This window comes from Cajanus cajan, chromosome 8 (assembly GCF_000230855.2).
Source record: "Cajanus cajan strain Asha chromosome 8, NIPB_CcT2T_4, whole genome shotgun sequence".
NCBI classification, from domain to species: domain Eukaryota; kingdom Viridiplantae; phylum Streptophyta; class Magnoliopsida; order Fabales; family Fabaceae; genus Cajanus; species Cajanus cajan.
This window is the reverse complement of record NC_138524.1, coordinates 52,579,355-52,651,443: the sequence shown is the minus strand read 5'-3', so window position 1 is coordinate 52,651,443 and position 72,089 is coordinate 52,579,355. Positions and strand designations below refer to the sequence as shown.

The window sequence follows — 72,089 nt, the reverse complement described above, 5'->3', positions numbered from 1 at the left end:
TTCTTGTAGTGATCTAGCTTACTATCAGTCTCAAGTGTTAAGGAAGCTAAGATCATGTACACTCATTCCTTTTCTTTTAAACAAGTTTTAATGTCAGCAGCACTAAGAAATTCCGTACTCTTACATTCACCAAAGGAAATAGATTTCTCAAAGCAGTTTAAAAGGACATGATGGGAAGATAACCAATCCATACCAAGAATTACATCTAATTGACTAAGAGGCAAACAAATTAAGTCAACTAGAAACTGCTTATCAGAAACTGTCAAAGGACATTTCAAACACACTAGGGATGTAGTCAGAGGACCATTTGATGGAAAACTTGTTGGAAACCGGATTGATGTTAATTTCCCTTCAATCTCCTCCCTAGATCTTTGGCTCCTTGATTCTTCCTAGGCTTTGTTAAGGTCTCCAATGGAGGAGGAGACCTTAGAACCACCACGGTTTGGTGGAGAAACTCTCCCAAGAGGCGCCACTCCTTGTTGAAGAGATAAGCCCCTTCAATTCTCACCACACTCTTCTATGAAGGGATAAGAGAATTGGATGCTATCAAAGAAGTTTGGGGACTTTTAGAAGAGAGAAATCTGAACTCAATTTCAGAAATGAAATCTCAATACATCCAAAAGTGTTTTACAATGAAGGAAAAACGAAAATATAGGAGTAGGAAGCTTGGAGAGTAAGCTAGTCTTAACCATGGTTCACTAGGAACCATGGTAAGGTCTAGCTAACCACTCATGGTCTAGAGGCTTGGAGTGCAAGCTACTCACTTAGCTTGCTTGGTAAGCAAGCTAAGGAGAAGCTTGTGCTTCAAGCTTCCAAACTTGAGAAGAACTAAGCAATTTGGCCAAGTGTGAACACAAGTGTGAACACAAGTGTGAACACAAGTGTGAACACATCTAGGTGGGCGGCCTTTTGGACTTATTTTACTCCAATCACGTTTGAAAATGGTTAATTTGGTTTAGTTAGGTTCATTCAATGTGAATGGAACCTAGCTAAATCAAATCTATGAAAAATTAGGAGTAAAATAAGCCCAATATGTAAATTTTAGCCTAGGACCACCTTTGGCTAAATTGCTAGGAGCACTCTCTAGCTTACTAAGGACACTCTCTATTTTGCTAATGCCACTCCTACTAGAAAAACTAAGAAAAGAATGTATTTCTAGGTTAGGTTAAATGGAGTCAAAGTGTCCAAGTAACCTACCCTAGAAACAATATACAATAGCTACTAAAAAGGAAATAAAGTGTCTCACAAATACAAAGGTAAAAATACACCTATACAAGTATCTACTATATACAAGGTACAAGAAATCAAACTATACAATGTATTTACAATAGAGACTATGAGACTAACAAGAGGAATCATACTCAATACTCATATTGAGCATAGGTCTAAGAAGCATCTCCTCTCTAGAAGCCTCCTCTAGCCTCCTAACCATGGACCTTGTTAAAGGCCCAATGGTCTTCAAGTGTGAACATCCTTGGATCACCCTTCACCCTTCTTGGTCTTACCTCTTCCAAAGGGATCCTTGGGGATTAGATTTCCATCACCAGTAGTAGGGGTTTCAACAACTAAATCAAAATCTAACAAAGACACAGGCAAATTTAATTTTTGGACACAAGAGACAGAAATAAAGGAATGAGTTGCACCAGAATCAAATAGTACAACAAAAGGAGTCTCAGCTATGAAACAAGTACCTTGTATCAAATTTTCTGACCGAGAAGCTTCAGTACCACTAAGATCAAGTACTCTCTCCACAGTCTTTGGACGCTCAATTTGCAAATCCAATCCAATAACAAGTGTTCTTGGTGGTTCAGGACAGTGAGTGCTGATGTGACCCTTACCCCTACAATTGAAGCAGGTAATCTCCTTGTCAAGACACTCAGACTGATTATGACCAACACGTCCACACTTCCAGCATCTTACTGAAGGAGTGGACACAGACCCTCCAACACTTCAGTAGCACTAACAGTGGATCCTCTTGTAAATGACTTGCTTTTATTAGTAGCAGCTTTATTCCCTTGAAATCTAGTAGGAGCGGAGTAAGGCTTACTCCTACCTGAAGTACTAGAACTTACAGCACGGATAGGACCTCCAACTCCTTTATAGAAAGCAGCACGAGCACGGTTGTCACGATCATAAATGCTGCACTTATTGACCAGAGTGGGAAAGTGATATATCTTCTGAAATTGCAGTTTTCACTTCAAGACGCAGACCATTTACAAATTTTATGCATTTAGCTCTTTTACCACCCTCACCATGGTAGTGTGTACAGTAACGAACCAAAGCATCAAATTTGGCAGCATACTCTGCCACTGTGTCGTTTCCTTGATTCAGTTCAAGGAATTCCATTTCTTTCCGACTCCTCACATCATCCTGAAAATGCTTCTCAAGAAAAGCCTTCTTGAAGTTGTCCCAATTCAAATGCATCCCTCCATCAATCATCCTCCAAAGTGCTCCTTCCCACCAAAAGTGAGCATCAGCAGTCAACATGAAGGTTGCCAACTTCACCTTCTGAGTGAGGGGACAATCCATGACATTGAAGATCTTCTCAATCTCCGTTAACCAATTCATAGCAGCATCTGGGTCATATCCTCCTTTAAAGGTAGGTGGGTGATTTCGTTGAAATTTCTCTAACCAGTTAGGAGCGACCTCAGCCCTATTGTTATTATTTATAGTTTGTGCTAATGCTTGAAGAGCATCAACAATCGCACGATCATTTCTACCAGCCATAGTCTACGAAAATAATACAATTAATAAACATAATCAATCGTCATACTAGCATACCAACAAGTTTTACAATCAGTTCAGTCCATCATTCATGTACCAAATAAGCATAGTAAACTCATAACTCACGGTCGATTAGATCGACCAGCTGTGATACCACTAAATGTGACACCCTCTACCCCAACATTAATACACAATAAATGTAAACAATTTCTTTTTCTTTTTCTTTTTGAGTAAATAAAATCTTTCATAGTTTGATAACATCTTTCATGATAAAATAATTGTCTCAAATATCACAAGGTAGAAGATTCACATTCGTAACTCATAAATCATAGAAGTCATCTTATAAGTATCAAAATTCAAGAAATCATATAAAGGAAAATATAGATTAATTCCAGCAAAGGTGGCAGTGCCTCCTAGTTAGGAATTAATTTATAACTTTCAAATCATGTAATAAAAATAATATTACAAAGATGTACATTTTGGTCTTTTTTCTGAAGAACGTTCAAAATTACAAAAGAAGAGAAAATTAAAGCTTTTTAAAATAATAACATCCAAAATAAGCCTAGTTATGCCCGATATCACATCCTATCAAAGCATGCCCAACTGAAGCCTTAAGCCTCATTACCAACATCCTCATGATGCTGATCACCTGCAACATAATTTAAACATATACAAAAACAACAAGGGAGTGAGAAACATCTCACTCAGTTTTAGGTGAAGAAATAAAGGTTAGATAGCACACGCACAAAACAAATATAAGTCACATGTAAATAATACACATACATAATCAACAACACATATACACTTATTTATCATGCAATGATGTCATGGACTCGACTCATAAATGCATGCATGTGGCGCCATACGGAAGTTTCACATATCATCACTGGTAACCCTAAGGCACACTTGGTTACATCACTGGTGACCCGAAGGTACACCTGGTTAGCTTGTTACATCATCGATGACCCTAAGGTACATCTTGTTAGCATGTTACATCACCGGTGACCCTAAGGTACACCTTGTTAGCTTGTTACATCACTGGTGACCCTAAGGTACACCTTGTTAGCATATGTTACATCACCGGTATGCGGCCTCAGCGACACACCTGGAGTCATCTATGTATATGATGCATGTCACAAATTCATAATTTCATTGACTCAACATTTAACTTATTACATAATTTCATTTAGTACATCAAGTCCTCATTTTTCATATTTTTATAATCACAACTTGTCTCAATAGTCCATTCTTAGGTCTCATGTCATTTGTCCATATTTCACATGGTCATGTCATAAATACTCCTCATAAGGTCCGCACAGGAATTCATAAAGAACATTCTTTTTCATATTAAAACTTATTTATTTTTAGCATTAATTACATATTCATTTATTACTTTCAAGGAATAAAGTAACAAGGAACAAAGTAGACCAAACAGAAAAACAGAACAACAGGCAAGGGATTGGGGGCCAATCCGACAATCAAACTATCCAACAATTATCCACACACCCTCGAGCGAGGTTTCTCACTCCCCCCTTACCTGGATAAGCGGAGTTGAAACTTGGGCAAGGCCTCCTCCTCTAGATTCCCTCTTCCTTTCTCTCTCTCCTTCTTTCTTTCTCTCTCTCTCTCTCTCTCTCTCTCTCTCTCTCTCTCTCTTCCTCTTTCTCTCTCTAAGATTCTACCTTCTCACTCAGTATAATTTTTTCACCCCCCCTGCCTCCTATTTATTGGCATCCTGGTGCACCCGGAACGGCCTGTACTGAATTCGGAACGGCCTATTCCAGAGCCTTCAATCATACACAAAATTTTCAACTGGAATGGCCTGTTCTAAAATCGAAACGACCCGTTTCCAAAAAGTAGAACGGCCCGTTCTAAAATTAGAACGTCATGTTCTTGAGTTCACTTTTACACAGATTGACCATAAGGAGAATGACTCGTTTCCAACTTAACTTTTTAGGCATTTTTCTTACTCTGGAACGGCCCATTTCACTTTGGAAACGGCCCGTTCCGAAAAATCCCAAATAAGCCTTTTTACATATTTGGAACGGCCCGTTCCACTTTTGGAACGGCCCGTTCTGCTGCTTAAAAATTTGTATATTTTCTTCGTTTGGAACGGCCCGTTCCACTTTTTGGAACAGCCCGTTCCGGCGTAAAAAAAAATAGAATTTTACAAATTTTTTCACAAATAATTGAAATTATTAAAAACCCTTACAATATTTTATAAAAACCCCTTTTAATTAACTAAAATAAATATGTGAAAATAAATAATAATCAACATTTTATGAGTAAAAAATTCGGGGTGTTACATTCATGTCTTCCTTTCTTGATTAGCTTGTGTTCTTTGTTATCATCAAAACTCTCAGAACTTCAGAGCTGAGTTTGATTCATCATCCATGAATCTCAACAAAGCATTGTCTATTTAGGATTCCTTATACTTTAGTTGTTCTAATAAAGCATTCAACATTTGGTTTATATTGTTTTTTGGATACATATCATGGTGTCTTATTGTCTATTTTTGATGTTAAGGGAAGTTTAAACTTGTTTAAACTTAACTTGACTACTTTCCTTCAAGACAAAAATAGATTATATGAGTATTCTAAACTCTTCTTTACACCTCTTCTATTTTGAATCTAACAAATAATATGATCAAGGGCTATGTAGGTAGTTTCCTTATTATGTTCACTTTGTTTTCTAGTAGATGCCTAGGTTACTACATAGGGTACCTCAAGCAAGATAGCTTAGTTTGTAGGAGCACTTCCTTAGTTTGCTATAGTTTTAGTACCTTCACATTTTTTGGATTTAGTTTTACACATAGACTACATTATAGTAAGGATCTTATCTTTATTCTTAAAAAGTTTATCCTTCCTAGTTTAGGGAACCTTTTTAGGACTATAGAAGGAAATCCTCATAAGGTGCACTTTCCACACATATTATATGAATATATCATCTCTAATGCTTTGTCTCTTGTTGTTTTCTTGTAGGTGATGTTGTTTATGTGAAAGAATCACTTGATTTAAGGACAAATCCTTTTGAAGAGGGAGGAAATGGTGGAAACCTACTTCCTAAGGATCCCTATGGAAGAGACAAGACCAAGAAGAATGAATGATGATAAAGTTGGTTTGAAGAATTATAGGGCCCTTACCCTTATTTTGTAGGGTACCCTACCTTTGCAAGCCTAGTCTACCTTAAAGGACTCTTATGGCTATTATACATTTTTCTTACTTGTAATTCATTTTAGTAGTGATTGTATTAGAATATTTTTGGCCTTGTATCTTGGGTCAAGTAGTGTAGGTAATGTTTTCCTTGTATTACTTGAAAGTGTAATTAGTAGATTAAGAGAGATATAACTAGCAAAGTATAGTTAAACTTATTTGGGCTTAGGATGGCCCAATTCTTTTTATAGCCCATAGGTTTGGACGTCCAGTTGCTCATGCAAGTGGATTGAACATCCAAACCATGCCTAACTTACCATTCAAACTACAAATTAAGTCACATGGATTTGATAGTGACATCTCAACAATTATTTAAAAAGTAATCAGTAGTCCAATAATTGTAATTATTAGGTTAGGTAGTTGGAGTTAACTTAAGCTAACCTAGGTTATTCTTAAACTAGGATTAGCTTAACTTGCTCCATAAGCTTTTAGACAACTAACTAGACTTGTAGACATTTAATTAGAGTTAGTTAGCTTAAGTAAAAGATAGCTAACCATGGTTACATTTAACCATGGTTAATCTAACTTGCACCGTAAGCCAACTAAACTTTATAAATTGTATCTTTGTACCCATTTTGTGATAGTTTTGAGTATTATACATGATTTGGACGAAATTTCTCTCCAAATTCTCTTTCAAAGCTTGTTTGTCTCTTTGAAATTTTTTTATTTTTTCTTATCCTCTCTTGAGTGATGGAAACCTACTTCCCAAGGATCCTTTTGGAAGAGAAAGAACCAAGAAGGGTGAAGGATGATAAAGATGGTCTAAAGAATTGTAGGGCATTTACCCTTATTTTTTTGGAGGATTATCCTACCTTAAGGGCTTCTATTGTTGTTTTACATTTTTAGTAGTGATTATATAGGATATTTTTGACCATGTATCTTGGATCAAGTAGTATAGGAATTTTTTCCCTTGTATTTTTCTTTAAAGGTGTAATAAGTAATTTAGGAGAGGTGTAACTAGCCTAGGCCATAAACTTATTTGGACTTGGATGGCCCAAACATTTTTCTAGCCCATTAAGGTTGGACGTCCACTTGCCTAAGCAAGTGGTTTGGACGTCCAAGCTTAATGAACAAGCCATCCAAGCTTGTTAAATAAGTCACATGGCCATGATAGTGACATCTCAACAAACTAGTCAAAGTAATCATTAGTCTAGTAGTTGTAATAATTAGGTTAGGTAGTTGGAGTTAATGTAAGTTAACCTAGGTTATTCTTAAACTAGGATTAGCGTAGCTTGCTCCATAAGCTTCTAGAAAACAAACTAGACTTGTAGAAAGCTAACTAGGATTGGTTAGCTTAAATACAAGATAGCTAACGATGGTTACACTTGATCATGGTTAGTCTAACTTGCACCATAAGCCAACCAAACTCATATATATAGGATTTATTTGTATTGGCTGAACTTTAACTTTGAGTATTAATGAATTAGATGCATTTTTCCTAATTCTCTCTCAAAGCTTATTTCTCTCCTTGAAACTTGTTATATTTCTCTTATCCTTTCTTGAGTGTGACAAGATTTGAAGGGACTTATCACTCCATGAGTGTGGCATCTCCAAGAGAGCTCTTTAACATTATATGTGTCTTTGAAGATGGCTTCTAACACCTTTTGAAGCCATTGAAAAATCTAGGAGGAGACCAAGAAGGAAAAGATCCATTTAAGGAGCTCGGAGGAGGAACTACATCAATCTAGTCTCTCCAAAGGGTTTTCCATCATTGAGTGTGGTGAGAATTTGAAGAGACTTATCACTCTTCAAAGTGCAGCATCACCTAAGGCAGATCCTACCTTTCCTTGTGTATTAGAAATGGCTTCTAACATCGTTAGAAGCCATTGAAGGAGCTTGAAGGAGTCTAAGAAGTTAAAGATTTGTCCAAGAAGATTTAAGGATAAACTATTTCAATCAAATCTCTCCTAAGGTTTCCATCACCAGTGGTAGTGGTTGAGGCTAAGGTAGTTGAAGAGGTTGTTGGTGCTAACAAACTTGAAAGTTCGTGATTATTGAGGCACAAGAGCTCAAAAGCTCAAGATCCCATGCAAATTCAAAAATTCATGGTTGTTGAGGTGCAATAGCTTGAAAGCTTAGAATTGCAGATGAACATAGGAATTTTTGATTGTGCTTATGAGTGATGTGGGCGAGTCATATGATGGTTGTTGCAAGTTTGAGGAAAGGAAAAGAAAAACTTCATTTATGATTCATGTGTTTCATGCATGTATGTAGATAATAATGATGTCATATCAATAAAGTGTACATAATGCATGTACATAGCTAGAAGTTATATTTATGTAATATCATGGAGTAATGTAATAATACCTACTATGCAATGAAACATAATAACTCCCTCAATTAGCTTCCCATTGTGAAATTATATATTAAACCTGTTTTGATGTTTACCGATGGCATGTTCATTTCGGCTTGCCTTGTGGTGCATATTTTGTAAGCATTGTATGTTGAACTTGACATGGTGATATCGTCAGTGATGTGATGACCACAAAGTTTGTTGACGAGTTACCCCAAAGGAACTCAAGGAAGGGAGTGACTCTCCTTATTGGGTTGGAAGTTTTACACAACATAAGTGTCTTAGGTCGATTTGGAGGTTATGTACTCCTCCGTTGTTAAGATGTTGGTTCTTGAACGAATGTCATTATTCTCTTAGTGTAGAGCCTAGAGTTTTTATTAGTAATGTTCACAATCAACTTTGTAACGAGCTTGATTGGTCTCACGTTGTCGACAAAGGACTATTAGGGCTTCTTCATTATGTCTCAGCATGGCTTTCATGCATTGTAATAATTTAGCATTGGATGGTGAAATAAGTGAGTTCGTCATGTCAATAGTTGCCGAGGGTTCCACAAACGAAGTTGGGACCAAAAAAAGTAAAGGTTGTTGTTGAGATTCATGGATGGTGAATCAACTTTTGAAGAGTTTTGATGATTACAAAAAAAAAGATTGAAGATCATGAGCTATTTGAATGTTGAAATTATAATATAGTAGTTTATGAGTAGTAGTTGTTTGATCGTTTTGTCTTATGCATGTTTATGTTAGTTTATGCTTTGTACAAGTGTCAAATCTTTATCTTAATTGTCTTAGAATTAGTATAATGATGATAGAGCATAACTTAGAAAGTTTCTAAATGTTTAAAATCGAATTTTGAGAATCAACTCAAAATTATCGATTATTCATTAACAATAATCGATTATTTGCTCTATTTTTCAGTAACTTGGAAAATGTTGTTGTAAATAATTGATTATCTGTTGAAACAATCAATTATCCCAGAGTGTGCTCTCTGGAATAATTGATTATCTTGTGAAATAATTGATTATTTTGTTCTTAAGTGATTTCTAGAATTGTTAAGAACAAAATAATCGATTATCCATTGAAATAATTGATTATCTAGGTCTGAAAACTTTATAAAACTGAATTTCACATACAGAAATGCAAGCAAGTGATTTTGAGAAAAAATTTGTGATTTATTTTGATTTGTGTGATCTTCTTGGAGAGATTTCTTTGTGAATCCAAGAAATAAACATCTTTGTGAAATGTTTTGAAAGATTATCATCATCATCTACATTCTTGATAAAGGATAGAGACTTGACAGAGAATTCATCTATCTAAATTTGGAGTTACAGGTGAATTTGTTCCATAATCTTTTTGTGTTTTGTGGTAAGATACTTGAGTAGGTTTCTCAAGTGTAGGAGTTCTTGTAGTGGGTGACTACAAGGAGTACTTTCTTGGGTGCAAGAAAGGGTCTATCTTGTATGTTGGAGTCTTTTGCATGTGTGATGTGATTGTAAAACTTCTTCATTGGGATAGTGGAACAAATATTGATCAAGTTATGATTGAAGATTGGATGTAGGTTACATGCGGAGTGGCTGAACTAGGATAAATAATCTTGCACTTCTCTCTCATTCTTACTTTTTTACTTTATGCAATCTTTAAATTGAAAAACTAACTTGCTTCACATATGTATGCATGTGATTAATATTCTTGAGTGTTTAAAGGTTTAATTGAAGTATAATCAGTGCATGTTAACAAGGTTGTGAATTGAATCTTTAAAAAAAAGTTATCAAAGCATATAAGAACATATCCCATATACCAAGGTTTCAATAAACTTCTTTGGAAATTGATTTTAGAAAAGATCCATAACTCTGATAATTTTTTTTAAAAGTGTTGATAGATCCAATTCACCCCCCTCTTAGATCAAGCCATTTTTTTTCTAACAGTTGCTACTCTAGGATTGAGCCAATGTTGCCGATTATTGTTCATTGTCTTGTTTTGGGTGGAAACCATGTGTAATCGGAGGATAGTCTCATTTTGGCCCTAGGGTGGGCACCATATGTTCTTACCAAAATCTTGCAAGTGCTCAAACGACGAGGATGACATCCTAGTTGCTCCAATGTCATTGTTGAGGAAGGCGCCTACAAAGACACTCTAACACTCAAGTTATAGAGGAGTTTAGGTGAAGAATTATGTTAGGGTAGAATGATGTTTGGTTCCCCTTATATATACGTTAATCACGTAATTTAAGAAGATGATCTTGCATAGTAATTATGGGGTATCCTTGTGATTATGTATAGGATTTATTACATGAAAATATTATTCTAAATAAATGAAGATATTCTATTAGGTGATCAAAACGTGCTAGAATACGATATTTATGGATGATATTCATGAAGTTAGAATAAAAACACATAGAAGGGGGGGTTGAATATGCGTGTGTGTGAACGAAGGAATTTTAAAAACGTTTTCGCAAAGAAACTCCTTTTCGTCTAGTAAAAACATTATTTTGATTACTTAGAAAAACTGTGCAGAGTTAGTTTAACAAAAGATTTTGCGTCTGAAGGTTTATCGTCTGCATAGGGAAAATGCTTCTTAAATGAAAAATGTTCCTTAAGATAATGAATTAAACGAGTGTGTTTTTCATCTGAAAATCGTTGTAATGAACAATAAGCATTGGACGAAGTTTTCAATATATGATATGTTGACAAAACAAAATTGCATCTAAAACATAGAAAAGTAGTGCAAGAATTTTCATACTGGTTCACTCAAACTGATTTATGTTTAATCTCCTTCAAATGAAGGGTTCCACTAGATATTTAATGAAGTACAAGTATTATCACCACTTCTGGTTTGCTGAGTATTATCGACCACTTCTAGCCCGCCAACTTCACTCATCAACACTAGTATTCTTTGATTAGCCTCTTCAGGCTCGTAGTGAGTATTCTCGACCACTCCTGATCTCGAGTATTCTCAACCAATCCTAGTTGGCTAATAGCACTAGTATTCTTTATTCAGCCTCTTCAGGCTCTCAGTGAGTATTCTCGACCACTCCTGGTCTCAAGTATTCTCAATCACTCCTGGTTGGCAAGCTTCACTCACTAGCTCTAGTATTCTTTGCTGCTTATTCAGGCTCTCAGTGAGTATTCTCGACCATTCCTGGTTGGCTATTAGTACTAGTATTCTTTGTTCAGCCTCTTTAGGCTCTTAGTAAGGATTTTCGACCACTCCTAGCCCGCTAACTTCACTCATTAGCGCTAGTGTTATTTATTCAGTCACTTTTGGCTCGCAGTGAGGATTCTTTGACAAGCCTCTCCAAGCTTTTACAAGTATTATTTTCCTAGCCTCTTCAAGCTTTAAAAATGAATGACAGATTGTGTTTGAGTGTTTGGTTTACTCTCACAAAGAGGATACGAAGGTTTGCTACACTCACTAAGGTACATGTTCCTAAGTTACACTTAGAACTCTTTAGTCTATAGAGATAAATACAAAAATTGTACATTTGACTGTATACGCTCTGTCATTGGTTTCATTTCTTCATGGGCTTGATATCACTTCTTTTTCAATGCCAAAAGCCAACCTTTCCAGGTTTGAAGTTGTGATATATATATAGTCTTGTAAAATTTGCTCGTCGCAAATGTTCGTTGAAGCAGAATGTAGTCGTTCATGACTAGTTAGATCTTTTATTTAGTGCTCAAGATCTTGCATTAAATGTTACTTCCTATTTATAGACATTGAGTGAAGTCTTCTTCATTTTGTTAGCTATTGTGTCTGACTTTAGTTGAGAACTAAGAACTTTTTGTCCTTTTCCAGTCATCGTAGCTGCAGAAGCATTATCCTTATCTGAAAAAGTAATGTACTTTTTATGATACATGCATGCTTTTACTTTTGCGTGCTTTTCTTCTTCTTCTTTTCTTTCTTTAATCATGCGATCATGTTGAGAGCTTTCGTATGATTGTAGACGATGCCTGGGTTGTCCCTTGAGACTTGATTCTTCAAATGCTTTCATGGTAGTCATCGTCTGCGTCTGGTAGTCCATTTGCATCTTAAGTTGCAATCTTCGTCTGAGCATTTATCCTTAATGCTTTGACTTTGTTTGGTCTGGTCAACATTGTGAATGGACAAACTTTGTTTCTGTCTGGAATACTTTACATTTTGTGTTGTCCTTCATCTAATATTTAGTTGACTTTCTTCTGATCTTTGACCAATCTTCGTCTGAGTTCTTATGTTGCGCTCTAGGTTATCCTTGACACACTTTTGTCTGATATTTGATTCATTATCTTCTGGCGCACATTTCATATTCCATCTATCATTTCATTTTGTCTATCATTTGGCTTTGGCTTAACTCATCTTCATCTAATACTTGAAGCTTTCGTCTTTGGTCTGTATTGTCTAAAGCTTTGAAATTTTGCTTTGCCTTAATTGATACTTCAAGACTTCGACTAGTAGTACGCCTCGTCTTGTATTTGCTATCTTTTCGTCTGGCTTGAAGCTTTTCTTCCTTTCTCTTGGCACATGCACATACTTGTTCTTCATTTTGCCTGTACTTATATTTTTTTGAAACACTAACACACGTTAGAAATAACAACATATATTATATTTGTCTCATTCAAAACCTTGTTGAGAATTGTTTCGTCTGACCTAACAATTCATGCTAAGATATCTTACAAATTGTTAAGGATTAACTTCTTAGAGTTGTATTGCATAATAATGGGCAATGGGCCAAATATGAGTGAACTGGAGGAGGTTAACTCGACTTCACCAAGGTAACATGGGTAGGTTGGAGGCAGTCAACCTGGCTTGACCGAGATGGGTAACACATCTATTTTCCAATTTTTGTATGGAAAGGTGTGTTACTTACTTATTGAGTTAAAGTATAAGGCTTACTAGATCTTGAAATTCTTTAATTTTTTATCCTTTAAAGTATACAGAAACTCAGAAAGGAAGAAGTAGTAGCTAATGGAGTTAAAAGAGATGAGGCTCAATGCTAAGTCATCATAGAACTATTAAGAAAAAGCTTAGTGTTTTTATGATATGCATTTAATTAAGAGCAACTTCCAATATAAAGAACAAGTGTTCTTATACAACTCTTGACTGAAAACTCTCTCTAGGAAAGTTGAAGTCCAAATGGAGTGGAACATTTGTGATCACTCAATTATTTTGGATCCATAGAAAAGGAAGATCCTACTAATAAGAGAAACTAAATAGTCAATGGACAAAGGCTTAGACCATATCTTGAGATAAAGTTTACTGAATAAATTTAGTTATCAAATCTTGAAGGGCACTTTGTATGTCAATTAGTGATATTAAAAAAAAACACTTGCTTAGAGATAACCCAATATTTTTACTCTTTTACTTGGTAAAATTTTGTTTACGAAAAAAATTAAATTCTACTTTTGGTCTTTTATTTATTAAAATGTTCATTTTAATCTTTTATCTTTTTTAGTTGAATCAATTTGGACATTTTAAAACAATGATGATTTTTTATTTTGTAACATAATTTTAAATCATTTTTTGATTAATTCAAAACATGAAACTTATAACAAGAAATTCACCTATATAAAAATTATGAAATGAAATTTACATTTTGATCCAAAAGGGATATAAATACAGTGAAAATTGAGTAAAATTATATCCTATGAACAACTAGAAAATAATATGAAATTATATTTTTTAAAAATTTTATTTTCTCAACTTTTATAATATATTTGGTTTAACTTAATTGTATTCAATATTTTTTATATAATGAATCATATGAAACAAATTTCAATTCTTAAATTAGTCAGAAATTTATTTTAAAGAAATAAATTGACCTAAATTTAGGAGATAAAAAATTAAAATGATTATTTTAAAAAATAAAAGATCAAAATAAATTTTAAAAATAAGATAAATAAAATATATATATATATATATATATATATAAGTAAAAAATAGAAAATTTAATGGGTGAGGCATTACGATGGTAAAGTTGACTTTTTGGCCATAATAAATAAAAAAATAAAAATTACTAAAATAAATTAAATAAAAAATTATCAAAATAAATTATTTTGACCACGTAGATGGTTACGTGTAAAAGAAAAATGTCAAGAAGGTTGACGTTTTACGAGTTGACAAAATTTACATAAAAGTCGTCATAGGGGTTGACGTCTTTTATATAAATTTTTTTACATAGAAAAATGTATTTTTTTGCATTTATATTTTTAGATTATAAATTTGTTTACATGAAATATTTGTTAATATTGTTGATAATTAAAATTTGTAGGAGTTTAGATTTATTTTAAAATTTTTAGAAATACAAGTAATTTTGTTTTGTGTTATAAAATTTAAATAATATAAAATTAATTTTTTTGTTAATTAAAATGAAGTGTTAAAATTTTTGTTTGTATGGTGTTAATTATTTTGGTTAGGGATTGAAACATCACAGGCCTTCACAGGATGGGATTGAAGTATAGAATATGGCATGTAAAATGTGTTTAGGCTCATGCAAACCGGCCTCTCGATCCACAAGACGTCACACAAGGTGATGCTTTTCCTTCATACACAAAACGTCACATATCCTCACGTTTCCTTCATATAATTTCACACATAAAACGTCAAATTTTGTGATGTTTTCTTCAAAAAAAAATTTCATACATGGAAGACATCAAAGCTGTGACATTTTGTAAGCATACACGTGGTAAATACTATTTATTTTGATAAATTATTTTTTAAATAATTTATTTCAATTTTTTTTAAATTTTTAAATTTATTCTGGATTTTAAGCCATAATCTCCACTATTTATTTGCTTATCAATTATTATATACTCGTAGCAAAGAGAACATTTTCACACACCCGCTGGCCAACGCCAAGTAGAAAACTGAAAGTAGAGTTTGCTTATTAGAGGTAGGTAACTAATTTCGAATTTTCTTCCTCCAATGCTTTTCACTAGTTTCATTTGTGTCATCTTAATTCTCAATAACAATCAGTGCAACTCCTAACTAATTACCGCATACTTAAGCCCCCAATATGAACTACTAGGGATAAATTCATGGTTCATTCATAATCTTATAGCTAATAATTGCCTGTTGTGCAAATTAGTTATGTTTGATATTGATCACAAACTGTTTGATGTATGTTCTCAATCATGGACACACGCTTGAACTCTCGCACACAAGTTTCTGAGTTGGGATTTCTGGAAGGTGAAATGTATTGTTAGTTATTACTGATAAGATCATAAGCCACGCTTTAAGGATAAGCATTTGTATTACAGTTTGTAATTTAACAAATCTCAGTGTTCTCCTCCGTTTTTTCCTGCAAACGTCATTTCTCATACAATGGGTGCAACGAAGTCTGAAGTCACGCTTTAAGGATATGCATTTGTATTACAGTTTTATTAATTTCAAGATAGACTCCTTCCCGTTTAGTACAAGGAAAGTATGTCTCTGGACTTGAAAAGCTTTCATTGTTTTGAATAATACTTTGAGTTAGCGGGTTGTGGTCAATACTCATCAATCATCATTATTAGTAGTCCCATGTTATAAGTTTGGGTTTAAATAGAATTAAAGCCTTTGAATAGGACCTCTATTTCTTTTCTGGTAATTTTTCCGTTTACTACAATGGAAGCCTTTATTTTTTTTAGTAATTTTGCTCAGTCACTTATTAAGTGTTTGATGAAATGTCTCTTATGTTTGATTTCAAGTAAGCTCTGTATTTGATTAGGTTCTTCTGCCAAGTTTGTATTGAAAATATATAATGGGTCAGTTAATTAATTGTCAACTTGGCATGTAAAGTTAAAAAGTTAATAATTTTAAAGAAATATAAAAATAAATACTAAGTAATAATAAAATCATCTATTATTGTTAGAGAATTCCTGTTGCTAATGCATGATAGTACATACAGCTGCACAATTGATCTAATGCAATTGATCTTCCATTGAGTAGCATTTTGAATGGTGCAATAGCACCAGAGCTGTTATGAAACTGAATTAAAGAGATGAAATTGATTAATTTTCTGATACCGGTCTGTCATCAATAACACTTATTAAGATTTTTTTTTGTCTATTTTCTAGCATGTATACTATATTTCCATGCCTTCCATCATTGACAGAAATTTCTACTCTGATTGAAACTTGAGGTTCTGGTTTGTTTAAAAATAGTAGTGAGCCTCGGAAAGTTTGGTATGTTTGTGAGAAACAAAGAAACTTAAAGACTCATTTGGTTGTGACTCTGATTTGAATCGGTTTAGTGCATGTACTTCTAGCACATAATTTTACTGTCTATTTCAATTACTAGTCTTGGTCTATCTTTCTGTCTCGTGGACCTCAGGGATGGTTCCAGTTACATCTGAGGTTATTGGGGGCTTTACATGACTGATCTGTGTTTAGTTCACAAGTTGTCTACCTTTTGTCACAAGCAGTTACATGTTCTCTCTTCGGGTCCACAGTGCCATCTTCTAACCGTCTTTACATATCTGATTGCTTCCGGAAGTTGCAACACCATGCTTTCAGCTTTCCCTCAACACTCACATCTGACACGTGTTTGGTTGCTAATGATGTACTGAGCACTTGTTTTTCACACATAACAATATTTGGGATTTTTACCTGCAGAGGACAAGGGCAGCGATGATATTCAGAAACCTGGGGCCATTTGTGCCAATTATCAAAGTAGCATGGGAAAAAGCTATCGCTGTTTCTAAGCTCTTTTGTTTTCTACACATTACCAGCACCTATGTGATCTGCCTTGGTGTGGTAAGCATGATTTCTATGCCAACCTGCCTTAAACTCTAATCTATTATTAAAAAGTAATCACTTCTAATGCTGCAGACAGCTGGTCCTAGCATGCTTCCTACAATCGAACTGAGACCAAATCTGTTCTTATTTGAAAAGATCTCAACCCGGTTTGGTAAAGTTGCTTGTGGAGATATTGTAGGCTTGCGTGATCCTCAAGACCCTAGACGCTTCTTGACAAAACGTGTGGTTGGATTGGAGGGTGATAGTGTTACATACATTTCAGATCCTGAGAACAATGATAAGCCTGAGACAACTGTGGTATGGTCAATTTCTTAGAAAAATTAAACTCACAATTTTTGTGATCATTTTGATTATGGGTTTTGCTTTCCTAGTATTTTGAAGTCACTTTGTTTTTTGGGGATGACTGGTAAGGAGCATCCATGCGTCTTCACGTTAAGAATGGGCTTGATATTTGATAGCTTTTGGTCTAGAGATTTTTTACATTTTTCCATTGTTGAATGTGTTTTGGGGATTTTTTGGTCTAAGTATGTCGTCCCTCTACAGGTTCCAAAGGGTGGCGTTTGGCTAGAGGGAGATAACAAGTATAATAGCCGTGATTCAAGAACTTTTGGGCCTGTTCCTTATGGCCTTATTGAGGGCAAGATGTTTTGGAAGGTAAGTTTGTGTATGATATGATGACTAACAACATTTCCCTCCTTTTTCCTTGTCGCCTTCCCCTAATCTTTTGGTGTTTTGAATGTAGATATTGCCACTTAATGATATTGGACCTTTCTGGGATAAATGATCTGAAGCAAAGCATTCAATCATGTAAGCTACAATATTTGTTCAACATGACTCTGTTCAATTTGGAAGACAAAACCCTACCTGTTTGGACTCTGTCCAACCTTCTCTTTGCGATTAGGAGTTTACAACCTAGACTTGTGCATTTTGCTTGGCTAAGATTCAAATTGCTACTTTTTTTCTAGTAAATATAAGGGAAGTTTATCTTCGAGGGTGGTTTGTTTCTATTACATATATAATTAACTTTCTACTTACCCAATTTTCACATACCACACTTTAATTCTTACTCTTGCTCTCTTTTAATTAGGAGTGTGCAAAAAAATTGAACCGAACCGAACCATTCAAAATTGAATCAAACTGATCCAGCAAATAACTGATCCAAATTAAAAATATTCAAACCAAACCAGTTTTTAAAAAATCATTTAACCGAACCGGTTTATTTAAAGCAGATCGGATAAAACCCCTTAAAAAAATCTGTTTTAAATTTTTCGCCAATCCCGACTGCTTTCCTATGCGCACTACACACTACACACAGTACGCGCCTCTCCTATGCTCTCCTGATTACGCGGTGAATTGCGAAATGTGAAACGGAGTCGCGTTGGAGTCTTGGCATTTTGTAAGTTGCGATTCTCGCGAATAAAATCACTATGCATTCTCTGCCTCTTTGGTTGTTGGTGCTGGACTGCTGGTGGTGGCTAGTGCATTTGTTTCTTTGCATAAACCTTATTTCCTAAATTTGTAAATACCTTCTCTTTTGCTTTCTCTTTAATTTAATTCTTAGAATTTTAAATAATTAATTTTTGGTGAGCTTTCAATTTCAGGTACTGCTCTAGAAAAAAATCCATGGGTGCCGAGAGATAGTAGGAATCCTGAAATATATTGGGTTAAAAAAATTTGGTAAAAAAAATATGATTTAAAAAATTGGGTTAAAAAACTGCCTTAAAAAATCTGGTTTAAAAAATTAGTAAAAAAAATATGGTTAAAAAATGGTTTTAAAAAAACCGGTTTTTATCCAATCCATTTTAAAAATGGATTAATCCATAAATTTGGATCAAAACTGGTTCGAAACCGATCCATTAATTAGGTCCAGTTCAAAATTAGATCAGTAAACTAGATTGGATCGGAATCCAATAAATTAATCCATTTAAAAACGGATCGGTTCGGTTTGGATCGGTTTTTTAAAAAAACTGATCCATGCCCACCCCTACTTTTAATTCCTGGCTCAAAGTCAATTGACTTCTTAATTTTCATATCTCGGTTTATATTGAGAAGTTCTTGTTGTATTCTAGACTTACAATGCATATAAGTATCTTAGAAGAGTGTCTTCACATGCCTTAAGTTAAGTTGTTTATTTTTCAGGATTACAAATTACAGTTTGATGATTGGACACTGTCACTCATTACTTTATTCTTATAATTTTTTCTTATCATCAATCGTAAAATCCGTCCTAAATTATTACACTCTTAAGCATCCAATCCCCTAATGGATTTCACATAATTTGTCTCTGATGTATCCAATGTAAACTTTAAACGTTTTCTCCCTTGTGTCCCATCTACCTATATAGTGACATCAATTGAAAAAATATCATATTCAAGCACTTCATTTAGAATGAGTTTAGCGAGAAAGTCCATGACAATTTACGTAAACTGTTTGTCTCCAAGGTCATTAAATCTTGACTTAATCATTCAATTGCACCAATAGTTTTACTCAATTTTAAAATCAGTCATAATAGATTTGAAGTTTCTATATGAACATTACAGTTACAAAATAATTTTTTTTGTTAACTGTAGTTGCAAAATAGTTTTAATTAACCCTGGTAATTGTAACCAATTTTCATATATCCATTAATTTTTTAGAAAAATGGAAAATATCAAAATCAACTAATGCAACAATTTACTTTGAGTTGGAATGAGTTATAAGACAAGCAAATAGAAGGAAAAAAAAAAAAGATAAAATAAATTTCTTTATAAACTAAAATTAATGTATGCATAATGTCATAAAAAAAAGTAATTTATGTATACATTAAAAAATAATTTTTTTAAAAAGTTAATGTAAGAGAACTTTTAAAAATTATTAAAAGAAATTTATTAAAAATAACCCTTTCTCTATCGAATTATAGTATAAGATAAGTCCGTCTTTCTTCCCAAGGCACATGATATATATATATATATATATATATATATATATATATATATATATATATAATTAAAATATGTAAAAATAAATATTTTTATGGTATAAATTATATCTTAAATTTATGATAAATAATTTATTTTAAAATATGAAAATTTAATTGAAAATAAAATTAACAAATAGACAACAAGATATAAGAGGTTAAAATAATTTTTTTTAAAAAATTCATTGATAAAAATATATATCAAAAAACTTTTAAAAGTCCTTTCGTTCAAGATAATTATTCTAATTTAGATATAGATCAAAGAGTATTTAATTACGCTATAAGAAATATCATTTTGACTTTGTTTTAATAGGTTGATTTTTTATTTTTTTATTTATAATTATAATATTGGTATAAAGTATCCATTACTAAAAATTTATATTTAAAGTCAGGATTCAAACCTTAGACAACTTAGTTAAGAAATGCAATTAAGTTGATATATGAGATGTGTCCCTACTTACTATATCTAAAAAAATCTTCGTTTTTTTTTAACATGAAGAAATAAAGAAGTCATTGCAATTGTCACAAAAATTAGGCCCACTAAAGGAACAAAAATAGAAGGAAAGCTTATCATAAAATAGGTACTTCGATTTACTATTTGTACCTCATAAAATAAATATTGTTATTTTCTATTTTTCTTCTTATTTATATTGTTATAAAGATAGTATATAATCACTATAATTCCGATATAGATAGATATGTACGTATTATATAATTAGCTATATATGTTGAACTAAATAAATGAATTTATTTCATTTTACCTTCCATTTCTAAATGAAACAAACATATGTATCATAATACATCCTTTGTTTATTCTTTTAATACTTTGATCATGTATGTTTTCACTTTTTACATATTTTTTTATAATTTCTTTTCTTTGACTGAAAAATAATTTTTTTGGCTATGCCTTATTTTTTAGTCAAACAAAACAAATTACGGAATTAAAATAACTCACTCAAAACATCCTTTTAAAGATAACACAATACAATTGAATCAAATAAGCCCTTTCTGGAATAAATATTTAGCTACTTGTGAACCTTTGGATACTACTTTATTCAATATTTGTTCAATTACTCTTTTACTTGCAAATACAATATAAGCATTTAGTTGATAATAATAACATCCCCAACATGTCAAAACTAGTTGTCACCCCTCCAATAGTAGTAGATGCAAATGCCTTTACTTAGAATAATTTTTATTTGTTTGATAATCATATAAAGCTTAAGAGATTTTAGCCATTTGCATCAAGCTCAAACCTCCTTCTTGCATAAGTGCCCCCAAGACACACATACTAGAATAAGAGGTAAAAGTTGATTGGTAGCATATTCTATCAAATGGGTGATTTTCTCACCTACTATGGATCCCATACTACCTCCCATGAACTGAAAATCCATAATTCCAATTGATATAGGTTTGACCAGTCTCAATTAATCTCATTTTTCTTTTATAAAAATCAATATAATCTTTGTAAGGTTCCTCTTTTGAATGAAATTCAATGAGATCCTGAGATATTGTGTCTTCATCCATAGTATTTCAAGTACCTAGATCAATCAAAAGTTCAATTTTATAAGAACTTCCCCATTTTTAAATGATATCAACAATATTCACAAATATTAATTTTAGATTTCAAAAAAATTTCATAATTTAATCCATAACAATTTTTGTATTCAATCCACAAATGCTTATATTTTTTTTTACTTTCATTGAGATTATTAGAACTTTTACCTATTGTAGAATTATTATCATTTTTATCATTCATCCTAGTTGTTATACAAGAACTAGAATGTTCTCACTTTCACTATAATTCCTGTCTTTACCAAAAATGTAACTATAAAAATAACTATCATTGTATTTGTAACTATCACTTAAAATAAAACTATCAATACATATTTGAGAATGAAGATAACTATCATTGCAACTATTAATGTTATTATTCCAACTAAATTTATTATCATACATGTAATGATCATTATCATTCTTAGAAACATTATTTAGATAGCTAGAAAAAAAAATCCTATTCACTTAAAAAAAGAATGATCATTGTCAATATCCAAAGTTTAATTTTCAATATTTAAAAATATTGAATAATGTTTCCTCTTATTATCCCTAAGTAGAAAAGTTTTATCAAATAAGAAATTTTAAATGTTACTTCCACTTACTAAATAATCCAAATAACTTTAACTAGCATTAATTGAAGTAATTTAAAACTTATAAAGTTTTAGTTTCTCTTTATTTTACCAAAATTATTTTTAAAATTATTAAATACTATCTAATATTATTTTAAATAAAACTATTAAATATTTAAAAATTATTTAATATTTAATTTTATAAAATTAAATCTTAAAATTTCAATGTATATTTATTTAAATTCAATTTTATCCATGGTGAAAATTAAATTACCTATCCAAATAATGAAAATTAAAACTTGTATTAACTTGTCCAAACAAAATATTTTAAAAAATAATGAAAATTAAAATCAAAATAATTTAAATTCTAATAATTTCAAGTTCTTTAAATTTTTAAAAATTTTTATCCAAACACATTGTAATGTCATTTTACATTTATCAAATAGTAATTCAATTTTTAAAACATTTCAAATGCTTTAGTGTAAAATACTTTGTTTGGATGAAAATTTTATAAAGAATTTGAAATTCAAGCATTTTGTTAAAATTCCTTATAAAGTGAGAATTTGAAATTTCTTATATATTTTTTTTTATTTCACTTATATATACTAGAGGGGCCGAAGTACTTCATGTCTCTAATAATTATATATAGACAAATATTAGAAGTTGTAGAAGACATAAAAGGTTTTTTTTTTTTTTTTTTACATTCAAGGGGTATAAAGATCCACTAAAAAGTGGAGACCGAAAGGATGATTATTAAAATGTATCCCCTTTATAATAAATAGGATGTTTTACACGACATAAGTGTCTCAAGTCGATTTGGAGGTCATGTACTCCTCTGTTGTTAAGATATTGGTTCTTGAAGGAATGTCATTATTCTCTTAGTATAGAGCCTAGAGTTTCTATTAGTAATATTCATGATCAGCTTTGTAATGTGCTTGATTGGTCTCACATTGTCGACAAAGGACTATTAGGGCTTCTTCATCATGTCTTGACATGGCTTCCATGAAATGTAATAATTCAGCATTGGATGGTGAAATAAGTGAGCTCGTCATGTCAATAGTTGTCATTCCACAAACGAAGTTGCGACGACAAAAAGTAAAGGTTATTGTTGAGATTCATGGATGGTGAATCAACTTCTGAAATATTTTGATGATTACAAAGGACAAGATTGAAGATCATGAGCTATTTGAATGTTTAAATTGTAATAGAGTAGTTTATGAGTAGTAATTGCTTGATTGTTTTGTCTTATGCATGTTTATGTTAGTTTATGCTTTGTAATGTATCAAATCCTTATCTTAATTGCCTTAAAATTAATATAATGATGATAGAGCATAACTTGGAAAGTTTCTGAATGTTTAAAATCGAATTTTGAGAATCAACTCAAAATGATTGATTATTCATTAACAATAATTGATTATTTGCTCTGTTTTAAAAACGTTGATGTAATAATCGATTATGTTGAAATAATCGATTTTCCATAAAGTGCTCTCTGAAATAATCCATTATCCTGTGAAATAATTAATTATTTTGTTCTTGAGTGATTTACAGAATTGCTAAGAACAAAATAATCGGTTATCTATTGAAATAATCGATTATCTAGGACTGAAAACTTTATAAAATTGATTTTCACATACAAAAATGCAAGCAAGTGATTTTGAGCAAAATTTTGTGATCTATTTTGATCTGTGTGATCTTCTTGGAAAGATTTCTTTGTGAATTCAAGAAGAAAAAAAACATCTCTGTGAAATTGGTAAATATTTAATTTTATAAATTATATCTTAAAATTTTAATATATATTTACTTTAATTCAATTTTATCCATGATGAAAATTAAATTGCCTATCCAAACTAAATTTAAAACTTCAAAAATGTGTATTAACTTGTTCAAACAACATATTTAAAAAAATGAAGAAAATTAAAATCAAAATAATTTTAAATTCTAAAAGTTTCAAGTTTTTTAAATTTTTAAAATTCTTTATCCAAACACATTGTAATGTCATTTTACATTTATCAAATAGTTTATCAATTAATTTTATCAAATACTTTCAATTTAATTATTTAATTTATAACTACTGAATTTTTCAACTTCTATCTTATAGCTCGTAAATTGTCAACTAATAAATTCAACTATTATACTAATTTTACAAAACACATCCTTAAACTTGGTAAGCCAAGCTAAATTACCCCACCGAAACTATATATAATCAATTATTAATATAACAAAAAAATATATACACAAATTAGATTTCATAAACCCAATTAAATTTTCATCAAATTTGTGATTGATACACTCATGATAAGAAACATTGTAATTGATCAAAAAATATAAATTTCTAGCGAGTTATGACAAAATAAAATCTACAACAAAAGACAGATTTCAATAAAATTCGTAATCACTTCAAAGAGAAAAAAAAATAAATAAATAATCTTTATAAGTTATAATTAACCTGTACATAAATTAAAAAATATATTCTAATAAAACTAATGAGAGTATTTCTACTATTTACCTAAGAAAAACTAATACATTCTAAAACACTCCTCTTATAGGTTAAAATTTATTAAAAATTACAAAATCAATAATTATTTAATAAACATAAAAGAAATACTTACTTTTATATTTTCTAATAAATTTTGATTAATTAAAAAAAATACTTTTAAAAATGCATCAGAAGGTGTGTTCTCTTTTCCTACAAGTGTTAATAAAAAATTTTATCCAAATAGATATTAAGAAAAAGGTGCAACATTGAACTTTATCAAATTTTTAGTCCTTATATTCAAATTTTGTTAAGAAAATTATCAAATATTATTGCATAAAATCTACCTATTGATGTCTCTGTTAGTAAAAACACCACATTAAATCCAATTAATATTACATGACCGTCTTAATTTGGCACTTTTAAATATGTTATTGGTGATTTAAGAGACTAAAATAAGATTTTTGAAAATTACAGCAACTAAAAATAATCGTTTTAAATTTGAGGAACCAAAAATCAAATTTATTTTAAATTTGAGGGACTAAAAACATATTTAAGTCTTTGTTTTAATTCAATTTTGTCTGTAAAACCCTCTACCCCAACACACATATACAATAATTATAAAAAGAAAATTCTTCATCATTAAAAGCCAAATCTCCAACCACATAAGGGTAAAGAGTTCACATTCATAAACTTAATCCAAATAACATGTTAGTGAAATTACAAGAAATAAAACTGAGTTTTCAAATAGTTAATAAAAATAAAATTCTAAACTAAGCTTAGCTATGCCCCGATGTCACATATCTTATCAGAGCATGTCCAACTGAAGCCTAAGCCTTATCAACAACATCTCCACGCTGATGATCACCTGCAACACAATTTAAACACATACAAATAACAACAAGGGAGTGAGAAACATCTCACTCAAGTTCAGGCGCAGAAATAAAGGGTAGATAGGATACACATATACAACAAACATATTACAAGTTACAAGCACCAATCACAAATAAACAATACACATACATAATCAATATCACATGTACACTCATTTATCATGTAATGATGTCATGGACTCGACTCATAAATACATGTGACGTTAGTCACGTGTCTCATAATCACATTTCTCATCATTTCATCATTGGTGACCCAAGGTACACCTTGTTAGCTTGTTACATCACCAGTGACCCTAAGGTACACCTTGTTAGCTTGTTACATCATCGGTGACCCTAAGGTACACCTTGTTAGCTTGTTACATCACCGGTGACCCTAAGGTACACCTTGTTAGCTTCTTACATCACCGGTATGCGGCCTAAACAACACACCTAGAGTAGATCATAAATGCACATGATGCATGTCACATACCCACTATTTCATTGACTTAACATTTCACTTATCACATCTCGTCATATCTCATGTCACATTATTTCACAATATCATATCACAGATCATGCGTTCACCTGTCATATTCTCACATCATGTTCACATAGTCTCATGCAAGAAACTTCTCGTAGTCATATACAAAAATCATACCAAGTAATTATCCAAAACATGAAGCCATCATCAATTTTACATATATTTCCTCAAAATCATCCAAACATTATATTCCTAATTTTACTTCATAGGGTTTTCTATAAGAACTCACAGAGCACTCTAATTCATATCAAAACTTATCTATTTTCAAAATTAATCACATATTCATACATCTCATTCAACAAGGAACATAACAGAAAAATCAAAAAGTCAAATTTGTCTGTTTCTCATAGGGTTCTCTCAAGAACCCATAGATCACTCTAATAATTATCAAAACTTATCTACTTTTGAAATTAAACACATCTTTACACTCAACATCACACAAGGAACACAACGAGACATTCAGAAAGCAAAACAAAAAACATTCATATTTTGCTTGTTCCTAGAAGCATGCATCAGGCAAAGGATTGGGGTCAATCCTACTACCCAACAATTATTCTCACACCCCTGAGCGAGGTTTCTCACTCCCCCTTACCTAGATAGGCAAAAAACGAAGCTAGAGCAAAATGTGTTTGATCTCCTTCTCTTGGTTCTCCTTGGTCTTTAAAGAGTGTGTCTAGAAGCAGTGCCAGAGTCTGCTATTTATAGATTTCAGGAGTGGCCAGAACGGCCCGTTTCAAATCCGGAACGGCCCGTTCTGAATCCTTTCATCATGTCTTAAATTCACTTCTGGAACGGCTCGTTCCTAAACTGGAACGGCCCGTTCTGGGGTTGCTTTTTAACACATAACGTCCATGTTTAAAACGGTCCGTTCTTAAAACCAGAACGGGTCGTTCCCAACTAGGATTATAGGCCTTTTTGATAGTTTGGAACGGTCCATTCCAGTCTGGGAACGACCCGTTCTGGGCAACCAAAAATAAGTCTTTTTAGTAGTTTGGAACGGTCCGTTCCAATTTGGGAACGGTCCGTTCTGGGCTACTAAATTACCCTTAATAAATTTTATTAAAATTACTAAATTAACCTCCATAAAAAGTATGAAAACTGGGGTGCTACGTTGTCCATGATAAAAAAATTAAATTGTCTATGCAAACTAAATTTAAAATTTGAAATTTTCATATTAACTTGTTCAAACAAAATATTTTTAAAAAAATATTGAAAATTAAAATCAAAATAATTTAATTCTAAGAATTTTAAGTTCTTTAAATTTTTAAAATTCTTTATCCAAACACATTGCAATATCATTTTATATCTATCAAATAGTTTACCAATTAATTTTATTAAATACTTTCAATTTAATTATTTAATTTATAACTACTGAATTTTTCAACTCCTAACTTATAACTTGTAAATTTTCAACTAACTTTTAAATTCAACTATTATACTAACTTTACAAAACACATCCTTAAACCTGATAAGCTAAGCTAAATTACTCGATTGAAATTATATATGATCAATTATTAATGTAACAATATATATATATATATATATATATATATATATATATATATGTATTTGCGCGCACAAATTATATTTCATAAACTCAATTAAATTTTTATCAAATTTGTGATTGATACACTCATGATAAGAAATATTGTAACTGACCAAAAATATAAATTTCTAGCAAGCAATGACAAAATAAAATCTACAACAAAAAACAGATTTCAATAAAATTCTTAATCACTTCAAAGAGAAAAAAAAATCTTTATAAGTTATAATTAATTTGAACATAAATTAAAAAAATACTCTAATAAAACTAATGAGAAATACTATTTACCTAAAAAAAACGCTAAGACATTCTAAAACACTCCTCTTATTATTTAAAATTACAAAATCAAGAATCATTTAATAAAGACGTAAGACTCACCTACTTTTTTATTTTCTAATAAATTTCAATTAATTAAAAAATTACTTTCAAAAATGCGTCAGAAGGGGTGTGTTCTCTTTTCCTACAAATGTTAATGAAAATTTTTAGGAAACTTCTACAGTACCCACTGGTACAGGTACAGTCACTCAATTTTTTATTTTATTTTTATTATAATTATTTATTTATTTTCTATATTTTAATTTTAATAATTTTTTGAGTATATTTTTATCTTTTATCTTAAATTTTTAAATTTTTATATTGTAATTTTAATAATTTTTTATTTCTACTATTTATTAATTTTTTTCTTTTTTAATATTTTATAAGATTATTGAAATCTTATAATTTTAATCTCTATAATTTTATTTTACTTTTTATTTTAAAATATAATTTAAATTATTTATTTTATAATTAAATTAATTTTTTTTTAATTTTTATAAATTTACATAAAAGAACGTATTGAAACCCTCACTATCTTTGAGGGTATCGTAGCAACTCTCCATTCTCTAATTGTTTTAGTGTCTGCAGATGATAGCCACGTCATATGCAAAAGTATAATACCAGTTTAGTATTAAGCATTGTACAAATAAGTAATATCAAACTTCCAACTCCCAAGATAAAATACCTCTGGATCATAAGGATTAACAGACAAGGTTTTTGGATCTAAGACTGAAACAACAGCAACCCGATTCAAAGGCATCTTCAAACCACTAGTTTCAACGATAATATGATCAAGCATTCCTGTACAGATGTGCCCATCATTATCACGCTGAGTACTAACTATCAAGATTCAAGACACAGATGATCCATAAACAATTGTGATAGCATTAATATACACCTGGAGATGCCCTTCCTGTTCGTAGCTTGCTTAGCTCTGCTGATAATGCAGCCATTGCAGCCTCCATCTGTGAGACAGCATTTGCCTTAATAGTAGGCCCAACGTTTGGTGGAACTTCAATTGTACCAACACCCCCTTCATCCTCTAAAATGTATTAAATGACCATTAAATCAAGTAACATTTATAATGAACAATAATAGTTAGACTAAGACATCAAATATTCTGATACGATAATTCAGCAAAAAAATTTGTTCATGCAATCTATTGACTCATGCTTCAATGAGAAAAATCCCATATCAGCTTTAAAATCCAACAGCTTGAAACGTGTATTTAGCTGATTGCAACCAGTAAAAACAAATCACATGACTCGGGGATTTGTACTTACAATCATAAAAAATCTACATATCTTTATTGCCTAGACATTTCATTTTCACAGGCTGCAAAGTCAATTCAATAGGCAAATTCCAGAAAACAACCACTGTAGAAAACTCGCATGCATCTGATTCAAAAAAAGCTTTCGGGAGATTCAAGAAACTGTTCCAATTTTCTCGTATTCTTCATCTTCAGAACTTGCTTCGGTTTTACAAAAACATTTCTCAACTAAATGAACCCTAAATTTATTGTTTAGTGTTTGAAATTAAGGATAAACTCACATAATAAAATCATGTAGTAACACGAGCAAAATCACAACAGAAAATCAAAATCAAAAACCTTTATAAATGAATTAAAAAAAAATCTGAGTGCATGGTTATTTAAGGGTAAAATCCACTACGGATAATAAATGGATAGGTTAATTGGGTACCTGCAGATAATGGGGACGGATAATTTTTACCCGTTTATAAATGGGGCGGGGGCGGGTATGATGATATACATACCCGCAGGTACTCGTTTAATAATATTTCTTAAATATCTTAATTATCTTTGTACCATATAATCTTAAAACTGCACTATCTCATTTTATTTTCTTACAAAAGTGAGGTTGATGAAGTTACCAACATATGTTAAGCATGTTATAAAATTATGTTTGATGTAATTTGATTAATTTTCTAGCTTTGATTAGACTAATAAGATTCTTCTACGTTTCAGAATTCATTTTAGGGTTTAGGGGTTTTAGCTTAGAAAGAGACGTTGAAATGGGCCAGCACACTCAACTGAGCCGAGAGTCATATGGGCTAAGGCCCTAAAGAAATAACACAGAACAGGTCACCTCACTGAACCTTAATCAGCCATAAAAAGAAAAGAATTTTTAAAAATTTTCTTGTAATAAAAATAAACTTTTAAAAATGTTCTCAGATAAGAAAAATGTTTTTATTTAACATATAGGAATTGATTTGAAAGTTTCATTCAACTTTGGAGGCTTAAGTCACGTGGGCTTGAAACTTTTTAAATACATTATACTATTATTGTCTAAGATGTTGGAGTTGTCACAATTATTAGAAATAAGATCATAATAATATATATATATAAGTAGGAATTAGTATTCACCTTAAGAATTTGATTTTTTCGAATTGAATTAAGTTCAAGCTCAATTTTTAAAATAGTTTCAAAATTTATCTTAATGATTATTGATTGTTGTTAGCCATATCGTGTTACTTGTGTAACATTCTAAAAATTCAAAAGTAGAAAATGAAATAGAATTTTTTTTTTAAATAATTACTTATTTTAGATGTGATAATTAATTACAGAAAATATGAAATGAGATTAAATAAATAATTTTTTATATAAAAACAAAATTAACAAATTTTTGAACTAAATTAGATACTATTAATAGTTATTATTATTAGTGAAAAAAATATGAAAAGTAATTAGTGTTTGAGCTAGACTCAATGATGAAAAATTAATAGTGAATAATACATCAAGTGGTTAATGAAGTAAATCAATTAATAATTAAGTTAGTAAACTATCTAATTAACTATGTTATACTTTTTTAAAATAATATAACATAAAACCTAGGTAAGTGACTAATAGAGAGATTCAAGGTGGTTAAGAAATTTAATTTATCCAAAACTAAGCAAGATTATGTAAGTCTCAATCAAACCCTAAATTTTCCTCCTATATAACTTAACAAAAGGTCTCTATACCTTCTTCTTTGTGTGGGTCGACCAATTTGTGGGGGAGGAAGAGAGTTTTCAAAAACTTCGTCCTAGATTCTCTCCATAGGCAAGTTCTCCTGCCTGTTTCCTCATTATCTTTTTCTCCCTTTCAATTTTCTAATCTTTTTTTCCTCTTCTTTATTTTTCATTATGCAAGGAAACACTTTGAAGCTTACATGGAGACTTTGTTCTTGATTTCCACACTACACACTCTTTCTTGAGGAGGTAAAGGAGCAGGTTACACTAATTTTTTAGTTTCTTTTAGGATTCTTTAGTCCCTTATTATATTTGTGTGTTTTTGAGTTGTATGGAGTTATTTCTCTATGTGTTCAAAAAGAACATGGTTATTGTTCAAAAACATTTTCAAGGACTAAAACTCTATCTTAATGTTTTAAAATGATGTATAATGCATGAAAAAAATGGTAGTGAAGTGATATACTATCTATTGAGATTTGTTTGCACATGAAAATGACCCAAAATGAGGTTGAAAAAATTGTCAAAAATTTGCATCTATGGGTGTTTATAGGTAGAACTATATAATTTAGGAACCATGCTCTAAATTGTGTTTGGAGACTTGGAATATGTATATTGTGAATTATAAAGATGTTATAATTAATTTGGTTCAATTTGAATTTGATTCGAGTAGTGTATGACCCTAAAAGAGTGACATTTGGCTTAAATAAATGATTATAAGCATGCAACCTTTTTTAAATGTTTGGACATGGTTTAATATTTTAAATTGTGCTTGGAGACTTGGAATATGTATGTTATGAATTGTAAAGATGTTAGAATTAATTAGGTTGAGTTTGGGTTTGGTATAAGTTGGAATATGACTTCAAAGTGTAATATAAACATGTTACAAGGATCTTGGGTAGGCTATCCAGGATCTTCAGATTGTTCTAAGCCTTATGGAACATGTTCTTTTTGAATCCTTTTCGAAGATGTAGTTTTAGTTTTGATATAACTTTATTTAAGTTTGCTTTATTTTATATTTTTAAATGACCTATATTGGTTCAACCATACAAGAGCCTACGTCCAATTCCTGACTTAGCACACCACTAAATCAAGTCATTCCACTATAACATTCTTTACACACACCATGTACAAGCAATATTACAATCAAAATGAAAATCACACATAATCTTGAATCCACAAGATTTCACAAAAAAAGATTCTTGCACCCAATAAGAACCTACTAAAGAACAAAAAAGGTCTCAAGATTTCTCTTAACTCCTTTAGAGACACCCTATCTCAAAGAGTAACACAACCCAAAAGCACAAACAAAGACTTAAGATCAGAGAGAATATACCTAATATGTGTAGAATGATCTTGTGTAGAGATTACCTTTGTACAAATTGAGTTTTATGCTTACTAAGAAGCACAGATTAATCGATTACCATGTCTAATAATAGAATGTATTTGTTCTAAAATTAATGTGGTTTCATTTTGGTACTAGATTACCTTCACAAGTTATAGATTACAATTGTTGCGAAATTTTTAAATGTTGAAATCCTTTTTGCACTATAAGTATAACTCTTTTCAAAACTTTAAAAAAAACATCAAAAAAAGAAAGAAAAACATTATTATTGTACTCTAAAAAATGTTTTAGAACAAGATCATATCACAAACTTTTCAGAAAGAATACAAGTGCTAAAGATTGATTGAAGAAAATGAGTTCTTGAAAGATTTCAATAATTTTTTAGCTAATATCTGTACAAGATAATTCTACACATACCAGGTGTATTCTCTCTTATCTTAAATCTTTATTTGTGCTTTTGGGTTATGTTACTCTTTGAGATAGGGTGTCTCTAGAAGAGTTAAGAGAAATCATGAGACTATTTTTTTTTCTCAAGTAGGTTCTTATGGGGTACAGGAGTCTTTGTTTGTGAAATCTTGTGGATTCAACATTGTGTATGATTTTCATTTTGATTGTAACATTGCTTGTACATGGTGTGTGTAAAGAATATTATAGTGGAATGACTTGATTTAGTGGTGTGCTAAGTCAGGAACTGGATGTAGGCCTTTGTATAGTTGAACCAGTATAGATCATTTAAAAATATAAAATGAAGCAATCCTAAAAAAATGTGTTACTACTTCATCTGTAATGTTTTTCTTTTGAAAAACATAAAGCAACGTTCTTGTTGTTTATAAGAGGTGTTTTAGAAACACTCTAAGATTTTTAGAGATATGTTTGTGATCATCAAAACTCAAATCATCTTAAGGGATTCTAGATTGTTCTCTTGATATTCTAAACTTCTTTTTGATCTTACACTCCCTTTAAAAAAAACATTTTTCTTGATCTCACACATTGACCAATTTTGTAAAGTTTTTTTTTTATATTAAGTTTTGAGAATGAAAATCATTATATAGAATTTTCTAACTGAAATAATCAAATATTGTTATAAATAATCAATTATTTGGTTATTCACAAATCTAGATATCTACTTCACTTTTCACTTTTACTGGGTTATTTGATTTTGACTGAACTATTGGGTGTTTCTGTTCAATTTGGGTTTGCGCTGCATAAGTAAAGAAATATTTTTGTTGCTTGCACTCCATGTTTTTGATAATTTGTAGGCAATTTGCTAGACTCTTATTCTTTCATTTCTGCCTTTTGGGTTGTGTTAGAAATTGTAAATGTTTGAAGCAATTCTCAATAGTTGTAGACAGATGGTTTCTCTAATGCAACATCAGGGAAAGAAATTGTTTTGCTCACTGATGAATATGTATAATGTTGAGACAGTATCTACTAGACAAGGTTACATTTACACTGGAATATGTTGCAGCTAATGGTTGATGAAAAATTTGAGGGTATAGATAAGGCCAACGTTGGTTATGGTCATCCTAGATTGCTTTGTAGAACTTGATGCTGTGTTTAACTTTGATTAAATTTGTGAAAGTTTAAATCACAATATATTAAGAATCAGGTCTTTCTACTAAGCAACTTTGTCTAACCAGATTGAGTTAGTGTAGTAGTATAAAGGGGGGAGGTGTTGGGGAGTTTAAGTTATTTTGTTGGGTCTAGAGAGTGTATTAATGATTTAAGGGAGTGATAGTTGTGATACTTCAAGAGCTTCTCATCAACTAAACAAATACAATTAAACCTTCATTGAGCCTTTTAACAGTAGAGAAACTTGTGGTTACTGATTGTATTGTATGTGAAATTAAATTAGCAATATTTGAAAATTTAAGTGAACCATACTCAAGTATGGACCTTTAGGCTGTTTAAGGTGCATACTTTAGGGGTGATTGTGTAGTAGCAAGGTTAATAATAAAGTCAAAAACAGGCATTATCTACTCTATTTTTGGACAAGTATGATTTAGAGTATGAAAAAATTTAGCGATAGAAAAATATTTGTTGTTTATAAAAAAAATTAATTTCAGGTTTACAAAATTTGAATTTAACGTAACATTGAATTAAATTAAAAAAACATTGAATTTATTGAATTAAATTCAAATCCTTTACTTTAATTCAATCACATTTACACCCTGGCCTCACTAACTAATAATTATACAGTAGTAGTTAGCAGATTGATTGAAATTGGGAGATGCATTTTTGCTTTTTGCTTTTTTGAGAAAGGAAACTGAGAGATACATTAGAAAATGAAGTAAAATCATTGTTGCACGTTATCTTTGCTGGGTCCAAATATCATATCTCAGTAGGATTTGCTTCTTATATTTTTTTTGGATGTTATTTTTTAATCAATATTAATATAATGTGCCCCCATAGAATACTGCCTGCCATCATATATTGGAGAGAAATGATGAAGAAAAAATTAATTATTTGATTTGTGTTTGGAAGTTATAACACAAAAAGTACCAGACACGTTTGCATGAAGGTGGATAGCACATGAATATTAACCCATAAACTCGTTTGTATTAGGTACCAGATTAACACTGCCACCCTGCACTTCAAGTATGATTTAGAGTATGAAAAAATTTAGCGGTAGAAAAATTTAGCGGTAGAAAAATTTAGCAGTAGAAAAGGCATTTATTAGCAAAAAATTATTTGAAGCTAACACAGAAGCTAACATATAGAACCAATTATATTTGATTTTATTATAAAAATTGAAAGTTCTTATTTATGTATTTATTGGTTTGATAGTTGTAAGGGAGAAAAAAATTAAATGGAACTTTCTTTGCCAGAGATGGAACCAGATGCCTCTACCACTAATGCTACATTACCACCTCATTCAAGCACATCATTAAGGCGTACTCGATCATTTGTGTGGGAGCATTTCACTAAAAATTCTGATGAAGACCATAAGGCAAATTGCAATTATTGTGGTATCCTAATTAAATACTTGACTGGAACTAGTGCTATGAAGACACATTTAATGAGATGTGATGAAGGTCCAAATAAAAGACTTAAAATAAAAAGATCAAATTCTTCTTCATCACAAACTGTAGAAGGGCAAGTGAGTGGTGGTGTTCGCTCTTCGCCAAATTATTTTAAATTTGACCAAGAAATATGCCAAAAGGAGCTAGTGAAGATGTTTGTGGTTGCTGAGTTGCCATTCCGATTTGTGGAGAATGAATCATTTATCAAGTTTTTAAGTGTGTTGCAACCACGATTTAGCGTCCCATCACGCTCTACATTAACCCATCATATTTTTATACTCTTTAATGAGGAAAGAGAAAATTTGAAGAAATTTCTTTCTATGCATTGTGGGAGAGTTTGTCTTACAACAGACATATGGACATCAATCCAGAACTTGACTTATATGAGTTTCATTGCACACTTTGTTGATAATAATTGGAAGTTGCAAAAGAAAATTTTGAACTTTCGTCAAATCATGGGACATTCAGGAGAGATTATGGCAAAAAATGTTGAGATATGCTTGAATGAATGGGATTTGAATCGGGTTTTTAGTTTAACTGTGGACAATGCTTCATCTAATGACCTTGGGATTCAATACCTGAAAAAGAGGTTGATGTCTTGGCATAGTGTACTTTTGAAGGGGGAGTATATTCATATGCGTTGTTGTGCGCATATTTTGTGTTTAATTGTGAAGGATGGCCTTAAAGAGGTAGATGACTCCATTTTAAGAATTCGTGGTGCAGTCAAGTACATTAGATCCTCACCATCTAGATTGGCTAGATTCAAGGCTTGTGCTGAACAAGAGAAAATTACCTATAAAGGCCTTGTTTGTCTAGATGTTGAAACTAGGTGGAATTCAACTTACTTAATGTTGGAGGCAGCTCTCAAGTATAAAAAAGCATTTGACTTACTTGAAATGCAAGATAATAAATATGTTGAGGATCTCCATAAAGGAAAAGGTGTACCATTAGAATCTGATTGGAATGATGCTCGTTTGCTCTTACCTTTCTTGAAGATGTTTTATGATGCAACGATACGTATTTCTGGTTCTTATCATGTCACTAGTAATATATATATGAAGGAAGTATTTGCAATTGGAAGGAAGATTCGCAAGTATCAAGAGAATAATGATATTTTCATAAGGTCAATGGCTACTCGAATGAGAACTAAATATGACAAATATTGGGGAAGAGCTAATGGAATTAACATTTTGTTACTTATTGTTGTTGTCCTTGATCCTAGGTGTAAATTGGAATATGTTAACCATTTCATTGACTATTTATTTGATGATGATCAGGCAAATGAATTAAAGTTAAAGTTGTCTTCTACTTTAAGATCGCTTTATGAGCAGTACCAAGGTATTGAGGAGGGTTCTCAAAGTAATCACCAAGTAGTACAATTGGATGATGATGATGATGATATCCATGGTATGAGTTTTTATTTACAAACAACTGGGCGTAGATTTGATGCAAAATCTGAGTTGGACAAGTATCTAAAAGAAGATTGTGAGCCTTTCATCAAGTAAGTTGAATTTGATATTTTAAATTGGTGGAAAGTAAACTCAGCTAGATTTCCAATCCTTGGAAGTATAGCTCGAGAAGTGTTAGTCATTCCTGTTTCTACAGTAGCATCAGAATCTTCATTTAGTACTGGAGGAAGGGTTCTAGATCCTTATCGAAGTTCTCTTACTCCTAGAATGGTGGAAGCACTAGTTTGCACGCAAGATTGGTTGAAAGGATCATCTTTTTTTGTATTTACTAATGAGTACTTTGAAGAGCTTGAGAAATTAGAGCATGGTAAGTTAATATGAATGTTTTACATGTTTTTATTATCTTTTTACAATAACTTTTCAAAATTATGAAATATGTTTATTTTTTATTTTTATTTTTTTGAAGAGATATTGTCTCCACAAGAAGGGACGTCATTGACCTCTATTAATCTTGATGATTAACATTAGGTGAATGATTTCATTGCATAAATATTTAATATCTATATCTATATAATGAAAATTTCATGGTGCTCTATTTATTTAGCAAGTTAAATCTATATTGCATATTAATGTGATAATTTTTTTTAGGTTACAAACTATTTCAATATCAAGAAGCCTTGGACTGTACATGCAAGATTGTAACCAACATGATCAAAGGAAATTCTCTAGAGGAAATTTGAAAGACTAAGATTTTATTGATTTTCAAAAAAAATATGAATGAAAGATCTATCATGAGGACTTTTATCAATGTAATACTTGTTTTGCATTTCAAATTGTTTTAAATTTAATTTATATATAATATCAATGATTTGGTAGCTCAATTTAAAAATGATTTTAAATTTATTTTTTAATATAGTTCAATTTAGTTTATAATTAATAATAATTTAATTTATAATTAATAATAGTTTAATTTATAATTAATAATAATTTAATTTAATTAATATTATAGTTTAATTCAAACTCCTAAAACTATAGTGCACTAATCTATATAATAGTTTAGTTTAGTTTAGTCAATATTTATTTTAGTTCAATTTAGTTTAGTGAACTATTTATTATAGTTTAGTTTAGTTTTCTTCTAGTTTAGTTTAGTTTAGCAATTTGAACACCCCTACCTTTCGCACTACAATTGTCTCACAATACTCAAGAAATACAATAGGGGAGAGAGAGAGAAAAAGAGAAATTTCGAGCTCTAAGGAGTGCTGGACGAAATTTTTTGGGTCATGAGAATTGTGGCCGAGATTTCTATTTATAGGCATCAGATGTGGGCCGGAACGACCTGTTTTGGATTCGAAACGGCCTGTTCCAGATCCGAACGTTATGTATTATTTTTTCACCCTAGAACGGCCCGTTTTGAAATTAGAACGGCCCGTTCCAGGGTACAAATTTTAGGCCCTTTAATTGGTTTGGAACGGCCCGTTCTGGTACAATTGTTAGGCCTTTTTAGGAGTCTCGGAATGGCCTGTTCCAATTCGAGAACGGCCCGTTCCGGACTTGGGAATGGCCTGTTCTGATTTTGGAACAGCCCATTTTGGGCCATTAAAAATAGTTGATTTGGGCTTTTGGGCCCTCTAATGTCCTATCCTGTTGATTGTATGCCCCTGGACGAAATTGGGTGTCTATAATTCCTCGTGCTTATGTCGAGGATGGCACGACCTTGGGAAAGAGATGCTACAGGTGTGACCTTGGTATAGTGTAGGATGTGTGATTCCTCATGCTTATGTCGGGGGTGGCACGACCTTGGGCAAGAGATGCTACAAGCGTGACCTTGGCATAGTGTAGGATGTGTGAATCTTCATGCTTATGTCAAGGGTGGCACGACCTTGGCCAAGAGATGCTACAGGCGTGACCTTGGCATAGTGTGGGACGTGTGAGGTAATTAACACTTATGTAAGGGGTGGCACGACCTTGGGCAAGAGATGCTACAGGCGTGACCTTGGCATAGTGTGAGATGTGTGATTCCTCGCACTTATGTCGGGGGTGACACGACCTTGGGCAAGAGATGCTACAAGGCGTGACCTTGACATAGTGTTAATTGCAAGATTTATGAAAGATTGGTCTGATTGTGAATTGTGATGTGAATATGATGCATGATTGATGGAATTAAGGATATATAGAAATGCTTGTAAATATTTCATTAAGTAATGAGTTATGACGAGATTATGTTGTGAATTATCCTTGTGTGCTTTACATATAAATGTTTTCTTTTCTCACCGTACAATTTGTGGATATTTTAGGTGAGGAAGATTCGGCTATGAGTGGCATCTAGAATGCCAACAGTTGAATCGTGGGTATGTTCTGATATTGTGACATCAGGACAGAGGATTTCTAGGACATGGATTTTTATATGGATTTGGAGTTGTACTTATTATTTTGAAAATAATTTGTAAACTCTTAGGTTTTATTTTCCAAGTTTTATTTTCAATTATTTTGGATATTGAAGAACAACTACCACTAGTACAAAATAGGTAATTTACATCGGTTATTTTAAGCTTTTTACATCAGAAAAAAGTTTGACGTTAAAGTGAGAGACTTAAATTTACGTCGGTTGTGAAATCCGACGTAAATTTACGTCGGACATTGCCAAGATCGTACGTAAAAAAAGTTGTAAATAAAAAAAAACATAACGAGTGCAAGCAGAACGAACGGGTCGTTCTGCTTGATAGAATAACCTAGAAGAAAAGGCCAACAACCCAAACAAATAGAACAACATAAAGATCGAATAGAACAAATAGCCACAATAGCAATGCGAAGCAAAAAGGTGTTAGCGATTCATACCTGAGCTGCAACAATGTGCGAACGAGTAACATAGAGTTCACCCCACTCTGCAGAAGATAGAAAAATGATTTACCAACAAAGGAGAGGGAGAGGGTTTATACAAAGAAGAATCTAGAAAAGTGATGAGATCTGAGTGAGTGCATGCGTGCGTGTGCCTCCCTACCAGGTCCGACGTAAAATATAAAATATACGTCGGTTGTATGTTGTATTTGACGTAGATTTTACATTTTACGTCGGACCCTACCAGGCCCGACGTAAATAAATTTTCAAAAATTACAAAAATGCCACCACATTTTTTTTACGTCGGTTTTTGTTAAGTCCGATGAGAAAGAGGTGACGTAAAAGCCTCATTTTCCACTAGTGTACGGAGATTTTATGTGAACCCTTTTTACCAACATTGAAAAATTTATTCGTTAGTTTTATTTACCTTATTACAATATATGTGTTGAGGTAGTAAAGGTGTCACATTTATTGCATAATAATGGGCAATGGATGAAATATGATGAGTTAACTGGAGGAGGTTAACTCGACTTCACCGAGGTAACATGGGTGGGTTGGAGGCAGTCAACTTGGCTTGACCGAGATGTGTAACACATCTATTTTCCAATTTTTCTATGGAAACGTGTGTTACTTACTTATTGAGTTAAAGCATAAGGCTTACTAGATCTTGAAATTCTTTAATTTTTGATCCTTTAGAGTATACAGAAACTCATAAAGGATGAAGTAGTAGCTAATGGAGTTAAAAGAGATGAGGCTCAATGCTAAGTCATCATAGAACTATTAAGAAAAAGCTTAGTGTTTTTATGATATTTGTTGATTAAGAGCAACTTCCAATATGAAGAACAAGTGTTCCTATACAACTCTTGACTGAAAACTCTCTCTAGGAAAGTTGAAGTCAAAATGAAGTGGAACATTTGTGATCACTTAATTATTTTGGATTCATAGCGGAGGAAGATCCTACTAACAAGAGAAACTAAATAGTCAATGGACAAAGGCTCAGACCATATCTTGAGACAAAGTTTATTGAATAAATTTATTTAACAAATCTTGAAATGGACTTTATATGTCAATTAGTGATATTAAAAAAACACTTGCTGAGAGATAACCCAATATTTTTACTCCTTTACTTGGTAAAATTTTGTTTACAAAAAAAACTTACATTCTACTTTTGGTCTTTTATTTATTAAAATGTTCATTTTGATCTTTTAACTTTTTTATTTGAATCAATTTGGACATTTTAAAACAATGATGATTTTTTATTTTGCAACATAATTTTGAACCATGTTTTGATTAATTGAAAACATGAAACTTATAACAATAAATTCACCTATATAAAAATTATGAAATGAAATTTACATTTTAATCCAAAAGGGATATAAATATAGTGAAAATCAAGTGAAATTATATCTTATGAACAAATAGAAAATAATATAAAATTATATTTTTTTAATTTTTTTTTATTTTCACCACATTTATAATATATTTGGTTTAACTTAATTGTCTTCAATATTTTTTATATAATGAATCATATGAAACAAATTTCAATTCTTAAATTAGTCAGAAATTTATTTTAAATAAATAAATTAACCTAAATTTAGGAGATAAAAAATTAAAATGAATATTTTAAAAAATAAAAGATCAAAATAAATTTTAAAAATAAGATAAATGAAAAAATATATAAAAGCAAAAACTAGAAAATTTAATGGGTGACGCATTACGATGGTAACAAGTTAATAATCTCAGGCATTTTGATCTGAATAAATTAAAAAAAATAATAAAATTTTAGAAATAAAGATTTTAAAAAATAAAATGAATGACTTTGGTCACGTGGAGACTTAGAAAACGTCAAAGACCTCGACGTTTTGCATGCATGTAAAGAAGACGTTTTTGGAGCATCGATGGTTCAACATAAAACGTGGACTACTGTGTGTGTGTTTGATTTAGAGTTACGTTTAACGTAACCCAAAAGCTTCACATTAGTTGCTTTGATATTTTTGCATTGGAAAGATGAAAAAGTCCGTTTAACACTAGTTATATGTGACGTTTTGTAGCATGCATGCAACCAATGTGATACGCCAGTCGCTGTGACGTTTCCTGTTATACACTCCTCTGACTCCGGTGTAGTGGCGCAGCCAGCTCTAGTCACCTCCGTTGCAGGCCCTTGTCAACTTGTTAATGAAGGAGAAAAAGAAGGATGCAAGTGTGAAAGGTATTTTTTTTAATGTTTTTAAATAATAATAATTTGTTTACATGAAATATTTTTTGATATTGTTGATAATTAAAATTTGTAGGAGTTTAGATTTTTTTAAGTTTTTAGAAATACAAGTAATTTTGTTTTGTGTTATAAAATTTAAATTATATGAAATTAATTTTTTTGTTAATTAAAATGAAGTGTTAAAATTTTTGTTTGTATGTTGTTAATTATTTTGGTTAGGGATTGAAACCTACAGGCCTTCACAGGATGGGATTGTAGCATCTGGATCCACAAGAACGTCATACAAGGTGATGCTTTTCCTTCATGCACAAAACGTTACATATTAATCCTCACGTTTCCTTCAATTATTATATATCGAACCATAGATCCACAGGTGGTGTTACCGTGTACTCGTGGCAAAGAGAACATTTTCACACACCCGCTGGCCAACGCCAGGTAGAGAACTGAAAGTAGAGTACGCTTATTAGAGGTAGGTAACTAATTTCGAATTTTCTTCCTCCAATGCTTTTCACTAGTTTCATTTGTTTCATCCTAATTCTCAATAACAATCAATGCAACTCCTAACTAATTACCGCATACTTAAGCCCCCAATATGAACTACTAGGGATAAATTCATGGTTCATTCATAATCTTATAGCTAATAATTGTCTGTTGTGCTAATTAGTTATGTTTGATATTGATCACAAACTGTTTGATGTATGTTCTCAATCATGGACACACGCTTGAACTCTCGCACACAAGTTTCTGAGTTGGGATTTCTGGAAGGTGAAATGTATTGTTAGTTATTACTGATAAGATCATAACCCACGCTTTAAGGATAAACATTTGTATTACAGTTTGTAATTTAACAAATCTCAGTGTTCTCCTCCGTTTTTTCCTGCAAACGTCATTTCTCATACAATGGGTGCAACGAAGTCTGAAGCCACGCTTTAAGGATAAGCATTTGTATTACAGTTTTATTAATTTCAAGATAGACTCCTTCCCGTTTAGTACAAGGAAAGTATGTTTCTGGACTTGAAAAGCTTGCATTGTTTTGAATAATAATTTGAGTTAGCAGGTTGTGGTCAATACTCATCAATCATCATTATTAGTAGTCTACCTTTTGGGGGCTTTACATGACTGATCTGTGTTTAGTTCACAAGTTGTCTACCTTTTGTCACAAGCAGTTACATGTTCTCTCTTCGGGTCCACAGTGCCATCTTCTACCCGTCTTTACATATCTGATTGCTTCCGGAAGTTGCAACACCATGCTTTCAGCTTTCCCTCAACACTCACATCTGACACGTGTTTGGTTGCTAAGGATGTACTGAGCACTTGTTTTTCACACATAACAATATTTGGGATTTTTACCTGCAGAGGACAAGGGCAGCGATGATATTCAGAAACCTGGGGCCATTTGTGCCAATTATCAAAGTAGCATGGGAAAAAACTATCGCTGTTTCTAAGCTCTTTTGTTTTCTACACATTACCAACACCTATGTGATCAGCCCTGTTGTGGTAAGCATGATTTCTATGCCAACCTGCCATAAACTCTAATCCATTATTAAAACGTAATCACTTCTAATGCTGCAGACATATGGTCCTAGCATGCTTCCTACAATCGAACTGAGACCAAATGTGTTCTTAATGGAAAAGATCTCAACCCGGTTTGGTAAAGTTGCTTGTGGAGATATTGTAGTCTTGCGTCATCCTCAAGACCCTAGAGGCTTCATGACAAAACGCGTGGTTGGATTGGAGGGTGATAGTGTTACATACATTTCAGATCCCGAGAACAATGATAAGCCTGAGACAACTGTGGTATGGTCAATATCAGAAAAATTAAACTCGCAATTTTTGTGATCATTTTAATTATGGGTTTTGCTTTCCTAGTATTTTGAAGTCTCTTTGTTTTTTGTGGATAACTGGTAAGTAGCATCCTTCACGTTAAGAAAGGGCTTGATATTTGATAGCTTTTGGTCTAGAGATTTTTTACATTTTTCCATTGTTGAATGTGTTTTGGGGATTTTTTGGTCTAAGTATGTCGTCCCTCTACAGGTTCCAAAGGGTGGCGTTTGGCTAGAGGGAGATAACAAGTATAATAGCCTTGATTCAAGAAAATTTGGGCCTGTTCCTTATGGCCTTATTCAGGGCAAGATGTTTTGGAAGGTAAGTTTGTGTATGATATGATGCCTAACAACATCTCCCTCCTTTTTCCTTATCACCTTCCCCTAATCTTTTGGTGTTTTGAATGTAGATATTGCCACTTAATGATATTGGACCTTTCTGGGATAAATGATCTGAAGCAAAGCATTCAATCATGTAAGCTACAATATTTGTTCAACATGACTGTGTTTAATTTGGAAGACAAAACCCTACCTGTTTGGACTCTATCCAACTTTCTCTTTGCGATTAGGAGTTTACAACCTAGACTTGTGCATTTTGCTCAGCTAAGATTCAAATTGCTACTTTTTTTCTAGTAAATATAAGGGAAGTTTATCTTCAAGGGTCGTTTGTTTCTATTACATATATAATTAACTTTCTACTTACCCAATTTTCACATACCACACTTATTGGGAAAAACCCAAGTCCCACATCGACTAGAGATTAGGCAATTGAATAGTATATAAGTGGAAAGCAATCCTCACCATACAAGCCGGTTTTGTAGGGTTGAGTTAGGCTTAATCCACTATTCTAACATGGTATCAGAGCCATTTAGATCCACTTTAAAAATGGGCCACCCACCATTGATGCATGCCTTATAGGCGTGAGGGGGTGTATTGGGAAAAACTCAAGTCCCGCCAATCCTAGATCACTGAAAAGGGTCACCCACCATTTATCCACGTACCAAGCCCAATAGTGCTGGACGTGAGGGGGTGTATTGGGAAAAACCCAAGTCCCACATCGACTAGAGATTAGGCAATTGAATAGTATATAAGTGGAAAGCAATCCTCACCATACAAGCCGGTTTTGTAGGGTTGAGTTAGGCTTAATCCACTATTCTAACAACACTTTAATTCTTACTCTTGCTCTCTTTTAATTAGGAGTGTGCAAAAAAACTGAACCGAACCGAACCATTCAAAATTGAACCAAACTGATCCAAAAAATAACTGATCCAAATTAAAAATATTCAAACCGAACCAGTTTTTAAAAAATCATTTAACTGAACCGGTTTATTTAAAGCAGATCGGATAAAACCCCTTAAAAAAAATCTGTTTTAACTTTTTCCCCAATTCTGACTGCTTTCCTATGCGCACTACACACTACACACAGTACGCACGCCTCTCCTATGCTCTCCTGATTACGCGGTGAATTGCGAAATGTGTAATGGAGTCGCGTTGGAGTCTTGGCATTTTGTAAGTTGCGATTCTCGCGAATAAAATCACTATGCATTCTCTGCCTCTTTGGTTGTTGGTGCTGGACTGCTGGTGGTGGCTAGTGCATTTGTTTCTTTGCATAAACCTTATTTCCTAAATTTGTAAATACCTTCTCTTTTGCTTTCTCTTTAATTTAATTCTTAGAATTTTAAATAATTAATTTTTGGTGAGCTTTCAATTTCAGGTACTGCTCTAGAAAAAAATCCATGGGTGCCGAGAGATAGTAGGAATCCTGAAATATATTGGGTTAAAAAAATTTGGTAAAAAAAATATGATTTAAAAAATTGGGTTAAAAAACTGCCTTAAAAAATCTGGTTTAAAAAATTAGTAAAAAAAATATGGTTAAAAAATGGTTTTAAAAAAACCGGTTTTTATCCAATCCATTTTAAAAATGGATTAATCCATAAATTTGGATCAAAACTGGTTCGAAACCGATCCATTAATTAGGTCCAGTTCAAAATTAGATCAGTAAACTAGATTGGATCGGAATCCAATAAATTAATCCATTTAAAAACGGATCGGTTCGGTTTGGATCGGTTTTTTAAAAAAACCGATCCATGCCCACCCCTACTTTTAATTCCTGGCTCAAAGTCAATTGACTTCTTAATTTTCATATCTCGGTTTATATTGAGAAGTTCTTGTTGTATTCTAGACTTACAATGCATATAAGTATCTTAGAAGAGTGTCTTCACATGCCTTAAGTTAAGTTGTTTATTTTTCAGGATTACAAATTACAGTTTGATGATTGGACACTGTCACTCATTACTTTATTCTTATAATTTTTTCTTATCATCAACCGTAAAATCCGTCCTAAATTATTACATTCTTAAGCATCCAATCCCCTAATGGATTTCACATAATTTGTCTCTGATGTATCCAATGTAAACTTTAAACGTTTTCTCCCTTGTGTCCCATCTACCTATATAGTGACATCAATTGAAAAAATATCAGATTCAAGCACTTCATTTAGAATGAGTTTAGCGAGAAAGTCCATGACAATTTACGTAAACTGTTTGTCTCCAAGGTCATAAATTTTTTTGTTAACTGTAGTTGCAAAATAGTTTTAATTAACCTTGGTAATTGTAACTAATTTTCATATATCCATTATTTTTTTAGAAAAATGGAAAATATCAAAATCAACTAATGCAACAATTTACTTTGAGTTGGAATGAGTTATAAGACAAGCAAATAGAAGGAAAAAAAAAAAAAAAAATTTATTTATAAACTAAAATTAATGTATGCATAATGTCATAAAAAAAAGTAATTTATGTATACATTAAAAAATAATTTTTTTAAAAAGTTAATGTAAGAGAACTTTTAAAAATTATTAAAAGAAATTTATTAAAAATAACCCTTTCTCTATCGAATTATAGTATAAGATAAGTCCGTCTTTCTTCCCAAGGCACATGATATATATATATATATATATATAATTAAAATATGTAAAAATAAATATTTTTATGGTATAAATTATATCTTAAATTTATGATAAATAATTTATTTTAAAATATGAAAATTTAATTGAAAATAAAATTAACAAATAGACAACAAGATATAAGAGGTTAAAATAATTTTTTAAAAAAATTCATTGATAAAAATATATATCAAAAAACTTTTAAAAGTCCTTTCGTTCAAGATAATTATTCTAATTTAGATATAGATCAAAGAGTATTTAATTACGCTATAAGAAATATCATTTTGACTTTGTTTTAACAGGTTGATTTTTTATTTTTTTATTTATAATTATAATATTGGTATAAAGTATCCATTACTAAAAATTTATATTTAAAGTCAGGATTCAAACCTTAGACAACTTAGTTAAGAAATGCAATTAAGTTGATATATGAGATGTGTCCCTACTTACTATATCTAAAAAAAAAATCTTCGTTTTTTTTTAACATGAAGAAATAAAGAAGTCATTGCAATTTTCACAAAAATTAGGCCCACTAAAGGAACAAAAATAGAAGGAAAGCTTATCATAAAATAGGTACTTCGATTTACTATTTGTACCTCATAAAATAAATATTGTTATTTTCTATTTTTCTTCTTATTTATATTGTTATAAAGATAGTATATAATCACTATAATTCCGATATAGATAGATATGTACGTATTATATAATTAGCTATATATGTTGAACTAAATAAATGAATTTATTTCATTTTACCTTCCATTTCTAAATGAAACAAACATATGTATCATAATACATCCTTTGTTTATTCTTTTAATACTTTGATCATGTATGTTTTCACTTTTTACATATTTTTTTATAATTTCTTTTCTTTGACTGAAAAATAATTTTTTTGGCGATGCCTTATTTTTTAGTCAAACAAAACAAATTACGGAATTAAAATAACTCACTCAAAACATCCTTTTAAAGATAACACAATACAATTGAATCAAATAAGCCCTTTATGGAATAAATATTTAGCTACTTGTGAACCTTTGGATACTACTTTATTCAATATTTGTTCAATTACTCTTTTACTTGCAAATACAATATAAGCATTTAGTTGATAATAATAACATCCCCAACATGTCAAAACTAGTTGTCACCCCTCCAATAGTAGTAGATGCAAATGCCGTTACTTAGAATAATTTTTATTTGTTTGATAATCATATAAAGCTTAAGAGATTTTAGCCATTTGCATCAAGCTCAAACCTCCTTCTTGCATAAGTGCCCCCAAGACACACATACTAGAATAAGAGGTAAAAGTTGATTGGTAGCATATTCTATCAAATGGGTGATTTTCTCACCTACTATGGATCCCATACTACCTCCCATGAACTGAAAATCCATAATTCCAATTGATATAGGTTTGACCAGTCTCAATTAATCTCATTTTTCTTTTATAAAAATCAATATAATCTTTGTAAGGTTCCTCTTTTGAATGAAATTCAATGAGATCCTGAGATATTGTGTCTTCATCCATAGTATTTCAAGTACCTAGATCAATCAAAAGTTCAATTTTATAAGAACTTCCCCATTTTTAAATGATATCAACAATATTCACAAATATTAATTTTAGATTTCAAAAAAATTTCATAATTTAATCCATAACAATTTTTGTATTCAATCCACAAATGCTTATATTTTTTTTTACTTTCATTGAGATTATTAGAACTTTTACCTATTGTAGAATTATTATCATTTTTATCATTCATCCTAGTTGTTATACAAGAACTAGAATGTTCTCACTTTCACTATAATTCCTGTCTTTACCAAAAATGTAACTATAAAAATAACTATCATTGTATTTGTAACTATCACTTAAAATGAAACTATCAATACATATTTGAGAATGAAGATAACTATCATTGCAACTATTAATGTTATTATTCCAACTAAATTTATTATCATACATGTAATGATCATTATCATTCTTAGAAACATTATTTAGATAGCTAGAAAAAAAAATCCTATTCACTTAAAAAAAGAATGATCATTGTCAATATCCAAAGTTTAATTTTCAATATTTAAAAATATTGAATAATGTTTCCTCTTATTATCCCTAAGTAGAAAAGTTTTATCAAATAAGAAATTTTAAATGTTACTTCCACTTACTAAATAATCCAAATAACTTTAACTAGCATTAATTGAAGTAATTTAAAACTTATAAAGTTTTAGTTTCTCTTTATTTTACCAAAATTATTTTTAAAATTATTAAATACTATCTAATATTATTTTAAATAAAACTATTAAATATTTAAAAATTATTTAATATTTAATTTTATAAAATTAAATCTTAAAATTTCAATGTATATTTATTTAAATTCAATTTTATCCATGGTGAAAATTAAATTACCTATCCAAATAATGAAAATTAAAACTTGTATTAACTTGTCCAAACAAGATATTTTAAAAAATAATGAAAATTAAAATCAAAATAATTTAAATTCTAATAATTTCAAGTTCTTTAAATTTTTAAAATTTTTTATCCAAACACATTGTAATGTCATTTTACATTTATCAAATAGTAATTCAATTTTTAAAACATTTCAAATGCTTTAGTGTAAAATACTTTGTTTGGATGAAAATTTTATAAAGAATTTGAAATTCAAGCATTTTGTTAAAATTCCTTATAAAGTGAGAATTTGAAATTTCTTATATATTTTTTTTTATTTCACTTATATATACTAGAGGGGCCGAAGTACTTCATGTCTCTAATAATTATATATAGACAAATATTAGAAGTTGTAGAAGACATAAAAGGTTTTTTTTTTTTTTTTACATTCAAGGGGTATAAAGATCCACTAAAAAGTGGAGACCGAAAGGATGATTATTAAAATGTATCCCCTTTATAATAAATAGGATGTTTTACACGACATAAGTGTCTCAAGTCGATTTGGAGGTCATGTACTCCTCTGTTGTTAAGATATTGGTTCTTGAAGGAATGTCATTATTCTCTTAGTATAGAGCCTAGAGTTTCTATTAGTAATATTCATGATCAGCTTTGTAATGTGCTTGATTGGTCTCACATTGTCGACAAAGGACTATTAGGGCTTCTTCATCATGTCTTGACATGGCTTCCATGAAATGTAATAATTCAGCATTGGATGGTGAAATAAGTGAGCTCGTCATGTCAATAGTTGCCATTCCACAAACGAAGTTGCGACGACAAAAAGTAAAGGTTATTGTTGAGATTCATGGATGGTGAATCAACTTCTGAAATATTTTGATGATTACAAAGGAGAAGATTGAAGATCATGAGCTATTTGAATGTTTAAATTGTAATAGAGTAGTTTATGAGTAGTAATTTCTTGATTGTTTTGTCTTATGCATGTTTATGTTAGTTTATGCTTTGTAATGTGTCAAATCCTTATCTTAATTGCCTTAAAATTAATATAATGATGATAGAGCATAACTTGGAAAGTTTCTGAATGTTTAAAATCGAAATTTGAGAATCAACTCAAAATGATTGATTATTCATTAACAATAATTGATTATTTGCTCTGTTTTAAAAACGTTGATGTAATAATCGATTATGTTGAAATAATCGATTTTCCATAAAGTGCTCTCTGAAATAATCCATTATCCTGTGAAATAATTAATTATTTTGTTCTTGAGTGATTTACAGAATTGCTAAGAACAAAATAATCGGTTATCTATTGAAATAATCGATTATCTAGATCTGAAAACTTTATAAAATTGATTTTCACATACAAAAATGCAAGCAAGTGATTTTGAGCAAAATTTTGTGATCTATTTTGATCTGTATGATCTTCTTGGAAAGATTTCTTTGTGAATTCAAGAAGAAAAAAAACATCTCTGTGAAATTGGTAAATATTTAATTTTATAAATTATATCTTAAAATTTTAATATATATTTACTTTAATTCAATTTTATCCATGATGAAAATTAAATTGCCTATCCAAACTAAATTTAAAACTTCAAAAATGTGTATTAACTTGTTCAAACAACATATTTAAAAAAATGAAGAAAATTAAAATCAAAATAATTTTAAATTCTAAAAGTTTCAAGTTCTTTAAATTTTTAAAATTCTTTATCCAAACACATTGTAATGTCATTTTACATTTATCAAATAGTTTATCAATTAATTTTATCAAATACTTTCAATTTAATTATTTAATTTATAACTACTGAATTTTTCAACTTCTATCTTATAGCTCGTAAATTTTCAACTAATAAATTCAACTATTATACTAATTTTACAAAACACATCCTTAAACTTGGTAAGCCAAGCTAAATTACCCCACCGAAACTATATATAATCAATTATTAATATAACAAAAAAATATATACACAAATTAGATTTCATAAACCCAATTAAATTTTCATCAAATTTGTGATTGATACACTCATGATAAGAAACATTGTAATTGATCAAAAAATATAAATTTCTAGCGAGTTATGACAAAATAAAATCTACAACAAAAGACAGATTTCAATAAAATTCGTAATCACTTCAAAGAGAAAAAATAAATAAATAAATAATCTTTATAAGTTATAATTAACCTGTACATAAATTAAAAAATATATTCTAATAAAACTAATGAGAGTATTTCTACTATTTACCTAAGAAAAACTAATACATTCTAAAACACTCCTCTTATAGGTTAAAATTTATTAAAAATTACAAAATCAATAATTATTTAATAAGCATAAAAGAATCACTTACTTTTATATTTTCTAATAAATTTTGATTAATTAAAAAAAATACTTTTAAAAATGCATCAGAAGGTGTGTTCTCTTTTCCTACAAGTGTTAATGAAAATTTTTATCCAAATAGATATTAAGAAAAAGGTGCAACATTGAACTTTATCAAATTTTTAGTCCTTATATTCAAATTTTGTTAAGAAAATTATCAAATATTATTGCATAAAATCTACCTATTGATGTCTCTGTTAGTAAAAACACCACATTAAATCCAATTAATATTACATGACCGTCTTAATTTGGCACTTTTAAATATGTTATTGGTGATTTAAGAGACTAAAATAAGATTTTTGAAAATTACAGCAACTAAAAATAATTGTTTTAAATTTGAGGAACCAAAAATCAATTTATTTTAAATTTGAGAGACTAAAAACATATTTAAGTCTTTGTTTTAATTCAATTTTGTCTGTAAAACCCTCTACCCCAACACACATATACAATAATTATAAAAAGAAAATTCTTCATCATTAAAAGCCAAATCTCCAACCACATAAGGGTAAAGAGTTCACATTCATAAACTTAATCCAAATAACATGTTAGTGAAATTCCAAGAAATAAAACTGAGTTTTCAAATAGTTAATAAAAATAAAATCCTAAACTAAGCTTAGCTATGCCCCGATGTCACATATCTTATCAGAGCATGTCCAACTGAAGCCTAAGCCTTATCAACAACATTTCCACGCTGATGATCACCTGCAACACAATTTAAACACATACAAATAACAACAAGGGAGTGAGAAACATCTCACTCAAGTTCAGGCGCAGAAATAAAGGATAGATAGGATACACATATACAACAAACATATTACAAGTTACAAGCACCAATCACAAATAAACAATACACATACATAATCAATATCACATGTACACTCATTTATCATGTAATGATGTCATGGACTCGACTCATAAATACATGTGACGTTAGTCACGTGTCTCATAATCACATTTCTCATCATTTCATCATTGGTGACCCAAGGTACACCTTGTTAGCTTGTTACATCACCAGTGACCCTAAGGTACACCTTGTTAGCTTGTTACATCATCGGTGACCCTAAGGTACACCTTGTTAGCTTGTTACATCACCGGTGACCCTAAGGTACACCTTGTTAGCTTCTTACATCACCGGTATGTAGCCTAAACAGCACACCTAGAGTAGATCATAAATGCACATGATGCATGTCACATACCCACTATTTCATTGACTTAACATTTCACTTTGTTTTTTGTGGATAACTGGTAAGTAGCATCCTTGCTTCTTCACGTTAAGAAAGGGCTTGATATTTGATAGCTTTTGGTCTAGAGATTTTTTACATTTTTCCATTGTTGAATGTGTTTTGGGGATTTTTTGGTCTAAGTATGTCGTCCCTCTACAGGTTCCAAAGGGTGGCGTTTGGCTAGAGGGAGATAACAAGTATAATAGCCTTGATTCAAGAAAATTTGGGCCTGTTCCTTATGGCCTTATTCAAGGCAAGATGTTTTGGAAGGTAAGTTTGTGTATGATATGATGCCTAACAACATCTCCCTCCTTTTTCCTTATCACCTTCCCCTAATCTTTTGGTGTTTTGAATGTAGATATTGCCACTTAATGATATTGGACCTTTCTGGGATAAATGATCTGAAGCAAAGCATTCAATCATGTAAGCTACAATATTTGTTCAACATGACTGTGTTTAATTTGGAAGACAAAACCCTACCTGTTTGGACTCTATCCAACTTTCTCTTTGCGATTAGGAGTTTACAACCTAGACTTGTGCATTTTGCTCAGCTAAGATTCAAATTGCTACTTTTTTTTCTATTAAATATAAGGGAAGTTTATCTTCAAGGGGTCGTTTGTTTCTATTACATATATAATTAACTTTCTACTTACCCAATTTTCGCAAACCACACTTTACTTCTTACTCTTGCTCTCTTTTAATTCCTGGGTCAAAGTCAATTGACTTCTTAATTTTCATATCTCGGTTTATATTGAGTAGTTCTTGTTGTATTCTAGACTTACAATGCATATAAGTATCTTAGAAGAGTGCCTTCACATGCCTTAAGTTAAGTTGTTTCTTTTTCAGGATTACAAATTAGATTTTGATGATTGGACACTTTCAGTCATTACTTTATTCTTATAAATTTTTTATTATCATCAACCGTAAAATCCGTCCTAAATTATTACACTCTTAAGCATCCAATCTTCTAATGGATTTCACATAATTTGTCTCTGATGTATCCAATGTAAACTTTAAACGTTTTGTCCCTTGTGTCCCATCTACCTATATAGTGACATCAATTGAAAAAACATCGGATTCAAGCACTTCATTTAGAATGAGTTTAGCGAGAAAGTCCATGACAATTTATGTAAACTGTTTGTCTCCAAGTTCATTAAATCTTGACTTAATCATTTAATCGCACTAATAGTTTTACTCAATTTTAAAATCAGTCATAATAGATTTGAAGTTTCTATATGGACATTACAGTTACAAAATAATTTTTTTTGTTAACTGTAGTTGCAAAATAATTTTAATTAACCCTGGTAATTGTAACCAATTTTCATATATCCATTAACTTTTTAGAAAAATGGAAAATATTAAATTCAACTAATGCAACAATTTACTTTGAGTTGGAATGAATTATAAGAGAAGCAAATAGAAAGAAAAGATAAAAATAAATTTCTTTATAAACTAAAATTAATTTATGCATAATGTCATAAAAAAAAGTAATTTATGTATACATTAAAAAATAATTTTTTAAAAAAGTTAATGTAAGAGAGCTTTTAAAAATTTGCAAAAGAAATTTATTAAAAATAACCCTTTCTCTATTGAATTATAGTGTTAGATAAGCCCGTTATTCTTCCCAACGCACACGATATATACATTCGTATATATATATATATATATATATATATATATATATATATTATAATTAAAATATGTAAAAATAATTTATATTTTGATTCAACTATTAATAATTTATTTTAGAATATTAAAATTTAATTAAAAAATAAAAATAACAAGATATAAGAGGTTAAAATAAATTTTTAAAAAGAAATTCATTGAAAAAAATATATATCAAAAATCTTTTAAAAGTCCTTTTGTTCAAGATAATTATTCTAATTTACATATAGATCAAAGAATATTTAATTACGCTATAAGAAATATCACTTTGATTTTGTTTTAATAGGTTATTTTTTTATTTTTTTTATTTATAACTATAATATTGGTATAAAGTATCAATCGTTTGAAGATTATATCTAAAGTTAGGATTCAAACTTTAGACAACTTAATTAAGAGATACAATTAAGTTGATATATGAGATTTGTCCCTACTTGCCGTATCTAGAAAAATCTTGTTTTTTTTTTCACATGAAGAAATAAAGAAGTCATTGCAATTGTCAGAAAAATTAGGCCCACTAAAGGAACAAAAATAGAAGGAAAGTTTATCATAAAATAGGTACTTCGATTTACTATTTGTACCTCATAAAATAAATATTATTATTTTCTATTTTTTTTTCTTATTTATATTGTTATAAAGATAGTATATAATCACTAGAATTCCTATATAGATAGATATGTACATATTATATAATTAGCTATATATGTTGAACTAAATAAATGAATTTATTTCATTTCACCTTCCATTTCTAAAAGAAACAAACATATGTATCATAATACATCCTTTGTTTATTCTTTTAATACTTTGACCATGTATGTTTTCATTTTTTACATATTTTTTTATAATTTCTTTTCTTTGACTGAAAAATAAGAATTTTTTGGCTATGCCTTATTTTTTAGTCAAAGAAAAGAAATTATGGAATTGAAATAACTCACTCAAAACATCATTTTAAAGATAACACATACAATTGAATCAAATAAGTCCTTTTTGGAATAAATATTTAGCTACTTGTGAACCTTTGGATACTACTTTACAATGTTTGTTCAATTACTCTTTTACTTGCAAATACAATATAAACATTTAGTTCGACAATAATAATATCCCCCAACATGCCAAAACTAGTTGTCACCCTTCCAATAGTAGGAGATGCAAATACTGTTACTTAGAATAACTTTTATTTGTTTGATAATCATATAAAGCTTAAGAAATTTTAGTCATTTGCATCAAGCTCAAACCTCCTTCTTGCATATGCGCGCCCCCCAGACACACATACTAGAATAAGAGGTAAAAGTTGATTGGTAGCATATTCTATCAAACGGGTGATTTCAATTACCTAGATCAATCAAAAGTTCAATTCTATAAGAACTTTCCCATTTTCAAATGATATCAACAGTATTCACAAATATTAATTTTAGATTTCAAATTTTTTTTATAATTTAATCCATAACAATTTTTGTATTCAATCCACAAATGCTTATATTTTTTTACTTTCATTGAGATTATTAGAACTTTTACCTATTGTAGAATTATTATCATTTGTATCATTCGTCCTAGTTTTTGTATGAGAACTAGAATTCTCACTTTCACTATAATTTCTATCCTTACCAAAAATGTAACTATAAAAATAACTATCATTGTATTTGTCATTATCACTTAAAATAAAACTATCAATGCATATCTGAGAATGAAGATAACTATTATTGCAACTATTAATATTATTATTCCAACTAAATTTATTATCATACATGTAATGATCATCATCATTCTTAGAAACATTATTTAGATAGCTAAAAAAAACCTATTCATTTAAAAAAACAATGATCATTGTAAATATCCAAAATTTAATTTTCAATATCTAGAAATATTGAATAATATTTCTTCTTATTATTCCTAAGTAAAAAAAGTTTTATCAAATAAGAAATTTTGAATGATACTTACACTTACTAAATAATCTAAATAACTTTAACTAGCATTAATTGAATTAATTTAAAAGTTATAAAGTTTTAGTTTCTCTTTATTTTACCATGTTAGCCTTATTAATATTTTTGAAATCTTTTATAACCCTTTTCTTATTTAGAAATCATTTACCTTTCATGTTATTCTCTTACTTGTTTTATAAATTCTTCAAGAGTGTATTTGGACATAGGATTTTAATGAAGTAATTTAATTTTTTTAACACATTTTAAATACTTTAGTGTAAAATACTTTTTTTTGGATGAAAAACTTACAAAGAATTTAAATTCAAGCATTTGTTAAAATTTCTTAAAATCGTAAAATTTCAAATTCTTTCTTTTATTTCTCTTACCTTCCTCTTCTCTCTTTCAAAGTCGACATAGAAAATATGGAAAGTTATTTTTTAATTATTGAATATTTAAAATTATTTTTAAATTATTAAATACTATCTAATATTATTTTTTTAAAAAAAAATATTAAATATTTAAAATTAGTTAATATTTAATTTTATAAAACTAAATCTTAAAATTTCAATGTATATTTGTTTAAATTCAATTTTATCTATGGTGAAAATTAAATTGCCTATCCAAACTTAAAATTAAAACTTGTATTAACTTGTCCAAACAAAATATTTTAAAAAATATGAAAATTAAAATCAAAATAATTTAAATTCTAAGAAATTCAAGTTCTTTAATTTTTTAATATTTTTTATCCAAACACATTGTAATGTCATTTTACATTTATCAAATAGTAATTCAATTTTTTAAAACATTTCAAATGTTTTAGTGTAAAATACTTTGTTTGGATGAAAAATTTATAAAGAATTTAAAATTCAAGTATTTTGTTAAAATTTCTTATAAAGTGAGAATTTAAAATTTCTCTTTTTTTTTATTTCACTTATATATACTAGAGGGGCCGAGGTAATTCGTGTCTCTAATAATTATATGTAGACAAATATTAGAAGTTGTAGAAGATATAAGAAGTTTTTTTTTTTTTACATTCAAGGGGTATAAAGGTCCACTAAAAAGTGGAGACCAAAAGAGTGGTTATTAAAATGTATCCCCTTTATAATAAGTAGGATGTTTTACACGACATAAGTGTCTCAAGTCGATTTGGAGGTCATGTACTCCTCTGTTGTTAAGATATTGGTTCTTGAAGGAATGCCATTATTCTCTTAGTGTAGAGCCTAGAGTTTCTATTAGTAATGTTCACGATCAGCTTTGTAACGTGCTTGATTGGTCTCACATTGTCGACAAAGGACTATTAGAGCTTCTTCATTATGTCTCGACATGGCTTCCATGCATTGTAATAATTCAGCATTGGATCGTCATGTCAATAATTGCCAAGGGTTCCACGAACAAAGTTGCGACAACAAAAAGTAAAGGTTGTTGTTGAGCTTCATGGATGGTGAATCAACTTCTGAAGTGTTTTGATGATTACAAAGGAGAAGATTGAAAATCATTAGCTATTTGAATGTTTAAATTTAATAGAGTAGTTTATGAGCAGTAGTTGCTTGATTGTTTTGTCTTATGCATGTTTATGTTATTATGCTTTGTACATGTGTCAAATCTTTATCTTAATTGCCTTAAAATTAATATAATGATGATAGAGCATAACTTGGAAAGTTTCTGACCGTTTAAAATCAAATTTTGAGAATCAACTCAAAATAATCAATTATTCATTAACAATAATCGATTAAATAATCAATTATTCATTAACAATAATCGATTATTTGCCCTGTTTGAAAAACACTGTAATAATTGATTATCCCATAATGTGCTCTCTGGAATAATCTATTATCATATGAAATAATTGATTATTCTGTTCTTGAGTGATTTATAGAACTGCTAAGAACAAAATAATCGATTATCCATTGAAATAATCAATTATCTAGGTCTGAAAACTTTATAAAATTGATTTTCACATACAGAAATGCAAGCAAGTGATTTTGAGCAAAACTTTGTGATCTATTTTGATTTGTGTGATCTTCTTGGAGATATTTCTTTGTGAATCCAAGGAAAAAATTATCTTTGTGAAATTGGTAAATTTTTTATTTTATAAATTAATCTTAAAATTTTAATATATATTTGCTTTAATTCCATTTTATCCATAGTGAAAATTAAATTGCCTATCCAAACTAAATTTAAAACTTCAAAAATATGTATTAACTTGTTCAAACAACATATTTAAAAAATGATGAAAATTTAAAATTAAAATAATTTAAATTCTAAAAATTTCAAGTTCTTTAAATTTTTTAAATTCTTTATCCAAACACGTTGTAATGTGATTTTACATTTATCAAATAGTTTACTAATTAGTTTTATCAAATATTTTTAATTTAATTATTTAATTTATAACTACTGAATTTTTCAACTTCTATCTTATAGCTCATAAATTGTCAACTAACTTATAAATTCAACTATTATACTAATTTTACAAAACACATCCTTAAACCTGATAAGCCAAGTTAAATTACCCAACCGAAACTATATATAATCAAATTATTAATGTAACAAAAAAATATATACACAAATTAGATTCCATAAACCCAATTAAATTTTCATCAAATTTGTGATTAATACACTCATGATAAGAAATATTGTAACTGACAAAAAATATAAATTTCTAGCAAGCAATGACAAAATAAAATCTACAACAAAAAAACAGATTTCAATAAAATTCGTAATCACTTCAAAGAGAGAAAAAAAATCTTTATAAGTTATAATTAACTTGAACATAAATTTTAAAAAAAAAATACTCTTATAAAACTAATGAATATTTCTACTATTTACCTAAGAAATAGTAAGACATTCTAAAACACTTCTCTTATTATTTAAAATTACAAAATCAAGAATCATTTAATAAAGACGTAAGACTCACCTACTTTTTTATTTTCTAATAAATTTCAATTAATTAAAAAATTGCTTTCAAAAATGCGTCAGAAGGTGTGTTCTCTTTTCTTACAAGTGTTAAATGAAATTTTTTATCCAAAAAGATATTAAAAAAAAGGTGAAACACTGAACTTGATGTCAATAAATACTATCACTAACTCTTAATTGAGTGTCAGCTTCGATCAACTTATATCCCCACTAGACACCCTCCAGGATTAGAACAGAACATTAAAAAATTTGGACTACAAGTGCGTTGCTACACCTCCATAATAAGCACAAGATATTGATCAATCATATGTATAAAAGAAAATTGCCACAAAATTGCCAATGTAGCAACTCCAAACCAATAGATAGAAACTGGGGGGCTCATTTTATGTATAAAAGAAAATTGCCGGAACACCAGAATAGTTCTTATACATGTAATGACTGATTTAACGACACACGGCTGAGACCACATAAATTCAAGGTCCTAGCACATTAAAAGGAGAAACGAAGCAGTGAATCCTCGGCTAAAAGTTACATCAGCATATCTCAACCTTGACTAATTTCTTTTTCTTTTGCCTTGCATACATCTTCCGCAGTCTTGATAAATTTTTTTGTCAAATCGTCAACCTGTAAGAAGGAAATATCATAAATCAAACTACCAAAGCTATGGAATCCAGTTATCTTATCAGCTGCAATAAGCATAATATAAGTTACTTCTTTCTCCAATCTTTTTATGTCATCCTTGGGAAGACTTGAATATAACTTCTTTATCGCATCCATTGCCTGTTTTATAAACAACTTTAATCACAGTCTGCAGAAATTATGGTATACTCAAAAAATAATAATAAAATAATGACACTTGGACCACCCTTTTTAATTTGAATTTTGATAGAATCAAGAGGCAAAAAATAAATAGGACCAGACTCTGATATTGCCTTTTTTCAGTTCAGAAATATTTCATCTGACATAATAATAAAAACAACGCATTTTAAAACTCAAGCAGCTATTCCTTCAAGGGTGAACGGAGTGTACGGAAATGCACCAATTACATATTTGAAAATTCATCAGAGTGCTTAAGCATAAAAGATAGTGTTAATCAATGCCTGACAAAAAATAATTCAAGTTAAAGCAGGTTGAAAATATTCAAAGGGAGAATTCCAATCATTCCACAACTACCCTTTTTTCTCAATTCTTTAATAAATTAGTAAAAGGAAAAACTTTAAAAAGAATAAAAGCCAAGAAATATCAATGCCACACCAAACCTTTTGTCGAGCTCTTCTAATACTCTGACGAGCATCTTCACATGATTTAGAAACCAACTTAGTCATAGCCTGAAATAATTTCAAACAAAAGGATACAGCAGCATGATAAGTGACATTTAAAGTGTACACAATAATTAGTTAATTGATATTGAGCTTGATAAACGGAGTGTAATGAGTTTACCTGCATATGCTCTTTGGTCAATCTGGTCATTTCACGGCGAAGAAGTAAATTAGTTAATTGATATTGAGCTTGAAAATCAAGTTCATTAACAGCTACTATATCCAACCAAATTCACTCTGACAGTTATGAGTAACTGAATGTCAATAGAATATGTGCTTACGGTGGAATAACAGCAATCAATCTTTCACCATCTGATTTAGGATTTAACCCCAATGGAGATGAAACAATGGCATTCTCTAATTGCTTTAGTGTCTGCAGATGTTAGCCACGTCATACGCAAAAGTATAATACCAGTTTAGTACTAAGCATTGTACAAATAAGTAATATCAAACTTCCAACTCCCAAGATAAAATACCTCTGGATCATAAGGATTAACAGACAAGGTTTTTGGATCTAAGACTGAAACAACAGCAACCCGATTCAAAGGCATCTTCAAACCACTAGTTTCAACGATAATATGATCAAGCATTCCTGTACAGATGTGCCCATCATTATCACGCTGAGTACTAACTATCAAGATTCAAGACACAGATGATCCATAAACAATTGTGATAGCATTAATATACACCTGGAGATGCCCTTCCTGTTCGTAGCTTGCTTAGCTCTGCTGATAATGCAGCCATTGCAGCCTCCATCTGTGAGACAGCATTTGCCTTAATAGTAGGCCCAACGTTTGGTGGAACTTCAATTGTACCAACACCCCCTTCATCCTCTAAAATGTATTAAATGACCATTAAATCAAGTAACATTTATAATGAACAATAATAGTTAGACTAAGACATCAAATATTCTGGCAATTGTTTTACACATAGTTGAAATTTGCACTAAGAGAGTAGAAATTAGAAATTAGAAAGTAGAAATTTACTTAACGTTGACTTTTGTTAAGAGTTACCCATCTGAAACTGAAACTCTAATTTCCTTAACCAAGTATCAGGCTTCAATCCATGGAGTTCATTACTTAAAATGGAACGATCCAAAGTGTAACTATAAAAAAAAATTATAAAAAAAAAAAAAGAAACAAAAACAAAAACAAAATCACCAAACGAAACTCCATCATGTACACCTGCTTATTCAACTCCCCTCCTCAAATTAAACCAACAAAAACTGAAAACAGAACTAACGGGTATAAGAAAAATCATTACTTGTGGCGAGAGAAGCAAAGACGTACTTGACTTTCGCCCTTTGGCAAAGGCTCTGCGACTTTCCGCAACGAAATTAGGCGTTGCCGGAAGAGCGAAGAATCCGTTACTTTCGGACACGCAAATTTTAACTGAAGACACCTCACAGGCACGAACAGCGCCTGAGCCTCGGAGCCACAACACGTTTCGGTACGAGAATGCTCGTCTAACGTACCCAGACATCATCGCATTCACGCTCCTTTGTTTCCTAGCTATTTCGGTGTCTGCCAATGATTAATAACACCGTAGGAATCAATTGTTTTACACATAGTTGAAATTTGCACTAAGAGAGTAGAAATTAGAAACTAGAAAGTAGAAAGCACTAACGGTGAGGATTCCGAGGATCAAACAAATGAGTCCCCTCTGTAGCTTCTTCTACGTTTCGGAATTCGTTTTAGGGTTTAGGGTTTTAGTTTAGAGAGAGACGTTGAAATGGGCCAGCGCACTCAATTGAGCCCAGAGTCATATGGGCTAAGGCCCTAAAGAAACAACACAGGAGAGGTCAGCCCACTCAACCTTAATCAGCCATAAAAAGTTAAAAGAATTTTTAAAAATTTTCTTGTAAAAAAAATAAACTTTTTAAAATGTTCTCAGATAAGAAAAATGTAGGGGTGGGCAAAAAAAACTGAATTGAACTGAACTGGTGGTGAACTGTACTATAAAAAACTGAACTGTTTGTAAAAAAACTGAACTGAACTGAACTGTTGTAAAGTTGAACTGTACTGAACTATAAAAACTGAACTGAACTATAAAAATTGATCTATTTTTATAAAATAATAAAAATTAAATGTGTTTAACATATTATGTCTTAATGGATTAGCTCGATAGTCTAATAACCAAAACTTAAAAAAAAAGTGATCTGAAAAAAATTGTATCAATTTTGTCGAACTTAACGGATCAATTGAGCTATGTTGAACTACTTATTTTTAGGCTTAAAATTTACTGAGTTTGTTTGACTTAATTTTATATTTTTTTCCTTTGAAAAATTTAAATAAAATGGAAAATAAAGTAAAGTTGGCAAATGTGTCCTATTTTGATAGATCAATGAGTCAAAATTTTTCAATTCAAATATCATAACAGTTTAGTGCAATTTAAATTGTAGTTCAGTTCAAGTTTTTATAGTACAGTTCAGTTCAGTTCAATGACACAAAAGAATAGTTCAGTTCAGTTTGTCTGAACTAATGTTTAGTTTAGTTCAGTTCATATGAACTACTTTTAAGTTCAGTACAGTTTTTATAAGTTCAGTTCAGTTCGTTTTGCCCACCCCTAGAAAAATGTTTTTATTTAACATATAGGAATTGATTTGAAAGTTTCATTCAACTTTGGAGGCTTAAGTCACGTGGGCTTGAAACTTTTTAAATACATTATATTATTAATGTCTAAGATGTTAGAGTTGTCACAATTATTAGAAATAAGATCATAATAATATATATATAAGTAAGAAATAGTATTTACCTTAAGAATTTAATTTTGTCAAATTGAATTAAGCTCAAGCCCAATTTCTAAAATAGTGTCAAAGTTTATCTTAATGATTATTAATTGTTGTTAGGCATATCGTGTTACTTATGTAACATTCTTAAAATTCAAAAGTAGATAATGAAATAGAAAACATAATTTTTAAATAATTACTTATTTTAGATGTGATAATTAATTATAGAAAATATGAAATGAGATTAAATAAATAATTTTTTATATAAAAACAAAATTAACAAATGTTTGAACTAAATTAGATACTATTAATAGTTATTATTATTAGTGAAAAAAAAATATGAAAAGTAATTAGTGTTTGAGCTAGACTTATTGATGAAAAATTAATAGTGAATAATACATCAAGTGGCTAATGAAGTAAATCAATTAATAATTAAGTTAGTAAATTATCTAATTAACTATGTTATACTTTTTTAAAATAATATAACATAAAACCTAGGTAAGTGACTAATAGAGAGATTCAAGGTGGTTAAGAAATTTAATTTATCCAAAACTAAGCAAGATTATGTAAGTCTCACTCAAACCCTAAATTTTCCTCCTATATAACTCAACATAAGGTCTCTACACCTTCTTCTTTGTGTGGGTCAACCAATTTGTGGGGGAGGAAGAGAGTTTTCAAAAACTTCTTCCTAGATTCTCTCCATAGGCAAGTTCTCCTACCTGTTTCCTCATTATCTTTTTCTCCCTTTCAATTTTCTAATCTTTTTTTCCTCTTCTTTATTTTTCATTATGCATGGAAACACTTTGAAGCTTACATGGAGACTTTGTTCTTGATTTCCATACTACACACTCTTTCTTGAGGAGGTAAAGGAGCGGGTTACACTAATTTTTTAGTTTCTTTTAGGATTCCTTAGTCCCTTATTATATTTGTGTGTTTTTGAGTTGTATGGAGTTATTTCTCTATGTGTTCAAAAAAAACATGGTTATTGTTCAAAACCATTTGCAAGGACTAAAACTCTATCTTAATGCTTTAAAATGATGTATAATGCATGAAAAAAATGGTAGTGAAGTGATATACTATCTATTGAGTTTTGTTTGCACATGAAAATGACCCAAAATGAGGTTGAAAAAATTGTCAAAAATCTACATCTATGGGTGTTTACAGGTAGAACTATATAATTTAGAAACCATGCTCTAAATTGTGTTTGGAGACTTGGAATATGTATATTGTGAATTATAAAGATGTTATAATTAATTTGGTTCAATTTGAATTTGATTCGAGTAGTGTATGACCCTAAAAGAGTGACATTTGGCATAAATAAATGATTATAAGCATGCAACCTTTTTTAAATGTTTGGACATGGTTTAATATTTTAAATTGTGCTTAGAGACTTGGAATATGTATGTTATGAATTGTAAAGACGTTAGAATTAATTCTCATGTGACATATAGGATCCATCAAAATGTAAACAAGAACTAGATCCATTCAGAAAACAAAGATTTGACATAGAAAAAGGAAGGAACAACACGGATTCAATAAGAAAAGTTAGAACACATAACCTCAAGAGCACCAAAGCTCTAGATACCAAAAATGATGGAAGTGAGTAGAAGTGGTTGTTGTTCTTCTTCACTCTCCACCTTCAATCCCTTTCTTCTCTTGAGGTTGACACGCCAATGAAGAGGAAAACACCTTGAAAAAACTTCAATGGTGGAGAAGCAACAAGGAAGTTCGGTAGCTTCTTCAAGAAGCTAGAAGATTGAGGCACCAAGACACAAAGGTTGGAAACCTTTGTGAAGGAACCTAGGGGAGAAAGTTCTCCACGAAATTCTTAAGGCTTTGGAAGAGAGAATTCTATAATAATTTCTGAATATTATTCATCCAAAGTGAGGGAAAAGGTTAGAGTTACAAATATATAGAAGGAGGTAGCTTAGGGAGCAAGCTAACTTTAACCATGGTTCAAGTGAACCATGGTTGAGTTGCTTGACCGTCCAAGCTAGTTAAGAAGCTTGTGGAGCAAGCTTCTCACTTAGCTTGCTTGGGAAGCAAGCTAAGGAGAAGCTTTTAGCACAAACTTCTCAAGGCTTCCAAGTGTGAGAAGCAATTCGGCCAAAGGTAGAAGCTAAGGCAAGCTAGGCAGCCTTGGTTCCATTTTGCTCCTTGAATTAATTTAAAAAATGTTTGGTTTGGTCTAGTTAAGTCCATCCAAAGATGATGAAACCTAACTAGAAAAATTAGGAGCAAAATGAGTCTAATATGTAAAATTTTGCCTAAGCCAAATTCTGGCCCAATTACTAGTCACACCCTCAAGCATTGTTAAATATCACCCCACTTCTACTACTGAAAAAATGAAAATGAGTGTACCTCAAAATTAGGTTAAATGGAGTCAAAGTCTCCAAGTAACCTACTCTAGAAACAATATACAATGATCAATAAAATGAAATAAAGTGTCTCACAAATACAAAGACAAAAATAAGCCTATACAAGAAACTACTATATTTACAAACATAGAAAAAGGTCTTCAAAATCATCTCATTCGTCTTGGTTCCTTTAATGTATCACCTCTTGAATTCCTTGTCCTTGGCATATTTCCATCACGTGGCCTCTCTAGGCCTACAAAGTTGAGAATTTCTACACGGCCTCTCTAGGCCTACAAAGTTAAGTATTTCTACGCAGCCTCTCCAGGCCTATAGAGTTGAGTATTTATATGCGACCTCTCTAGGCCTACAAAGTTGAGTACTTCTGTACAGCCTTTCCAGGCCTACAAAGTTGAGTATTTTTACGCGGCCTCTCCAAACCTACAAAGTTAAGTATTTTTATGCGGCCTCTCTCCAAGCCTATAAAGTTGAGTATTTCTATGCATCCTCTCCAGGCTTACAAAGTTGAGATGTCAACGTCCTTTGTGAAGGTGAATGTTGCAACCTTTGACAGGATTGTACTCTGGTAATCCTAGTTTTATTTGTCGATTTGAGGAACTCGGCAGTGTCCTCCAATTGATGTTTGTTGAATGTCCCTGAGGTTTACGGGCAAGGAATGTCTGCAATGCCCTCACTTTGGGTTGAGATTAGCAGGATGTCAGTGATACCCCTACTATATGAGCATTGTGATGCCTCTTCAGGTGTCTCCATTTGATGGAAAACACTTGAAAGAGTGATGAAGGTTCTCTTCCAAGCTCCATCTTCAATTGTCCAATCTTCTCTTAAGGCCTTCAATGGATGTTTAAGGATGAAAGACAAGCTCCAAAGCTTGCTTTGGAAGCAACAATGGCACAGTCACTTCTTGAAGGAGAAGAAGTGTTGAAGAACCAAGGTACAAAGGAAGGATTCCTTTGTGAAGGTTCTTAAGGGGAGAATGTTCTCCACGATTGTATGACTCTTGAGAGAGATAAATTTCTGAAAATTAATCTCATAAATGTTCAAAAGTGAGTACAATGGTAGGGAAAAAGTTTTATATAGAGTAGGAAAACTTGTGGAGCAAGCTTTTGACTTAGTAGCTTGGGAAGCAAGTTAAGTTAGAAGCTTGTAGCACAAGTTTCCCAAGTGTGCAAGACAAGCTAAAAAATTCGGCCAAGGAGGGAGTCTAGGCAACCTTGGGCTTATTTTCCATACTTAATCCAATTCAAGAAATTGGAATTGGTTTTGTTAGGTTCACCAAATGATGGTGAGGCCTAGCTAAATCAATTCCTTGGAAAATATGGAGCAAAACAAGCCTAATATGTAAAATTTGGCTTAGACCCAACTCTAGCCCAATTACTAGTTGCACCTACACACCTTACTATTTGTCACCCCACTTCTATTACTGAAAAATGAAAAAATGAATTACCCTTTATACAAGGTCAAATGGAGCAAAAGTCTCCAAGTAGCATATCCTAAAATCTAAAAGGAATCCTATAAGAAAAGAAAGAAAGTGCCTTACAAATACAAAGGCAAAATGAACCTATACAAGAACTAATATGTACAAATGATATGAAAGGTCCTCAAATTTAACCCATTCCTCTTGGGTCCTTTAATGTATCACATCTTGTTCTTCTTGGCCTTGGCATGATTCCATCACTATTAGGGGATGAGATGTGTGGTAGAGATCCTAGTGTTGTTCCTACTGTGTGGGTATTGTGATGTCTTTCTAGGCGCCTTTTGGGGATTTTTCTGATCGATTGGTTGGTTGGTAGGAATCTTGTATTGCTCATACCATGTGAGTATTATGATGTCTCTCTAAGCATCTTGTACTGTTGGAGTCTTTTGGTTCATTGATTACTGGTTGTTGAGTTTTCTTGGTTGGTGATTGTTGACTGTTGAAATGGATAGTGTGGATATGTTGATGGAGTGTTTTCTAGAGGTTAAATGAGCTCTCGTTGTGCTCTTGATGTGGTATTGAATGTTTGAGTTGGCTTGATGGATGGATGTTCTATCAGAGGATTATTTCGAGTCATGCCCATTGTAGTGTCGAAGCTTAAGAATGTTAGTCTGAATGTCTTTGATTTTCTGGTATGATTATCGGGATGCTTGAGAAGTGTCTACAAGGTGTGGTATGTTGGTTCAACCTGAAGGTGTTGTGGTTTGACGAACAATTCTGGTCTTTATTGGAGTTGTCTGACTCAACCATGAGATCAGATGACCTACTACGGGGAGATTTTGCCTCTTGCTTGCAGTTGAATCCCTCGGGCTAAGGACTTCCTAATGTTTATTCTTCTATTTTTAGTTTTAGCTTTGGCTTTTTCTTGGATAGAAATTTTTCCTTTTTTTGTGTTGTTTGTTTTCTTTTCTCGATATGCAAGTAATGGATGCATGTTTTACAAGAATGTCTATATTTTCCATTGCTTACTTTTATATAATTCCCTTTAGATGTGAAAAATTGCTTTTTTTTCTTTCTAAATAGGCGTTTCATGTATAACACCTACATGCAATATGTCTTTTAGATGTTCCATGTTATCTGATGACCTTTCATTTTCCCTTTAATCAAGACTTTTCCTCTTCTTTTTTTTGATGTCATGAAACCTTATATATTAATCCCCGCTTATTATGAGCTCATACAGGGCTGTTTGTTCATTATTTTTCTTTTATTAGAATGGTTTGATTTTCGTTTAATTAGTAACAAAACACGACATTTAAACATATAGGTTAAGAGAAATGAAAGAAAAAGAGGTATCTTTATTATAAATCAAAAGTTTTAAGAAAGGATTACAATAGGGATTTAGACAGAATGGCTAGCTAAGGTAGGCCGGTGTTTGGGTTTAAGCAAAATATCCCCTAAGAAAAACAAAAATAAACATTCTCCTAGTTGTCTCAGACTGCATATCTCGAACTCTAGCTGGATTCTTCAAGGGGTTGCATTTGATAGGGTGTCTAGCTTGCCTTTCAACCTTTGGTCTAGATGCTTTTCATTTTCTTTTTATGTTATCCCTAACTTTTGCCTAGGGTGTGTCCTGGCGGAATATCTCTCTCTCTTTTTTTTTTGTTCAAGCATAGTATTTTTTCACGGCATCGGAGTTCATTGGATAAGTTAGTTCCTCGCCATCCATATTGGTGAGGATCAATGTTCCACCCAAAAAAGCCTGCTTGACTACATATGGACCCTCATAGTTTGGTGTCCATTTCCCTATCTTGTCCTTCTAGGCTGGTAAAAGTTTCTTGAGCACAAGATCTCCCTCCTGGAAATGTCAAGGATAAACATTCTTATCGAAAGCCTTTTTGATTCTCCTTTGATAAGTTTGTCCATGACAGATAGCGTCCAGTCTTTTTTCTTCTATGAGATTTAACTGATCGAATTTGGCATGTACCCATTCAGCCTTAGGGAGTTTTGCTTCCATGAGTACTCTTAGGGAAGGAATTTTCACTGCCATGGGTAGAACTACCTCTATCCTATATACCAAGGAGAAAGGTGTAGCACTGGTCGGTCGATGTACGGAGAACGTTCTATACCTGTGTAAGGCGAAGGGTAACATCTTATGCCAATCCTTGTAAGTGACAACCATTTTTTGAACAATCTTCTTGATATTCTTATTAGCTGCTTCAACCGTTCCATTCATTTTAGGTTTGTAAGGGGAAGAATTGTGATGATGAATTTTGAAGGAGCCACACAATTCTATCATCATTTTGTTGTTGAGGTTGGATCCATTGTCTGTTATAATTTTGTTAGGAATTCCATATTGACATATTATGTTTTTCCTAACAAAGTTGACCACCACTTTACAGGTTACATGTGCATATGACATTGCTGCAACCCATTTAGTGAAATAGTCAATGGCTACGAGGATGAATCTGTGTCTATTTGAAGCTTTGGGTTCAATAGGCCCAATGACATCCATGCCCCACATCGAGAATGATTAAGGTGATGTCATCACGTTGAGTTCGTTGGGTTACTTGGATATTAACAACATATACTTGGCATTTTTGACATTTTCTCGCATACAAGATACAATCATTTTCCATGGTTGATCAGAAATATCATATCCTCATGATTTTCTTGGTCATGACGTGTCTTGTCATATGGGTACCAAAATTTCCCTCATGGATTTCCTTCATTAAGGATTGAGCCTCCATGTAATCGACACATCTTAGCAGAACTGAATCGAAGCTTTTCTAATAAAGGATTCCCTATGTTATGAGAATCTGATGGCTCTATGTTTGATCGTCTTCTTATCACTATCGGATGCTCTAGTCAGGTATCTTCCTCTTTCAATATATTGTTGGATGTCAAAATACCATGGATGGTCATCATCTTTTCCGTTTAACATGAAGCAATATGCTTGCATTTTATGACATCGGACTTTGATGATTGGCATCTCATTCCCTTCTTTTATGACAAACATGGAGGATAATGTGGCCAAAGCATCTGCCAACTGATTTCCTTATCTTGGGGTGTGTTTCAAAGTTGATTGATTCAAACTGGGGTATCAGACTTTGAATGTATTCCTAGTAAGGAACTAATTTGGAATCTTTAGTTTCTCATTCGTCCCTTAACTAATGTACTACCAAAGCTGAATTGTCATAGACTTCCAATTTTATGATGCCATTGTCGAGAGCGGCATGTAAACCCAATATGCAAGCTTCATATTCAACCATGTTATTGGTATAATCAAAGTCTAATCTTGGTGTTGCTGGGAAGTTTTTTCCTTGGGATGACATCAGTATGAAGCCTATTCCATGTCCCATCAGATTTGAGGCTTTGTTGAAGTACATGGACCAGGGTTCCTCCTTAGTTTGTTCTTCTTCCTCCTTTCCCAAGACTAAGATCTCTTCATTGAGGAAATCGTCCTTTATTGCATATTTTTCATCTGTTGGTCCATTTGTTAGATAATCAGCCGAGGCGCTACCTTTGATTGTCATTTGTGAGCATAAGTGATGTCGTATTCTAATAACAATACCTGCCATCTGGCGACCCTCCTAGTGAGTATGGGCTTTTCGAATAGATATTTGATGGGATCCATTCTTGATATTAACTGGGTGGTATGTCTTAGAATGTATTATCTTAATCATTAAGCGGCCCATACCAAAGCAAAGCAAGTCTTTTCTAAGGGTGAATACCGCGTCTCGTACTTTGTGAATTTCTTACTTAGATAATAAATAACTCTTTCTTGATTTTTGTTTTCACGTTGTTGACCCAGCATACATCCCATGGAACCTTCCAATACTGTGAGGTACAAAATTAGGGGTTTTCCTTCAATAGGAGGCATCAATATCGACAGATTTGTCAGACATTGTTTAATCCTGTCAAAAGAAAGTCGGCATTCCTCATTCCATTCCATTGGTTGATTCTTTCGTTGTAGCTTGAAGATGGGAGTACATGTATTGGTCATTTGAGATATAAAATGAGCTACATAATTTACTCTTTCAAGAACTCCTCTAACCTCTTTTTCGTCTTTGGTGGTAGCGTCTCTATGATGGCCTTAACCTTATCCGGATCTATTTTTATTCCTTTTGCACTGACAATGGACCCAAGGAGTTTTCCAGACCGAACTCTAAAAGCATATTTAGCAGGGTTTAGTTTTAATTGGTACGTACGAAGTGAATTGAATAATTTTCTTAGATGAAAGAGGTGATCGCTCTCGTTCTTTGACTTAGCAATCATGTCATCCACATACACTTTGATTTCATTATGGATCATGTCATGAAATAGAGTTACCATGGCCCTTTGATAAGTTGCTCCAACATTTTTTAATCCAAATAGCATAACTTTGTAGCAAAACGTGCCCCAAGGTGTGATAAAAGAAGTTTTCTCGCGGTCCTTGACAACCATCTTGATTTGTTATATCCCGAATACCCATCCATAAATGAAAAGATAGTGTTTGTGGAGTTATTTTCCACTAGCACGTCGATGTGCGGTAATGGGAAGTCATTTTTAGGATTGGCTTAGTTTAGGTCTTGATAGTCCAGACAAACTCGCACCTTCCTATTTTTCTTTAATACAAACACTATATTCAAAAGCCACTCGGGGTAATGAGATACATCCAAGAATCCAACATCCAATTGTTTTTGAATTTCTTCCTTTATCTTGAGGGACCATTCGGGCTTGACTCTTCAAAGCTTTTGCTTTACAGGACAAATTCCCTTTTTAATGGGCAACTTATGTTCGACAATTTCGGGATTTAGTCCTGGCATGTCATGATAAGACCAGGCAAAAATGTCAATGTATTCTTTTAGTAAGCTAGTCAATTGGGTTTTGACTTCATCTTTGATTCTCGTGTCAATTAGTATTTCCTTTTTATCCTCTACTTGCCCTAAATTGACTTTCTCTATTTCCTCTTGATGAAGTTGGATTATCCAGACTTCTTGATCCATTAGTCTTTGTATTTCTGAGGGGAAATCTTCCTTGAATTCAAGTGATGCATCATAGACATTCAAATTTTGTTTAATTTTGTTTTCCTTAGTCATATTTGCTTCCTTTAGGTTCTGTATTTGGATTTTAGAGTCTTAATGCATGAGAAAAAGGAAGAAAAGCAATGAAAAATGGACAGATTTTGTAACAAAATGACGTGTCTTGTTATTTGATAAAAAAAATCATTACAAACCCTTTTATTGTAGAAACCCGTGACCTCAGGTGGGAGTCATTGGTAAAAAGAAAATAACAATTTCAAAGATGGTTATGCCCATAGATGGTTGGAACCTCCTTTTGAAAATCTCATCAATCAAGGAATGCCTGAAATTAGACTAATCCTTAATTAATGATTTTGCAAACGGTTCTAACGAGTTGCCACCAATGTTTTACTCAAAACCATGGAAAAAGAAAAGGTTTTCAAAAATTCAATAATGACCTTCAG

General features: G+C 31.1%; 4 protein-coding genes and 3 pseudogenes across 7 annotated transcripts; 3 read left to right on the top strand and 4 right to left on the bottom strand.

Annotated features, from left to right (window-relative positions):
• Positions 1-16,627: 16,627 nt before the first annotated feature.
• On the top strand, positions 16,628-17,922 carry LOC109790933 (mitochondrial ATP-independent inner membrane protease subunit 1b). The gene is made up of 4 exons (XM_020350186.2): positions 16,628-16,930; positions 17,006-17,230; positions 17,477-17,587; positions 17,676-17,922. Exons 1-4 carry the CDS (start codon positions 16,805-16,807, stop codon positions 17,715-17,717), a joined length of 504 nt encoding a protein of 167 aa, XP_020205775.2. The 5' UTR covers positions 16,628-16,804; the 3' UTR covers positions 17,718-17,922.
• A 1,969-nt stretch (positions 17,923-19,891) lies between these two features.
• On the bottom strand, positions 19,892-23,067 carry LOC145950535 (acetyl-coenzyme A carboxylase carboxyl transferase subunit beta, chloroplastic pseudogene; annotated as a pseudogene).
• An 11,810-nt stretch (positions 23,068-34,877) lies between these two features.
• LOC145950534 (zinc finger BED domain-containing protein RICESLEEPER 2-like) lies at positions 34,878-36,596 on the top strand. The gene has a single exon (XM_083061629.1). It carries the CDS (start codon positions 34,878-34,880, stop codon positions 36,594-36,596), a length of 1,719 nt encoding a protein of 572 aa, XP_082917755.1.
• Positions 36,597-42,004: 5,408 nt separating this feature from the next.
• Positions 42,005-44,032, top strand: LOC109790930 (mitochondrial ATP-independent inner membrane protease subunit 1a). Its single transcript, XM_083062780.1, has 5 exons — positions 42,005-42,315; positions 42,717-43,047; positions 43,123-43,347; positions 43,585-43,695; positions 43,784-44,032. The coding sequence occupies exons 2-5, from the start codon at positions 42,922-42,924 to the stop codon at positions 43,823-43,825; spliced, it is 504 nt and encodes a 167-aa protein (XP_082918906.1). The 5' UTR covers positions 42,005-42,315; positions 42,717-42,921; the 3' UTR covers positions 43,826-44,032.
• Positions 44,033-47,250: 3,218 nt separating this feature from the next.
• Positions 47,251-49,485, bottom strand: LOC109790926 (acetyl-coenzyme A carboxylase carboxyl transferase subunit beta, chloroplastic pseudogene; annotated as a pseudogene).
• Positions 49,486-54,650: 5,165 nt separating this feature from the next.
• LOC109790928 (acetyl-coenzyme A carboxylase carboxyl transferase subunit beta, chloroplastic pseudogene) lies at positions 54,651-56,052 on the bottom strand (annotated as a pseudogene).
• Positions 56,053-59,148: 3,096 nt separating this feature from the next.
• On the bottom strand, positions 59,149-61,885 carry LOC109790929 (Ribosome recycling factor). Of its 4 annotated transcripts, XM_020350172.3 has the most exons (9): positions 61,735-61,885; positions 61,398-61,631; positions 60,798-60,941; positions 60,585-60,700; positions 60,390-60,481; positions 60,230-60,251; positions 60,049-60,117; positions 59,501-59,569; positions 59,149-59,413 (listed from the first exon to the last, which is right to left on the bottom strand). In XM_020350172.3, exons 2-9 carry the CDS (start codon positions 61,591-61,593, stop codon positions 59,333-59,335), a joined length of 789 nt encoding a protein of 262 aa, XP_020205761.2. In that variant the 5' UTR covers positions 61,594-61,631; positions 61,735-61,885; the 3' UTR covers positions 59,149-59,332. The 4 variants fall into 4 exon arrangements, with proteins under 4 accessions (XP_020205761.2, XP_020205763.2, XP_020205762.2 ...); XM_020350174.3 differs by lacking the exon at positions 59,501-59,569; XM_020350173.3 differs by lacking the exon at positions 61,735-61,885 and having other exon boundaries at positions 61,398-61,728.
• Between the last annotated feature and the right edge of the window lie 10,204 nt (positions 61,886-72,089).

What these genes read in the sequence shown, in the direction of transcription:
- LOC145950534 (XM_083061629.1), top strand. Translation starts at nt 34,878, where the DNA reads ATGGAACTTTCTTTGCCAGAGATGGAACCAGATGCCTCTACCACTAAT.
- LOC109790933 (XM_020350186.2), top strand. Translation starts at nt 16,805, where the DNA reads ATGATATTCAGAAACCTGGGGCCATTTGTGCCAATTATCAAAGTAGCA. An exon ending in ATGTGATCTGCCTTGGTGTG is followed by an intron (nt 16,931 to 17,005) that starts GTAAGCATGATT and finishes CTAATGCTGCAG; the next exon opens with ACAGCTGGTCCTAGCATGCT. An exon ending in ATAAGCCTGAGACAACTGTG is followed by an intron (nt 17,231 to 17,476) that starts GTATGGTCAATT and finishes GTCCCTCTACAG; the next exon opens with GTTCCAAAGGGTGGCGTTTG.
- LOC109790930 (XM_083062780.1), top strand. Translation starts at nt 42,922, where the DNA reads ATGATATTCAGAAACCTGGGGCCATTTGTGCCAATTATCAAAGTAGCA. An exon ending in ATAAGCCTGAGACAACTGTG is followed by an intron (nt 43,348 to 43,584) that starts GTATGGTCAATA and finishes GTCCCTCTACAG; the next exon opens with GTTCCAAAGGGTGGCGTTTG. An exon ending in AGGGCAAGATGTTTTGGAAG is followed by an intron (nt 43,696 to 43,783) that starts GTAAGTTTGTGT and finishes TTTTGAATGTAG; the next exon opens with ATATTGCCACTTAATGATAT.
- LOC109790929 (XM_020350172.3), bottom strand. Translation starts at nt 61,593, where the DNA reads ATGATGTCTGGGTACGTTAGACGAGCATTCTCGTACCGAAACGTGTTG. An exon ending in TGCCAAAGGGCGAAAGTCAA is followed by an intron (nt 60,942 to 61,397) that starts GTACGTCTTTGC and finishes AATACATTTTAG; the next exon opens with AGGATGAAGGGGGTGTTGGT. An exon ending in TAAAAAGATTGGAGAAAGAA is followed by an intron (nt 59,414 to 59,500) that starts GTAACTTATATT and finishes TCCTTCTTACAG; the next exon opens with GTTGACGATTTGACAAAAAA.